Source organism: Agelaius phoeniceus, chromosome 4 (genome assembly GCF_051311805.1).
Source record: "Agelaius phoeniceus isolate bAgePho1 chromosome 4, bAgePho1.hap1, whole genome shotgun sequence".
In the NCBI taxonomy this organism is placed as follows: domain Eukaryota; kingdom Metazoa; phylum Chordata; class Aves; order Passeriformes; family Icteridae; genus Agelaius; species Agelaius phoeniceus.
In genome coordinates this window covers 34,088,049-34,160,137 of record NC_135268.1, presented here as the reverse complement: position 1 = coordinate 34,160,137, position 72,089 = coordinate 34,088,049, and the positions used below count along the sequence as shown (strand labels likewise).

The window sequence follows — 72,089 nt, the reverse complement described above, 5'->3', positions numbered from 1 at the left end:
CATTGCTTTTCTCCCTTGCAACCTTTCTCTTTCCTCATATTTCAGACCTAAATAATGGGAAAGGGTTTGCATTTTGCATTTAACTAAGCACTCAAATCAGACACCAATCTATTAATGGAAAATTAACTGCTTATTAATATGAAATTATCTTTGGAATCCATCATCTAAGCTCAAACTACGCACATTCGTGTTGTTTTCATGCAAGTTGCTGAAATAACTGAGTAGTAAAACTGGGATAACCTTTCCAGGTAATAAATCTAGTCTGTTCTGATGCTGACATATTTCAAATCTTCTTGATATTACAAGAAATTGAAAATAGTTTTGTTTAAGAAAACTCATGAAATACCTAAAAAACATGCATCTTAATAATTCTAAAGATGTTTGTCATAGATATATTAGAGCTAAACTTCCAGATTTGTAAATACCAGTCAATTTGAACAGACTGAATTTCAATCAATACATAGGAAATATATTACAATACCTTACATTAACAGTAATGGATAAAAGTCATGTCTGATGCAGATAAACCTTAAAGAAATTTGAAGGAGGATTGCTTGTAACAATGCTATACAAGTTATATATCAATGTAAGAGAAGACTGTGTGAGAGAGAGTGGAGCAGTCTGAAAATAAAGAAGCTGATGATGCAAAAGGTGGCAGGGTGAGAGGACACCTAGCGGAAATACCTTTTCACATGTCTACAGCTGAAGACTTGTGTGAATCACTTATTCATTTTATTCTGCTTGAGAGCTCCTCCCCAGCCTCATTCCTATATGTTTTCTTAGTACAGATGCAAGTCCTAGTTACTCTTCCTTGGCTTATAGGTATTTGTTCTCAAATGCAATGCAATAATTTAGACCATTTACTTCATAATCCTATCAGATGTGTCAGTCATCTAAATTCATTCATTGCCTCTGTACTGGATAATGAAGCCACCTACATCCCTGAATGTAGCTCCACACAATCAGAGCACTCTCAATGACATGTAGGTGTTTAATCCACCATGCAGCCAGGAGGATTGCGAGGTGCTGAAACAGTGTTCTGAAACCTCTGAGGTCAGAGGGCTCCTTCAGCTTTTCAGACAAGTGTGGGATGTCTGTGCTCTTCCCTAATGCTGGAGCTCACCTGTTTTCTGCAAATAAAAAAGGTTACCCACACTATTCAAACACTGCATGCCATAACTGGAAAGATGATATCTTTTAAGCGTTATGATTTACCCTTTGGAGGTGTCTGACCTGCTTCCTTGACTGCTTATAGAGATTAATAATTACACCAAGAATACAGATTCTAATTATTAAAGGATCAAAAAACATAAATTATGCACATTGTGCAGTTATTCAGAATACAGATCTTTACATGTCTGTAATCTCAGCAGAAGCTTCTGTTATTTTCTGTCTTCATGGCTTCTACCATTTTAGCCAATGAAGGGTAGCTATCATATTTATTATTACTTTTAAAAGTTTGAAATTACACACATAACAGAGACATACTTGCTGACAGCTATAGTAGATTAATATGAGGGGCACAGGAGGGGGAGACACTGATCTATCCTCAGTGGTGACCAGTGACAGGACCCAAGGGAATGGCCCAAAGCCATGTCAGGAGAGGTTTAGGTTGGACATTAGGAAAAGGTTCCTCACCCAGAGGGTGTTTGGGCACTGGAACAGCTCCCCAGGGCAGTGGTCACGGCACCAAGCCTGAAAGAGTTCAAGAAGTATTTGGACAACAATCCCAGGTACAGGGTGTGATTCTTGGGGATGGTGTTGTGCAAGGCCAGGAGTTGGAGTTTGAAGATTCTTGGAGTCCCTTCCAACTCAGGATACTCTGTTATTCTATGATCAGATCAGGATTTAAATGTTAATGTTTGGTGTTAATAGAGATACAGTTAAGCATACACTTAGAATCTTTACTGTCATTCCTGACTTTAAACAGTAGAATTATTTGGTCTTTTACAATTGAAGTTAATCTGGTTCCCCTGACTGCAGATGATCATTTAAGGTACAGATAGCATTAAATGCTGTTAACTTTTCACTAATTATGATATTTATAGTGTGAATATCAGCTTTCCAAAATGGAAAATAGATTAAAAAAGACTTTTCAGATTACTGTGTACTGAAATAGTTACATTGAATAACAATTTCTTTTTAAATACGGAGACTATTTCATGCTAAATGAACATTCGTCATACAAATTTTTATTACCTCTGAGACAACACTAGTCTCAGGCTCCCAATGGCATAACCAATGCAGCCCTTCTCATATTATGCATTTTATACAACTATATAAAGTGATGTAATCTCAAGGGGGAAAGAATTTTACTAAAGATCAGTTTGGGGAAAATGTATCAGAAGTGATTGACTTTAAAACTCCCTGATAATCCTGGGTACAATAGTTAAATGTCCTCCCCTGTCTCTCTGCCTCATATACATACTTCCAACTCACAAGCAAATTGAATAAACCACAAGATTGCATTAATATAAAACATGAACAGGACAATTTCCTTTCCTGCTCCCAGGTGATGTCTTGTCTTCCCCAGACTCTCTCCATTCTAAGAATCATGTTGTTGCTGCCGAGCTCTGTAAGTTCAACAGCAAAATTAAAGCATTTCATATCAGCTCAGTGATTACAGCAATCTCAGGAGCAGGAGCAGGAGCAGAAGCAGCTTTTGAGCAGAGGAGGCCTAAAAACTAATATTTCAGTATCTTGAGATGTACCCTAACTCTTGTTTTTAAAAGGGTAAAAAAATCAGATGCTGTGATGCCTAAACTGTGATGCCTCTACCTCAGCTCTGGTCCCTTGGTAAAGTGCCCACTCTGACAATTACTGAAGGAAAAAATCTCTGAAGAATTTAGCACTTCAGGCACTGCATATCTGAATTGTAATGGAGTTTAGCTGTCATCTGAACACATAGCTGTTCAAACTCTACACTACGCAGAGATACTTAATCCCAGATACACAGAAAAATACAAAATCTAGAATAGAAGCAGTATTAGGAGTTTCCCAGGTAAGTGAAAAAAGAAGTAGGTGGCCTGAATTGCTTTCTTGGCATAATGTTCCAACTAAATTAGTATAAAAATTGAAGCTAGGTGACCAGCATATTTCTTAGTTTAACTTAAATTAAACTGTGTTCTATAAGTAAGCAATACAAATTTTTTGTGTTGTCACAAGTAGAAGAAAATTTCTTTAGACTTTTCAGAGACATTCATACACATGTAAATATACTTTCAGTCTTGGTGATAGGCTTCCCACAATATATTTTATGCCTGTGATCTTTTATATTTATGTCTTCATCCAAATAATATTTTAAATCCTTTCTTCCTAAAGTCTTTCCTGTAGGTCTTATTATTTCTTTAGTTTTATGTACTAACAATTTAATAAATGCTGAAATTAAATTATGTTTTGTTACATGTTAATGGAATAAGCAGCATATTTCTGAAAACAAACAGCATTAACAGTGACTTCACTTAGACAGCAATATGCAAGTAAACAGTTAATGCATAGCACAGGCCATTTCCAAATTGCCAATTGGCAATTTCCAAAGCAAACATTCATAATAGGTCCTATATTCCAACCCTTGACTGACATCCTTCCTTGTGCTAAACTTGATTCCAGCATTTACTGGTGCCAGTAAATGACTCACGTAGAATTTCCTAGAGGCACCAAAAAGTTGCATTTTACAGTGAGTTCATTGCAATTTCTCCCCTTTCAAGCCCTAAATATGAGATGGGTCTCACAAGAGCCCTATATGTGTATCCTGGCAGGTGATTTAACAAGTAATCTTCCTCAAAACTATATAACCAGCTTTGCAGCCACTCATATTGCAGTCAGTGCTGTATACTCAATAACAAACACAGCCCACAAGCTTCCACTTCTTTTATGGCACATCAGAGATCAAAAATCTACACTCCTGATATTAGATATCTTATTTATTTTTCATCTACCGTTTACAGTATAGGCACCCAGAATGATCCTACTGAGTATCAACCTACCAAGGTGGATATTCATCTACTTTGGGATATCAGTGGTTGATAGGTAAAGTGTAGTCCTTAAAAACTGTATTTGATTTATACACAAAAATTCTTTCCTTACATGGGATGAATCACAAAATAATTACTTCTTAAGAACCTGAGCATCCTTCCTGAAAGCTTGCTGCAAGGCACCATTAGGCCTCTCAGATTTTCCTGGTGTACATGCCATGGTGCATTATATTCTTGGCTGAGCTGAAACATACATCAAGCTCAAAATCACACTCCCATGACTGAACAAATTACCAAGTGTCTTTTAATCCACTAAAAAGCCACAGGCATTTACTCCAAGCTTACAGTAAATATGAGGAAACTTGGCTATGTTATTAGGCTTGCCATTAGACAAGAATATACATCTGTGGTCATTATCACTTCCTCCATTCAAAAGATGCACTCAAGAGGATCCACATAACATTCCTGGAACTGCCCAGGAAAGATGCAAGTGAGAAATCCACAGTCAACACAGTTAAGGTTGGAGGTACGGGACACAAGGAAAAGCACACCCAGAATTGAGGCAGAAGAGACAAACAACTCCAATGCTGGTTACTTGTGAGGGTTTCATACTTTGTATCCTAAAGGTATCCTAACAGGTGGATATCATTAACTTCCCACAAAATCACAGTCTGCAGAATCATTCAGAAAAGTTTACTTTTTTCCTTAGAGATAGAAGGTAAAAGAGGCCTTATATAGCTTTTCATAGACATGTTCATAGCAAAAATGGATTGCTTTGGAAATCCAAACTAGTAATTTTTATTTATGTTCCAATGCAACAGATGCTCTATCTCAGAAGAGGAAAGAGGTAGTATTGGTATGTCTAGGATCATTATTTAACACCCAGACACTCCGGTCAAGTGTTCTCACAACAAACAATATATGGTTAGACATGTTTAGATTCCTAACTAAGGGCAGTTCACTGGAATACTCTGGGATAAATGTTGTAGCTGTAAAGGCTGAATCCTCAAATGAATCGCTATGACGCCTTTTAAAAATGCTGTATTATACCAGCACTGTTTCGACATCTGCCCAGCTGTGAATTGTTCTGATGTCTCTCAGTGTGGGCTGCCATTTTAAAGTGAATCCCTCAGCAAGATGCCTAGTCTGTGATGCATATTTTGTGACAAAGGAAATGCTACAGTAATCACCAAATGAATAGATAGAGGAATCAACAGATGGATGATGGAGTATTTCACTGCTGGTGTATTCAGATAAACTGTTTGCTGAATTTCCTACAGTTTCCTTACTGTTTTCACAGAATAGGTTGTCAAGATCTTAAATTGCAAAGGTAACCAATAGCCATTTTATGTGTTCCCTGAATTACCTGCATAACTTCCCTGTTTTCCCCTAAGTTTTACTTTATAGTTTCAGAACTTCATACTTATCCAGATATCATACCATCTCAGACAAAAATACAGACCTGTCTTTAGCTGCTTTCTCCATCAGCATCTGGACCTGTAATAACTGAGATGAGAAGATACATCACACAATCATGGTATGCAACCCTGTAATAGCTCTGCAACAGGACTAGTTTCCTAAGGATGGTTTTAGTGCCTGTATCCAACATGGATGAGTTGCTATCATTCAAATACCTCTCTTTTTCTTCTTAAATAATTTAATCCTGAGGTTAGAAGTTCATTAGGACAAAATTATTTATTTATAAGATGACCAGACAGAGCAAATGACAGAGCTGTGTGCTACTGGCAACTATTTACAGACTCGAACAGGACGGGACACTCAAAAATCAGTGTCTTGAGCCGTTTTATTTCAACATCAGTCTCAACACTCAACAATGGAGACACTCGATGCGAACAGCTCACTGATTTAAAAAGAATGCCAAAGAAATGTGATGTTACAACACAGCATAAAGCAAAATCTTTCTAAGTTTCAGCCAATCACACATAGAGCAAAAGCATATTGGCATTACTTCTACTCAATTACATGGAGCACACGTAGCCTCGGTTAAAACAATAGTGGCCTATTTTCTAACACAATGGCTCGTTCGTGCTAGCCTTCTAAAATATACCTTAAGTAAATTTGTTGCAACCAAAAAGGACAAACCACATAGGCTTATTGTTCTATTTCTCATGTCTAAGCTGCAGCCTAACACTCTTTCTGCTATCTTGGCATTTCTCTGTCCTTGCTGGCTTTTTGGGGCCTGCTTTTTTACCATTTTCTCAATTGATGTGCAATTTGGTGCATCAGAGGGAAGGCACACTCACATCACACAACACACTTAAGATGTTTCAGGAGTTATGCACTGAGCTGTCCTATTACTAAGGGGAAAACTAATATGAAAGCAACTTAAAATTTTCAGGGCACAACTTGATACTCACATTTCCTCTTCTCTCTAATGCCTATACAAAACAAAAATAGTACTGTACTGAGCCATACCAAAAGGTTCATCAAACCCTATAATCTTCTCAACCATGCCTACAGAAAATTATATGAAAAGGACAAGCTTAGTACAGACTGTTCAAGTTCCTCATCATAGTGCCTATGGGCAGCATAGGGTCACAGAGGCATAGGAGGTTCTGCTTGCATGGAATCTCCCAGGAAACCTCTGTATAAGACTACTGCTGGTCCACCATGGAATATTGAGGAGGATACCAGAGACAATGAAACTGCTGCTATGACAAGCTGATGACAAAATCCTGCTTAACATTACTGCCAATGCTGATAATATCTTCTCACCTAAATGAACTATTCCCTCCCGGAACATGACTGAGCAGTATTTTCATTAAAACATGTGGTAGGCTTTCTCTGGCAAGCTCAATCTATCCTTTCAAACAATGAACACCTTTCCATACTTCATTTTTTAATCCCCTCTAGGTCATCTTACCAGCTTCCAAACTTTCTTCAGACACATTCATCATGTTTTCATCAGGAAATAAAAGTAGACTATTTGTCTCCCCATGCACTCTTAAATTCAGCATTGCAGCAGACTGAAAATCTTAGCCACATAAATGAAGGGTTAGACACAAGAATCTCTGAGGGTTTCAGGGGAAAGGTGAAAGAAGACACTGACAGCCTAACTAATGACTTTTTTGATATTTTGTTAGCAGTTTTCAAACTCTATGTGGTGATGATTCTTTTCACTTCAGGTCAGCAAGAAGACCTCATTCCACATGTCCTGTGGGCATCCTTAATGTGATCTAACACAATTCCGCATGGTAGAGCCAAAATAGCAAACTGAATTGAAACATCCACTCTTATACAACAGCAATCCCACCATCATTCATGAATTTTTAATAGCTTTTTCTCAAATACTTCATTTTGACTGTATAGGGTTCACTAAATATCTGCGCTAAAAATAGGGACCGAGAATCACAGCACACCATACCATCCCAAATGAAGGCCACGAGGTTTCCCTGCATGCAATTACCCTTGCAGCCTAAGCTGGTTGTGCACCTTAAGCCAGTGTGACTTTGAAGTGTGATCTTCTTGTGCAGTGAACAACCTTGTCATTGTGGTATATTTAGACATAACCCAGCATCCTAGAAAGACTGTGGTCTTGGAACATAGAGGACAAAAGACAGAGGGGCAAGGCAGAGTGGCAAAATAAATTAAGAATAAATCTTAAAAACCCCAAAACACCTGTGTCAAGACAAGTCTGATTGAAAAGACAGTTCAGCACTTAACACTCTAAATGGCAGGAAGTCAGTTACATTACCTTCCCCATAGCTTTTTAAAAGTGTTGGTGTGTGTTGGTTATTTTTTACATAAACAAAGAAATTTAGATCACACAGAAACAATGTCTGTAATTTCTCAGTAGCTGCTCTACAACCAGGCATCATACAGCTGTTGCATTTTACTGAAATAAGCTTTTGGAAAAATAAGTTTTCAAATAAACTGAGACAGAGAGAAGAATACTATTGAGAGTGAGCAGCAACTGATTTTCTTTGGTAATGTTGCAGAATCAGAGATTTATGCGGGCTTTTGAACCTGTCCATGACCAACTTGGCTCAAAAGCAATCACAAAAAGGTGCTGCTATTTTTTGAATATAGCAGTACCTGAAATTCTCCATTTACTTGTTAGCTTGGTACTAATAGAGAATGAAAAACCTGTTTCTGAAAATGTGCAGGAGAAATACTGTGCTCCTAAGAAAAGGGAAACTTTTGAAGGACATCATTTTCATCACATGCACCTCTCAAAGAACAGAATTTCTTTCATTTCTCTAAATTTGAGGAATCTTTGACTGACAGTCACTTAACAAGTCCACCATGTAATTATGGCACACTGACTGATTCCATTAGAAGAGATCAAATAGTGACTGGAATCAAAGATATAAAGCTACTGGAATGACAGCTACAAAATAGAAATCTAAATCAGGAGAAGCAATAAGGACACGTCAAAAAGACATTAGAAGAAAACTGAGATGCAGTAACACTGGACAAACAGATTATCACAAGGGGAAAGTAAAAAATGGAAAGACAATAATAAGTTAGAAAAAGCATAGAACCAGAAGAAACTGTGATGGACAGGCAGTGCATTAACTGTAAAAACATGCACAGATCCAAGCATCCAATACCCATACTTAGACACCATGAACATAATGATTTTACAATAATTTTCAATTTAACCACATTAAATATCAACACATCAGTACTCTGCATGAAAAGAAGAAGTTGTAAAAAAAAAACCAAAACCCGAGACAAAACAAAAAAAGAAAAGCTGAAAAGGAATTCTAGAGAGACTCTAGGTCTTCAAAAGCTGTATGCAGAGATTACAGAGGGAGAATTCAGAAGAATTCAGCCGAATTCTTGCCCTACAAACTGAGGGAATACTTCTGAATTATAGATTGGCTATTCATATCAAATTGAATATTAGACAGGAAAATGTAGTTGTGAGCTTTTCAGTGAGAAAATGAAGTCACTGAAGTCCCCACCAAAATAAGTTCAAGAGGAAAAATAGTTCTTCCTGAAGAATAAATTAATCTTGAGCTGAAAAACAAAAGTAAAAATTAAAACAGTTACATTTGTTTTAATTGCTAAGTCCATACATATGCTTAGGATTTACAAGCAGGTTAAATTCAAAAGACAGAGATCATGAAGCTGTGAGATATATGTGATAGGCTATAATTAGAGATACTTTATAAAACAGTTTGATGTATTATTATTATTAATACTTCTTTGAGTTTACATCAGGTACTGCATTCAGTTCTGGACCCCTAACTTCCAAAAGGTCATTGAGGTGCTGGAGCATGTCCTGGGAAAGGCAAGAAGGCTTGTGAAGGGTGTAGAAAACATGTCCAATGAGAAATAGCTGAGGGAGCTGGACTGTCGAGCCTGGAGAAAAGGAGGCTCAGGGAGGACCTTATTGCTCTCTACAACCAGACTCTTCTACCATGTCTGCAGTGAGGACCAGAGAAAATGGCCTGAAGCTGAGCCAGGGGAGATTCAGATGAGACATTAGTAAAAAAGCCTTCACTTTTGAGGGTGGTCAGGAATTGGAATAGGTTGCCCAGAGAGGTGGTGGAGTCACCATCCCTCGAAGTTTTTAAGAGGTGTCTGGATCTGGTGATGGCAATGTGGTTTAGGAGTTAATGGTGTTAATGCTGGGTGGATGGTTGGGCTGGATGATCTTAAAGGGCTCTTCCAGCCTCAATGATTCTATGACTCTATGGATTCTATATGATTCTGTGCATAATCAAACATGAAAGTCTTAGAGCATGTTTGTAATACAGTTAAGAGGAATAGTGTAACCTGTTATAAATGTACATTAAATCTGTATTTGCAGGACATGAAACTCCAGAACATTTTTCTCTGGTGGTGGTTTGCAGCTTAATGAACAAAAGAAACAAAGTTTAATGCAGACTGCTTAAGCTTCTTTTTCAAGAGAATCTGTATTTCAGAACTTAACATCACAGGCATCTGTGATTGAACAGTTTGATGAAAAAGAATTGAGGCAGTTAAGAGATAATTCAAAAGGCTGCAAAGGTTGGAAGGATTTAGTTCAGCTGAACCTAAGGGCATTGCCTTTACAGCACACTACATCACTATTGGAATTGTGTTTAGTGGGAGAGAGCAAATTCCCAGTTTAGCAGAACAGCAGCAGAGAATAGAACAAATTGTAACATGCAGCAAGAAAAAGTGGTAAAGACATATAAAAATGCATGGTATAACAGGGATTCAAAAGTATGAAATCCATTATAAAGTGGAGCTATAGTTCATTTCTACATAGATAAATAATGAAATTTAAAAGACTACAGCTATCAGAAAGGTTACTCCTCATTTCTGGGAAGTACAGAATCCCGAAGGTGAGGTGTTGAGGAAAACAAGTAGGTGAAAATCAATTCTTAGCAATGAGCAGATAAACAGGTAAAATCTGCAGACAGCCCTCACCCCAATTCTACAGTGATCCCCAAGGAAATAGTAGAAAAGACTGAAAAGGAACTGAAACAGGGGTGTTTCACAGGACTGCAAATGGAATTCAGCAAAGATTCATTGAGCATTTCTAAAACATTTAGTGGAGCTGTGGTAGTGTTTCACAAAAGGAATCTGTACTAACATTTTTAGTAACTGAACCACATAATCAGGAAGTCAGACACATAAGTAACAAACATCTAGTCCATCTGTGTCGAGTGTCAAGGAATGAAGATTGCACAATTTAGAAGCAAAGAGATTGGCAACGGTCTCTGTTCCCTTGCAGCTTTGCTGCATCTTCTTTGAGGCACTTGTGTCACATTGTTCTTATCTAGTGCATTTATTGTGTAGTCTTATCAACTTGGAGAATTCATTTCTTTAGGTAAATGAGGTCTTGACTTTTGGAGTCTGATTGTTTTCCTCTTTCTGCTCCTTAAGAATTACTGCTTCAGCTGTGCTTTGGCTGCTGTGACTACTAGGACATTACATAACTGCTCCTGACTCCAGGCAGACAACTGTGCCACTGGATCAGGTTTTCTTGCCCTGCCTGTTGAACAACCAGGCTGCTTTGTTTGGCTGTCTCAGCTTGGCTTACTTTATTTATATTTACTGTTTGGCTTACTTTATTCTCTCTACTGACTCTTATTGATCCCTGCCAAATTTCACTCAAATTTTGATTTCAGCTGTAAAAAAGTGCAAGTTTTCTAAAGAAATTTTTATTGATTTGCACTAATTTTGACCATGAGTCAGGCAAATTATGTAAACTACAAGGAGCTTTAAAGCCTCTTCTGGAAATGTGCTCATGTGTTCTACATCATCACAATATTTGTTTCACCTAGGCCTCAATACATATCAAGCATCTCTAGGAAATTTAAATTTATTCATAATTCATTTTGCAACATGGACAAATTGAAACAGTGTGAGAATATCTTGATTGTGACAACAAGTATGCAAGAGATTCCAACACCTTCCTCTTGAGTACTTTATTGCACATTTTATAGGTTCAGATTATAAATTATCTTAAATGCCTTAGTAAAAATTTACAGATCAATTAATAAATATTAATATTCACCTGGAAATGGTAGATACCAAGCTTACAGAACAGGTCTACTTTTATACAACCTGTAATATTTTTCAATGTGACAGTCACTCAGTATGGAAAGGACAGCTGAACTGAGAACAGCACTGAAAAAAATCATATACACCTTCATCTGTGTTCATTGTATTCATGTTAGAAGCCATGATATGGTTAGAAATTACTGTAGATCTCTCCTAAAATTTGGACATAAAGGGGGATATTTCAGTGTTCTGTGATGCTGCTAACTACTAACATCTATATTTTAATTGTTATCACTATATTGCTGCGTTAGCTCTAATAAGGAAGTTCAAAACCACACTTAAGAGTGCAGATCCCACAGGCATCCTTGTTGATGACTAATGTAAATGCAAGCAAGTTAGTCTGTTTATTTTCTCCCTTCCTCCAGCCTGTCACAGTGCCTCTGGATGGCAGCACAACCCTCCTGCTTATCAGCCACACCTCTCAGGTCAGTGTCATCAGCAGACCTGCTGAGAGCACACTCTGCCCCACCATCCAAACCATCAGGGAAGGTTTACTATGGGACTGGAACAGCTACAGATCCTGGGCTACACTGCTAATTACCAGCCTGCAACCAGGTTTTGTACCACTGATCATCACACCCTAGTCCATGCTATTCAGCCAGTTTTCAATCCAGCCCATGCTTCAACAATTTCTCTATGACAATCTTACAGGAAACAACAGTGAAATAATTACTGAAATCTAGGAAACAACATCTACTACTCCCCCACCATCTATCAGTACAACCATTTTACTGCACAATATTTTCATGCTGGCCAAACATTACTTCCCCTTGGTGGGTTCATGCTGACTACTCCTGTTTTCTTGTCCTTCATGCACCTAGAAATGTTTTCCAGGATTGGGTTTTCAATCACCTTCCCAGGGACTGAGGTGAGGCTGATTAGCCAAATGTTTCAGAATAGTAGTTTTTCCCAGGAGCACAGACCTGTTCTTTCAGTGATTATTTTTTACTATTAATAATATGATCCTGTAATTCAATTTTTTCTGCTCACATTGATTATTACCAAAGTTTATTTATTTCTTATTTTAAAACACTTTTTGTCTCCCTCTGGTTGCTAACCCATAACTCTTAGATGCAAAAAGCATTTAAGCATTTTTATATTATGGAGATAGTTAAGAAATTTCAGCAGGAATACCCTTGTTTGCACAAAAAAAAAAAAAAATCTTTCATGATCCATAGCCTTACTCATGCACACAGAAGCTTTAAATATTTGTGTGAACAAAAAGGACTTTCCCTGAATTATTATTGCAAAATTGAGCAAATAAAGGTGGGTTTCTTGCTGAGTCATAGAGAAATTAGACCTTCTAAAAAATACTAATGATTGAAATTCTTATTATACCTTAGTCAAGGTAGAAATCCTCTAAATTTAACCATTTTCTATATGCTCTGGACTTGATTTCTATGTATCTATTACCTCAACACAAGTAGAAAATATTCTTTTACCTGAAAAAAGTTGGAGTTTCTAATTCTAATCCTCAGCATTTCTAAAGCCAGAGCGTCTTGTCTGTCACAAATTATCTGTTAGGTATTAAACCATTTTATTTAAATCTCAGCTCTAGATCAGTAAATGTGTAAATTTTATAATTTGAGAAAATTCCACTGATGTGTCCATCCATTTTGTCATGCAATTCCTGGACCACAGAATTTCTGGGTATATATTTTGAACAGACATTCAAAGATCTATCTTACTTTGCACAGCCCAAGAGGTACACAGATCTAAGAGAAAAAATAAAAAAAAAAAAACCCTAAATATCATGCCTGCCAGAACAAGCTAGGAAAGAATTTTTATCATTTAAAATTACTTTCTCTCTCTATGAAATGAAGCTTTCAAAGCAGAAATGAGGGAAGACAGGAAGAAGAATCAGAAGAGGGTTAATAAGAGTGATTTGGGGAAGGTGGAAGTTCAGGGCTTTATCATGCATTGAATTACCAAATGCGAAAAAATCTCCAGCAAAGATGAATGAGCAAATTTCACTCTGTCGTGATCTGTAAGCTAATAGAAGTATTTACTTGAGACAGATGTAAGAGATTTAACCTGCAATTGTGAGCAAAGCACAACATTTTGTGTGTGATTCTCTCACCTACCAAGTAAGCACTGTGGGCATCACTGCATTAACTGGCAGGTGAGTCTGAGTCTTTACTCCTCTCCTCATTTCAGGTCCACCCAAGCCTGCTACATACATAACATGGAAATTACTGACTGATAGTTTGTTTCACTAAAGCAACAAAATGTTTTCCTGAGAATAAAATTTTCAGTTTTGTGTCTGCATAGGAACCTTGTTTCTGTGTCCCCCTCTTTTTTAACAGACACCATCACCCAGGTAGGAGAGGAGATTTCTGCCCCTCCTCTTCAGAAAAGAGCTCATATTTATTTCCTAAATCACAGCTTTACTTACACCTCTGTAATTACCTCCCAGTTATGACTGATCCTTAAGACTACACTTTCTGTGATCCTAAATCAATTTCTCTTTCTTTGTAAATCACTGTGTGATTTTGAATACAACAAAAAAAATGTAGTCTTCATCCTACTTTTGAGGAACTTCCCCTGTTCTCAGTGCAATGAAGCTTACACCATTTTTTCTGGGTATCACCTACATTATCCCACATGCCAGTCTTCTGATGGGGACTGGCATACAAGTCCTTGCATTGTGCCAATGTCTTAATCCTGAAATAGAACACTGGGCACTGCTGACAAATTCACAGCACCCTGGGTACAATGTGCAGTCCTTGGAACCAGTTTGGCACCAGGGAGCTTCTCGCTTCATGCAAGGTTCACAAACCTGACAGGCATTCTCAAAAAGCTGTCAGTTACCTTTGGCTGTTCACACTACATAGTTTATGGGCAAAAATATTTAATTTTGCTTTGCTTTAGGTGAATACAAGTCTCCAAGCTCACAGTGTTCTGGCCCTAGTCAGTGTTGAGGAAGACCATTTTAGTAGCAGAGTTCACAGAGATGTAGCTTGGGAACAGCTTCTACTTCTTGGTCTAATGTGGTAACATTGGTTAATGGTAACAAAATTGATTGGCCTTATAAGGGAAATTAATAGGCCATGAAAGTGAAGAAAAGAAAACTGTACACTTTAGTTAGCTGTCAAATAAAATAGATTGAAAGTTCCTTCTGGAGGGAGAAAAACACTTTAATGAAGGCATCTATGCTTCAGGGTGGCAGATGATTCAGAAAAATAAAAAGAATAAATTAAATAGTACTAATTAAAGAAACAGACTCTTTTAAGGTTTCTAGCCCATTTTTCTCTTTTTTTTTGCCTGCAAAATTGTAAGTGGAACTCTAAGTGCTATAAGCTACTGCAAAATCCCTGTGAAACACAGTATTACATTACAGATTTCTTAAACTGCAGACAAAAATATTCTAATGGTATATCAGCTGTGGTCTGAACTACTGCACCCTGCAATAATACCATAATTCCAAACAATACCTCTGATGTCAGTAAGCTTAAAGTATGCAGTGATGAGTTCCACAACACAACAGTGAGTCAAAGCAATGACAATAAAATATTTTGATTTTGTCTGTATGATGAAGAGAAAACAACAATTCAAATCAAAATTAAATATTTTTTCCAGTTGTATTACCTTGCTAGAAGGGATTGGAAACCACTGTATTTAATGCTTCCCTACAGCTGTGAAGCACTGAAATCAACAACTCAATGGCTGATTTCTTCCTGACTCTGTTCCTATACAGAAAAATAAAATAACATTTTTTCACAGTTATTATTACCAGTGAGAGGGATGAGGGATCTCCATGGTCAGTAAATAAAACACATATTTTGGTGCTAAAACATTGAGTAAAATGTTTGGTTCAGCTAATCAGTTGAACATCATATAGAAAAGCACTTTGGCAGACAGATGGGTCTAGAAAGTTTATCTGCCTGTTGCTGTACAGTCTGTGCTCACCAGTAATCAAGAGCTTAGATCAAACTCTGTGAATGGCCACAATACATCATTCTAATTAGCATTTAATTCTAGGTGGTTGTGTTCATTTTATTATATTTCTTAACTGCTGTTGCATTGCTATACAGACAGCTTTTATATGTTTTCTTGCTACTTTTCCTCATTACATACTCCTCAGATGAATGTAAATGTGGTAAAGGCCGCAATTTTTCATACTAATGAACAACACAAAGTATTGAGAAACATCTGAGTTGTTGGCAAATTAATTTCAAACTCAGTGTTGCTTCATTACATTTTATCTCACTATGAAAACTCCTCTCATGTCACAGAGAATGCTGACTGCCTGGGGCTGAAGGGAGGCACCAGAATGGGAATTGTATCACATTTTACCAAACATGGGGTACCCTCTCAGCATCATGACTGCTATGGTTTGGTTGTGTTTGCCCTTCTACATGTGCAGGGGTTCCTTCAGTGTGCCCAGCTTCTCAAATGTCTCCAGAAAGAACCTGAAGTGAAAACAACCTCTGCATTCCTGTCTGATTCCAGCTCTCAACAGCTGTGAGCTGTTAGCCTACTAACTTTGAATAATGAGGAGCCCATAGCAAGAAAATCTACTCTCACACTGCAGAAGCTTCCTTTTAAAAGGGAGTTCTAGACCTGTCACTAAGTTGGAAAACATTATGATCTGTATCTAAATATTATTCATTCATTCCACTTTACCTTTGAGGTTGATATACTTAGCTTGAACATGCAGTTATTTCTTAATAGCACAATTGAAGTTCTGTCATGATGACACTAAAGCTAAGGAAAGTTCTGTTTTGCTGACCAGTTTCTTGTTTCCCAGCACAAGTTCCTGCATTTACTGCAGCTCTGGTTCACCTCTTTCAATAGTAACTAATGGCATCAGTTAACTGGCACTGTCACCTTACATATTTTTACAACACTCACTAAAAGTGCTTAAATCACTTGCTTCATTTTCCCCTTTTAATCTTCAGGAACCTTGTATGGTTACATTACATGCAACTAATTTTACTATGCAGAAAACATGAAAATTCTGAAGCTTATCCACAGCAACAAATATATGTCAAAGAAATGTATATCATGATATTTGTCACTGTAAAATAAGGTAAAAGTAAATAAATTCCCATTTGCCAAAATATACGTGCAGCAAGAGCATGAATCCACATCCACTTACACCTTTTTTGAAAGTCTGAAAATCAGTGATTAGAACAGAGGTTAATACAAAAATTCCCCTTCGGAGTGGTATTTGACCTAAGCTTGCATCCCACTGACTTTCAATAGGCATAATGATGTGTCTAACTGTGGTGTGTATCAGAACTGTGACCCATCACAATTTATACTATATATAGGTCTTTGCAATGAAGAAAATAAAGCATAAATGTTGTATTATTTAAACAACAGCAAATTCCCTTCATATATACAAAAGAGATTATAAAATAAACTTATGAAATACAAAGGCAGTTCCTCATAAATCTTCAGTATTTGTTGTGAACACCAGACATGGGCTTCAGTACTATTTATCTTTCCCGTTCTCCAAAATTTTTCTTTTAATGATGAAGTAATAGGTTCAAAAACTTGTCACTATGGAAATGTGGAGGGGGGAAGAAATCACAAACGAACTCAAAGGTCATAAAATCCCTAAAACCAGTCCTTTCTTACTTCACAAGGGTCACCATCAGGCCCCAGTTCTACCTGGTGCTCAGGTAAACAAAGGAACATTTCATTCCTTTGTAGAAGCACAAATACTCAACCTGTGAGAAATTCTAATGGCAAGAGCTATGCTGCACCAGACATGACTAGACTAGACTTGGTACCATCATCTCATTGTACTGCAAATACAGTGTCCACTCCATAGAAATGTTGTCCAGGTCACTTACTTTTAGGCAATATTCATGGTGAGGACTGTAGTTTTCCACATTATTTCAGTTACTCAGGGTCCAGCAGTGCTTCTATTAACATCAATGTCTGAATTCACATGTACTTCAAAGACAGCTGGAGCCATGATGTGTTAACTACAATAAAGGAGCCTAAAAGTACATGGGAGGAAAAAAAATTACTCTGGGACTTGAGGCTTTACTCATTGTTTCTGGTAGCACTTGGGATTATATAAATATAAAATGATTCCACATTCATGGAACTTTGTCCCCCCATCACCTGCACAGATCTACAATTCTGTTCATTTTTAAATGCAACATTAACATTTAAAATCATTAGTTGGAATCTAATCAAGTTTGTTAATATTCTGTTACTAGATGTTACTGAAAGAGAATATATTTAGGAAAAAAAAAAAGAGTAGCTCTCTATTCCCTAGAGATAACCGTTTTGGAGGTTTGTTGAAGGTTTTTGAAGATTTCCTCATTTTGGTGCAATCCAGCTTTGTTGTATTCAGTTATTTATTATGGAGTTGCTAAAAATAGAGTACAGCACAATGACAGCAGAATCTGCTCCCATGAAAAATGACATCCCATTTCTCATTAAAAAGACAGTGGCTGCTAATCTGTGTGTATAAATACTTCTTGATGCCTGTGGCAAAATGACATTTGAAAGACTATTTCTCCACTTGTAAATGAAGACTTTGCATCTAAAATTACAATAAAACAGGAAAAAACCCTAGAACTAAAATGCAAGTCTGTATAGTCTAAGAAAAAAACAAAGCGAGAAAAAAAAACAACACAAACCCCAGGGATATTATTTGGTTTTTGCTAACCCCTTTTCAATTATTCTCTGCCCAGGTCACATCTCCCTTAGTATAGAACAGGTTAATACACATCTCTGGCTCTGATCAAGTTATTAAAAGTCTGACATTCTGCTGGTATTTGAGATTGTGTGTACCCATTCCTGCCCTCACACCTTTCCTTCTCCAGGCCTAATCTATTGTTGAATAAACAATACAGTTCCCTGCTGTTAAACCACAAAGCATTTTTCTGACACTGTATTAAAGCAGGGTGAAGCAAACCACTGCAGAGTTACAAAGAATATCCAGGTACCAGCTAGTTCAGACTAGAAATTCATTTGCTGTGGTGATGGGTTGCTGTGTAACAGAGGCAGCAGCTCTTGCAGAAGGGCACACAGTGGGGGCAGAAACTCTGGGGAGAGCAGCACATGTGCTGCTCAGCGGCAGTGGAGACACTGCAGGGCTCAGTCCTCACCCCACTGGAGCAATTCCCCAGCACTTCTGGGGCCTCAGCTCGAGTACAGATGCATCTCTTCATGTCTGGGGCTGCAGGGATGCCTGGGCTCTCTTACCGAGGCTGGGCTAGCAAAGGGTGCACTGGCAGAAGGTCTGTCTGGCCAAGTAAACAAGCAGGGACGAGAGATCAGCACACTGCGAGTTTGTCTCCTTGATCCTGACGGGGACTCACTGATTCTGTGGGTCAACAGCCAGCTTTACTGTGACCATGGGACTGTTTGATGATTGAAAACTGCTGGAAAGAGACAGGATCCACCTTTCAAAGAGGGGAAAAGTCATCTTTGTCAGCAGGCTGTGCAAGCAAGTGGGAAGAGCTTTAAAGTAGGAGAAATGGGACAGAGTCCGCAGCCAGTAATTAAATGAGGAAATGGTGGACTCGGCTGGCAAGCAAGGGTTCCAGGGTGATGTGGATATCCTTATTATGAAAAAATTTTTTAAAAAGTTGAAAGGTGTCCATTTTAAGCTCAGGCCCAGAACTAAAGGAGTACTGAAAGCAAAGACAGTATCATGGGGAACACACTCATACCTTTTCTGGAAAATGAGCATGGCTGGGTGCCTCTCTGAAGTGCCTGTATAGTAACACATGAAACAGGGGAACAAATGAAGAAATAGAGGTCAGTGTGTAGCTGCAGGGCTATGAAATCATCCTAGAGGTGTGGTAAGAATTCACACAACTGAAATGCTGCAGTGAATGGAGGAGGCATGTCCCACTTTAGGGACATTTAAGTACAGGCCAGGATGGCACAAAGGGAGAGTCATTATATGGGAGTAAATACATGAAGATCTTCTTTCTGATGAATGATGAACTTGAGACCTCAGGGGCAGGATTAGAGGTCAAACCAAAGTGGTTAGTACAACTGTGTGTGTCTACTATAGGACACCTGATCAAGAAAATGCAGACAAAACCTTCACATAATTTCATTTTTTCAAGCCAGGGTACTCATGGTAAACTTGAATAACCTCAGTATCTCCTGAAGAAACAACACAGAAGAGCAGCAACGCTCCAAGACATGTAAGTAGTGTACCCAAAGAGACAATACTAGGGCAAACAGTGTTTAACATCTTCGTTAATTAATTGGATAATGAGACAGTATTAGATGCTCAGCAAATTTGAACATAGTACAAAAACCTGAAAGAAGCAATTGATAAAACACAAAGTGGTGCTGATGTTCAAAGGAATCTCAACAGGTTAAAAAAATTGGCTGACACGAATCTCATGAAGTACAGCAAACAGAAAAATAAATTCCTGCACCTGCAAAATAATAGCCCACATACCAGTACATGCTGCAGACTGGTTGGAAAACTGCTTTTCTAAAAAGGATCTTGGAGTCCTGTTAGATGAGTTGAAAATCAACCAAGGTCCATGTGCCCTTGTGCTATAGAAGGCCAAGAACCTCCTGGACTGTATTGGGAAGAGCACTGCCAGAAGTGGGAGGGCTGCTCAGCCTAGTGAGATGCAGCTGTAGTACTGTGCCTAGGTCTGGTCTCCAACAGAAAACAGGGATATATATATTGGAGAGGGTTCAGCAATGGGCAGAAAGGTGATATTAAGGGACTAGACCCTCTGTCATATAAAGAGAGACTGAAAGTGCTGGGACTGCTTAAACTGAAGAAATAAGGGCCCAGAGGAGATGTTTTTGATATTTGTAAATACCTAATGGGGGAGGAATAGAAAATGGAGCCAAAGTTTTCCTCATGGGACCTAATGACTAGACAAGAAGGTACAAACTTGAACTGAGAAAAATCTGCTTAAGTACAAGAAAAAGCTTCTTTTTTTTTCCAACAGGTTGTCCAGAGAGGGAGTGGAGTCCGCCTCCCTACCATATTCAAAACGTGATCAGATATAACCCTGAGCAAACAGCCCTAGGTGTCCCTGCTTTGGGATGGACTTTCAACCAGATGATCCAAAGGTGCCAACCTCACCTGTTCTGTGTTTCTGTGATACAGTAACAGTGGTGATTATACACTGGCTGCCAGGGGGTACCTAGAACTGTGTGGAGTACAAGCAAATTTGGTGCCTGAAAAAACATATCTACATCTGTAAATCTATAGCTATGAATATATAATATCTGAAAATAAATATTGTGAGAAACTGTGATGTAGATTATAGTGGTAATTTGTTTAAATTATTCTTGGATCTGCAGAAAAGGGTAAAGGCAAAATGGGAAAAAAAGAGAAATTTTTACAAGTTGTCACTAAACCAGACACAATCAGCAGTTTTAGTTTATCAGCTGTCATCACAGCAATAAAAATAAAGGATATAATAGGGTACATTTTATCACAAGTATTTTCCCTCATATATGCATTATTATGTAGAAGAGATACTGACTGTCAAAAAGATGCTGATTTCTCCCTTTGTCCTTCAGTATGCCTATATTTTATGAATTTTCAGTTGTGTCACCAGTCCCAAGGCTTCCTTGATGCTGCTTTTTAATATGCACAGTTCAAGGAAGATGCCAAAATCTCTGAATTTTTGTGAGATAAATATATATATATATATTTATATACAAATACATATATATTTATATACACACATTTATGTAAATGTGTGCATATGAGCACATGCTTGTGTGTGTGTGTGTATATATACATATGTATATATATGCCAAGCATAATACTAAATCTTACTGGCCAGCAGCTAGGTACATTTCTATAAGATACAGACATATAATTTCACATAAAAAAATTTAAAGTGTATAGTTATAGATAATTTATATAACATGTAACAAATTTCTGAATGTTTTCATCATCAGTTCTACTGAATACCACATATTTCTTAGCTATAGAAATACTTAATGACACAATTCCACAGAATAATTGCAATATGTTCAAAAGAATGCTTTTTAGCATGGTTCACTACAACAAAAGATACATCAAAAAAGCCTTTTCCTTCTCTTTATCCTTTTTAATCTCTACCATACAGTCATTAGGCCAACTTCTCCTTTCCCTTTTTCCATATTTTTATCTTTGTAGTCTGTCTGCCATGTTCTTACGGTCTTTCATCACACAGCATTGCACCCTCTTGCTTAATCTCTTTAGAATCAGGACTATCAGAACTGAATGTAGCTTTCAAAACAACTTGATAACATCAAAGTTGTACCCCTTTGCTATGCACACTAGCAAGATATGATTGTGAGATCAACTCCTACAATTTGTGTCAATACTTAATGAGCTGCTCGCAGGTTTTTTATGCACACATAATGCTCACATCCAGTGAGCATTAAAACTGGAATTTCTATCACCTGGATCTTCAGGTGTAAACCCTGTTTTAGGGTTGCATCACATGCTTTCAGCTTGCAGTGTACAAGCACTGCTAATTCACCTTGAAAACAGAAAACCTTGACAGAGTGCCACTTGCACTTCCTTTGTCCTTTTTGTCTCTCACCTACAAGCATGCAATTGACACCCTAGCAATTGCAGAGTTCCCCTTACATTCTATACCCTATGCAGAGCTAAAGCCACTTGATACAGGTCCATGGCCTTCCTCCAAATTCCTGGCCCTCCTTTTCATGGCTTGCACATCCTAGGAGCACGCTGCTTGAACAGAGAAATGCTTGCTAGCTGTCTTCAGAGGGTGCATGTAAGCACTCATAAATTGGCTATGATTCTGCACATTGGCTTTATATGTGTGCACCCTACCTCACCACTAATGACCGAAGCCACAGCACAAATTAAAACACACAAAAAACTTAATGCTTTCACATTTCCAACAATCTAGGAAATCAGCATATAATATGTGTTCTCTCAGCAGTAAGTGCATGTTTGATGGAAAGCCATGCAGCCATGCACAGAGAGTCAGTGTTGCAGGAACAGGAAACCAATCAAGTAAGGTCCATATGGATTACACTGTGAGCACAGCAGGATGCAGAGCAGAGACTAAGTGCCATATGGAGTGGAGATGGTGAGCCCATCTGGGTGTTTTCTTTACAAAGGAGACCCACAATTTTATTATACCCATTCTGAGCTTCAAATTACAGACATCTTAAAAACATTTGAATTATTTTTATTTCTACTGTAATTCGTTTGTATGTGTATGCAATACACATCACATGGAAGCATGTGGGCTTCTGTTATAAAGATCAAACCTCTGCTGGTGAGATTCAACAATGTACACTCGGATTTAAAATTTCCTCAGCAGTCAGTAGCAAGTGATGGCAAAAAAGCTCTACTACCATGGGAACAGAACAAGCAGAAAATTATGTAAGAGCACAACTATGTCCCTAACTCTTTTAAAATTCCAGAGGGGAATTAATCTGCAATTATTCTGAACTCTCTACCTTTCTTACTCTTACTTTTCTAGTTTCAGTATTTGAGCTTGGTATGTGGACTTTTCCACTCAGCTATGTAGCAAGGAAAAGGGAAGAGGATGAAAAGATAACTCAGTCATCAAATGCTCTGCAGTGTGCCCCTTTGGTGTCCCATCCTGGGGAATAATAAAACTCCTTATGCAAGAAAAGCCAAAAACATTTTTTATCAATGACTCTTTATCAAAGACTGTAGTGATAGGACAGGATGAGAGCTAACAGTTTTCAACTGAAAGCCGGTAGATTTAGGTCACAGATTAGGAAGAAATTCTTCACCATAGAAACTATGATGCCCTGAAACATGCTACTGAGACAAGCTGAGGCTGTCACAGCCTTGGAAATGAATGAGGCCAGGTTGGCTAGGGCTTGGAGCAACCTGGTTCAGCAGAAAGTGTCCCTGCCCATGGCAGGAGGTTTGGAACCAAATGATCTTTGGTCTCCAACCCAAACCATTCTGTAATTCCATGATAACATTTTCCTCAAATAATAAAGGAAAACCCTGTTCCTCTAAAACCTGGAATGTACTTTTGTACATAGATTCGCAAAAAATGTCCTCTATTTTAATTTCTGCTGCAGCAGAATCACATACTTAATTACATGTCTTAGCTGAACTTTTAAAGCCAGCATATCAGACACTCAAACACTCACCTGATCATGCTCTGAGTCTTATTTAGCATCTTTTTTGTAGCTGAAGTAGGATTTACCTTCAAAAAGAAACAGGAGTGTTACCTCAGCCACTTCATTAATATAGGGGCTAAAAATATACATTTGCTATTTCAGCCCAGGGTATATACAACCTATTTTAAAACATTCAGTTCTTAGCTTTATCCTCTTTTCACAAGCTCTACCCACCATCAAAGAGAACAAAGGCCCTGAACCAACCTGGCAATCATTTTACTCATTTACTCCTATGGTTAACCACATAATCCTGTTTCTGTACCTTCTTGGCCCACTTTCCCGGATTTAATCAGTTGCTTAGAGACCTGAAGACATCCCAACAAGAATAAAATGTTTTTTGTGGAGTTATCCAACCAAGAATATTTGTGTCTATTATACATACAGTGCCCAGAATTGAAGCCATAAATCTTCATTCAGAATATGCTAGGATCTTCCTTCCTTTTCCAGCCTTAAATTGTTTTTCTGCTTATGGATCAAACTGTATGCAAAACAATTCACCAACTTAAAAAAAAATTGCCAAATGAAACTGTAATATCCAGCTACAAACCGTATTCTGATTTTCAAATGACCAGACTGTTTTTGCCAGCCCAAGGGCAACAAGAACTCTCTGTCTTGCACTTGTCATTTCAATGTGCTTGATAAATGGGACTGGACAGAAACAAGAAGCTGGAGCCTTTGGAATTTGGCTCTATGAAAACTTCTAATACAGTAGAAGAGTCAAATAGTTTACACTTCTGCAGACATATATCAGAAGAAACAATAGATCTACTTTCAACACAACAGAGTTGCTTTATATATACACAACTGCAAGAACAGTTATATGACTGTAACCTTGAGGCACTGTAAGTTTTGTTTCACAAAAAAAAAAACAAACTTATTTTCTCTTTCATAAAATAAATAATTTAGTGAACTGGAAATAAATTCGTGCTGTAATAAGAATATGGACACTGTTGTTATGTACAGGTTTTCTGTGGCAGATAAGACACATCATAGCAATTTAGGACATCTATATGTAAATACGATGCTATTTCTATTCTGTTACAAAAGTGACCAGCATACAACAGTAAAGCATTTAAATGTGAGTGATTCCATTAAAAGCAGCTGTCATTCTCAAAACCTGGAAAGTAAATTATTTTCTGCAGCTGTACATATTGCTACTGGTTTTGAGAATGCTGATATCCATGCTTTCTAGCCTTTAAGCAGATTCCCTTGGTCCAAGACTATTCTCTCATCTGTTTCTTGACCCTTAACAAGTGATCTACCTACAGTAAGTTCTTCCTTCATCATTGTTGATCTGATGCAGGCCAGAGGATTGCAGTTTAGCCTGAATCCTTTGAAGTAACTGGAAATAGACTCTGGTGGGATTTGCATCAAAGACAAGGAATATTCACCATACAATAATTAAAAAGCCCCAATGACATAGAACACATTTACATGGTAATGTATTTGTACTGCAAGTTAAAATCTCCATCTTTTATGCCTTTCTATAATTTTAATTTCAACAATATTATTTAGTAATTTCTCATGTAAAATATCTTTCCAGAAAGTATCTTTCCACTTTATTAAAGTCTTCTTTAGCATTTTAAATGTCAGGTGAATGTCTTTTTTCCTAAAATTCATTTTCATATATAAAACATTTATAATATTTTTTCTAAAAGTAGCAAAATTTATCACCATGTCAGTAAGTACCTGCAAGAGGTTAACAAATATTTTCTATGAAAACATCATATTCTTCTGCATGCAGTTTTTTCCCACTGCTTCAATCTAATCTTTTACATTTGCTATTGATTGTTCTCTGTATTTCATATTCCCTGAGTCTAGCCATCTAGATTTGTGTTCATTTCTTTTTAAAACTACAAAACAAAAAGAAAGTTCACTCTTCAGCAAATATAGCTAAACAAGAAATCATTTGGAACATTTTCACATCTAAGACAATGGAAAAGCAAGTCCTCAAAGAAACCAGAACTTGCCTTAAGAGGCAAAGCCACAGAAGGAGAAAAAATGACCCAAACCAGAGAGAAGTTTAACTTGCATAAGCTCTTTATCAGTGGATATGAACTAAGATTCCTATCATAATTTGAAAATTAGGAATTACTCAAATAAAATAAAAGAGATGCATTTTCATTCTGGAAAATACTATAAGGACAGAAATTTACCATGATTTAATAATTTATTTCAGAATTAATATGGATTGAAGTTTTGATGGACAACCTCTGTATCATCCCTCAAACTGACCTCTTTCAAGGACAGACCAGCCTCTTTTAAGTCTATCACACTGTATGGAATATCCTGCTCTTTATTTCACCAGTGTAGACAGATGGAGAATGGCTTCTCAGTCTTACTCCCTTTAAATATTATAGGAATTACATTAACCCTTTTAGACAGAGCCCTATATTGTAGGGTTTTTTCATTTACTTAATAATTCCTAGAGTTTTCTCAGTGTTGCAGCTTTCCTCACTCTAACATCTTCAGTGGTCTTATTCTTAACTGCTTCACTTTCCATGTGTGCATATTACAACATCTCTAATTTGTTAATGTGCCAGTGTTAATCTAGAGTGAGGTGAACTCTAGAATGATGAATTCAAAACTCAAATGGTGAATTCAAAACTCACCATTTTTGCAACTTTCTGTAATGTCCCTGTTATTCTAAGAGTTCTTTAAAAGAGCATTATGGTGGTAAAGATTACTTCAGTGAGTTAGGAAGTCAAGTAATTTTCTGGGGAGATCTAAAATACCTGAAAAATTGTCCAATTCATCATCTGAGGCTGCTTCTGTTTTCTGCTAGGCAGATGGAGTAGGAGTCAGATTTATTCTTCTTTCTTTCTTAAGCTCTTCTCCTCTATGCACTGGTGGGACAAATAAAAAAGTTTGCAAATGCCCCCTCCCTTGAATATGAAGCATCTTTCTCCTCCTTTCTCGACATGTATTCTCTGTGGTTGAAGTCTTTTTCATGTTCAAGACCTGGTTGTCTGGTTTTTGTTTGTTTGGAATTTCTGTCTCAAATTTGCTTTTTTTGTTTGTTTGTTTGTTTTTTTGGTTTGTTTTGGGTGCGGGCTTTTTGTTGTTGTTTTGGTTTGGTTTTTTTGGTTTGGTTTGGGTTTTTTTCTTTGTTGGTTTAGCATGGATCTCATTTGCCTCTCTTCATGCCTGGTTAGGTCTACTTACTGTCAGAGCCAAAATAACATGACAAGCTGTCTTATATGAATCTCATTCTACCATCTACAATAAACATCAGCTTGAATTTACAAAAACTTCTCATTTTTTCATGCCACTTAAAAAAAAATCATTAAAATCTCTATTGAAGGAAGGGATTTTGCTGAACAGATCGAGTACCAGAACTTCGACTAACATTACTTCAATTAAATCACAGAGACCTAAAACACAACTATCATTAAAGTTGCTTTAGGGTAGACACAGCTCCAGCACTGTAGCCATTCTCCTGAAAAAAGGAATAATTAGTTATAAACTTCTAAAGTTTCTACATCTTTAAATCAATATTTACAAGTGAGACAAAGTGTTCATTAAATAACTGTTCTACAGTAAAAGTGAGTTGATTAAAATGCATATATAGCATATAGCAGTCTTTTCCTTTCTAAACTAAATGCAGCTTTCAGTCTTTACAGTTTTTTTTCTATCTATCTGACCTTGCTGGCACTTCCTAGCGCTGGGCTATTTATGAGGAAAAACAGAAAACTGAAGGAAGAAAAAAAGATAAAAAACCCCAACAACAATAAAAGAATATGTACTTTGAAATTTGGCTTTGTTTTGTGGCTGCCTTTGACCATGCACCCTCCAAAATGAAATTGAAGTATTTCATTAAAGGCTGAAAAACATGAGTTTAGACCCAGATTACAGACTTGACATATATTCATTCTGATGACTTTCAAAAGAAGTATGAACTCTTCCACTTCCGTCATCAAACAACAAAAACCCACCAGAAAAAAACCCTCACCTCACTTACTGTGCAACACTACATAAAACATAGAGAGCTAAACTGTACTTGCTTTTTCCTAGACTTTTATTCCTTCTTTTCTAGTATTCCTTAGAGTAAAGCATTCCAGCTGTGGTAAATATTGCTCATGGATCTGCAATGCATTTTGCACTTTGATATTCATAAGCATATATTTCCTTCCAAGCTGAAGACATTTATCACAGTTTGACTGGCAGTTAGAAACACATTTTCTAGAAAAAAACATGCTATACATTTGGCTTTCTTTCCTGCTATTAACTTTTGCTTGTAAGTAGATTATACTCCTTTTTTCTTTATATTTGTGGGGGGCTTTTTCCAATTATTTGTATATCCTTAGACAAATCTACTGCAACCTACTAGTCCACTTTTTTTTGCTTATTTTATTTGGATGAAAATGTGAATCAAATTCTATATCTTTATTCCAATAATTCAGTACTTCTTCAAAGAGCATCAAAGCTCTCTTTGATCAAATGGAAAATGATCAAAGACTAAGCTAGTTATGAAAAAAAGCCTACACAAAGTGGAGATTCTAGTGCTTTTTTCACTTTTATCTTAGCTCCCTGCTTTGATTATGCATTTTATTGTATGAAGAAGGTTGATGGTGGAATAAAGTAAAACAGAAATTGAGGGCCAATGGAGGTGTAAGTATTAGTGAAGTGCTTGACTGCTCCGTGCTCTTGTTTTCAGTGCAATGCTAGTCTCAGAAGCAGAAAGAGTTATACCTCATTGAGAACCCCATTCTCATGTACATACATAAGTTTCCACCTCAGGTTAAATAGGACTTTAAATTCAAAAAGGATCTGCCGGCAGGAAAATAATGACAGCTGCATGTTCCTGATTAACATAGTACTGCACAGGAGTCCCATCTACTCCAAGAGGATGGTGCAACTGTGCTCTGGTACTAATTGAGCCATCAGCTGTAGTTCCATGTGTATTTTTGCATTCTGACCACTTGCATTGCAACTAAGGTGACTTGAGATGATAATTCAAATATAGATAGCTTGAGTTAGTACTGAACTGGAGCCAGCTATGACTCTGATAATGAATAAGAAGTTGGGGAGGGGATATTGTTATTTTCATTAATTTCTTAATATTTACTTGGTCCTGAATTAGGGCCATATATTTTTCTAAATTTACCTGAAATCAAAATTTTTATCATATGAACTGTACACAATGCCTAAATGTATATGCTACAAAAAACATTGTAGGAGAGGATTCAAAAAAAAATCTTTAAAATCCTAATACCATCATATTTTTCAAGTGTAGAAATTTACATTTCAACCTTGATTTATGGTTTTATATACTTGTCACCTATATCTGTATGCTTTTGTACTATATATTTTATTAATTAAACCATAAACACAGAAATGGAATATTTTTGTATTTCAGGCATATATTTCAAAACAAAGTCTTCAGACAGGCTCAATAACATTCTGAGAATTAAATGGAAACAAGAAAACTCTTCATTTGTAAATCTTTATGATGATAATGAAATTTCATTTTTTAACAAGTATTACCTACAAAATCAAAAATTCATTCAATCCAGATATTCAAAAAGAAAAAAAATCTTTCCACTATTTACACACAACATAGAAATGCCCATTTCCTTACTCCTCATTTTTCCTCTCACATTTTAGCACACCCTATCTCCAAACCTCATACCTTTATCCAGTCAGCTCTTTTTAACCCTGTACGTTCACATTTTACCACCTTGACCACCCCTTTAACAGCCATCATAGAACATAGGATATAATTAATATCCTAGGACATACATCAGTAGGAAACAGTGAATAAAACCAGGAGGGTTTATAGATGTACTGTTGGAGATAGACATTTGCAAGGAGAATTCAGACTCTTTTCTCAGAGGTGAAATGCAAATTGAACTCATCACAGCTTACAAGTGCATTTACAGAAAGAAAAGGCTGGCAGTTAATCCAGCAAAGGAGATGTACCAAGGAGAGGATTAATGAATGGAAGCTCAAATTAGAAAAACTCAAATTGAAAATGAAGCAGAAATTATTAATTTCTGTTTTGTGTAATTCACCGCTGTGATGTATTAGGAAGGAAATTTATTATTATCCAGTTCTGAATATCTTCCCACTACACCTACTAACCACTTTTTGAGAAAAGAGCCCCAATCTAGCCATACCAATTTTTGGCAAAATACAGGGATGAGTGAAATACTACTAAAGGTATTCATAGGTAGAAAAAGCCCAAGGAAATTTGGTAATAAGTGGAGGAAGAAAAAGTGACAAGCTGAGAAAGCTGAAATGTTTCTTGCCCATTTTTGCATCAGTCTTCATAAAAACAGTTAAATGGAAGCACGCCTGATTAAAGGTAGTTTAATTAAGGGTAACAAAGAAAGTAGTATGGTGTCAGCCCAGAAAAGAGAAGGAAAAGTTTATCTACAAACATCTACAAAACAAATTTTCAAAACCTTGAGACATGATGGAGTTTTACCTGAGATACTTAAAGGATGATCTGAAAACTTATGGAATCATTCTCTTTATGAAATCATCAAGATGGATTTAAATGCCAAAAGAATGGGAATTAATAAAAATAGTGTTAGCAAATGTAGAAAGTATAATGCTTATAGGAAAAAAAAACCAAATCTAAAAAGCTAGCAAAATGGAACTAAAGAAATATAACCAGCTTGTGCTTAGTTCTGAGAAAAATCTGAGCAAACCATTGACAAATATTGCAGCAGCAATAGAGATCATACACTTCAATGTGATAATACAGGCCCATAAGAAGCCAGAAAGCTCAGATGGATTCAATTTCTAGATGGTAGGTGCAAAACACCTTGGATAATCATAGATAACTGTAGCTAGAGAGCAGTTAGCATAATGAAATTTGGAGGGCTTGGGGGATATACAGAAGCCTGTATTTAGTTAGGATCCATTCAATGACTTCATTAATGCCACAGGCAGTGGGGCAGAGGATGCTTAGTGAGCCTGCACGAAGGTAAGGGAGATGGCACCTAAATTGCAGGACCATGTACAGGTGAAAAACTGGAAATTTGTGCAGGACATTCCAGCTGTCCAGAGCAGCCAAATAGATATAGGATAAAGGGGACAGGATGCAAAAGAACCACCAAGGTAGCAGATCTCAGTCTAAATTCCTGTCCCTGCTCTAATTATCAGGGGCACAGCCTTCATGAGTAGAGCAGCCTTGAAAACTGCAGTCTAAGAAAGATGGGAATTAACTGGATACAGCTTAGAGAGATGATCAATAGGTGGTCAGAGGTACAGAAAACATGGAAAGAGAAGACTGAACATCTTTTTAACATGAACGTGGATGTGGGATAGATTTTAATTATTTTTAAAGCTGTGGAAGAAAGGGAAAATAAGTTATTCCTGCATTACAGTGGCATACAGGACAAGAACAAACAGGCCCCACTTACAATAGAAAAGGCAGGATATTAGGAAATAATTTAGATTAGAAGGACCAATGTGATGGCACAGGTTGAGCAGGAAAATAATGGAATTTCTACTACTGGAACAATTCACAGGCTAGGCAATACCCAGGTCTGCATAAAGCTGAAAATAATATTGTTGATATAAGTGAAACTGATATGCTGATGTAGCTGATACAGATGGTAATCCATTAAAAAGTCTCACAATACATAGGAAAATGGTGTTATAGATGAAGAGTCCCATCAAATGCATTTAAACTTCGACAACAAATACAGGCTGTGACATCCTTTGGAAGGTCAAATGCTGTTCTTTCAAACTTCTGCAGCAGGTAAAGCAACACACCTGATTTTTATATGACATTTCCAAAGATCAGGAACTTTAAAAATAAACCTATAAATTAATATTAAAATACCCAGCAGTAAAGACATCCATAGGGATCATTTTTCAGCCACATTTCCTAAAGCACTGGATTCACTCATCTATATTTTATTAACTGAAAATAATTTAGTTTGAAACAGTCAAGTTCATTAAAAAGCTGATTTAGAATTCAATAAACCAAGATTTCAGAATTCTTAATAAAACTAGGAAAGCTTGACTTTGAATTTCCAAGTACCAAAAACATAAAAAGTTTATTATGCTTTCCTCTAAGTTTTTTGCTGAGGAATTAAAAGACTTGCAAAGTTGTATATGCACTAACTGCTTGACACAAACCAATTCAGTATGATTGAAGAGATATTCTGTGGGGGTTTGCATTAAAAATGCAAATAAGATGAAAAAGGTGTGCAAAGAAGATTAAATGATGACCAAGTGATTTTTTTTCCAAGTACGTACTTGACAATCTAGCAAACTCAATTATTCCTCCCAATCCACATTTCATACTTATATACACATAAAACCCATTGTCTAGTGCCCTCGACGGTTTTCAAAGCTCTTATTTACAGATTTTCAAGTTGACAGTAATGTAGCCATAACTTTTGTTGGACTTCAGTTCATTAGTCTGTTCCTCCCTATGGTAATTTCATTATGTCTTCAACCTGCATTCTAAATCCCATTGCTACAATTAGTAGTGAAATTTAAAGCTACCAGATTGTAAAGTTATGCTACCTACTACCTACTACCCAAGGGTAATTTAACCATTAATTACTGTAGCACCAGCTAACATTCCTCCCATCTAGTGAAGTTCCTTAGAGCTCATAAACTTTCCTATATCCCTGGGTGAGTACTTTGTTGATCTGAGTCTGAATGTCCACACTAATCTCACAATGAATAACAGGCCTTAAATGCACTTTTTAAATTACCAACTAATTTCAATGGAAATAAAATAAGAATGGGAGAGCTGGAATACAAAAACCACTACAGAAAACTGTCATAGAGAGCAGGACCTCTGTGATTCTGCTTGTTTTTATTTGGATGCATTTGTCCATGGATGAAAAGCCTGAAGGGGCCATATACTGAATAAACACAAACATAAATTCTGCTGTTGAATTCAGTGGGACTATACTCACAGAGCATAACTCTTTGAGAATTGGATCTTTCAGCAGTCAAGGGTAGGGAAAATAATAGGAAGGCCACTTGTTCACTGTTCTGATGTCACTGTTCATTGTCAATACACACATAAAGCTTGGAGAGTGGGGAGTTCAGAGGTGCTGGGGACTTGGGTTTAAGTTCTTCGTCATCTTGTAGGGTTCACAGTCCCACATGATCCACCTCAACTCTTCAGTTTATAGAAAGAAAGTCTAGGAACAGGAATCAGAAAACCCAGTGTCAGGCTGATTAAGAGGAAGTGATGACTGAGGGTTTTGTATCTCTTGAGTACCTAAATCAGGACAATAATCAGTAGCAGCTGTTTCTATAAAGAAATGTAGGCTTTTTTTCTAGACAGTAAAGTACTTCTTGAACAAAGACCCTCGCCCATAGCTCAGGCTTGTTTCGCTTCTAAGAAATTCTTTCCTGAAGCATCTTTTCTTTTAAAGGATTTCCTCTGTGTGTGGATAGATATGGGTGTGTGTATATATATATATATATGTAAAATTTTGTCATTTTTGTTTTGTTTGAATACCTGCCATTCCATTAGTGACTTTTTGAACTACTATACAGGGCACTTGGTTCTTACTTTCTCTACTTCTCTTTCTTTTTCTACACCTTCTTTTTTTTTTTTTTTTTAATCTTTAGAACCTAGCATGGCAGTTGCAGAGCCAGCAGAAGCATATAATGCATTGTGAAGATGTTGATGATGCTGCAGCAAACATGCTACTAAACTCGTAGAAGAACTAAAGCCTAGAGACTTGTGATCTTTCCAGTGTTTCTGTGACAGTAGAATTACACTTATTTTATTTGAGTTGTTTTCTTTCCTTTTTGATAGAAACAAAATTTTGCAATTGTTTCACGGTAATGCATTTCTTCTACCAAATTCCCCTTTACCTACATCTTTCTTTCTTTCTTTCTTCCTTCCCTCTATTGTATGCATTATACATAGTATAATTAAAACCCAAAATTATCCATAGATTGATTATCCACTATAGATTATGGATGTTTCATAGTTTGTACTAACAGGTCTTTTTTTCATACAAAGGAAAAAAATTTCAGGAGATAGTAATGAGGACACTTTCTCCTAAACATACAAGATGGGTGTTTGAAGAAAAAAAAAAAAAAAGAGGGTGAAAATGTTCTTCAGGCAGTGGAACATGAAAAACAAAGTTATGCTCTCCAGGTCCCTGAGCCCAAGATGCTCCTTCTCTATTCAGCAACTGAAGCTATTCTTAATTGCCAAAGAAGAACTAAAACATCTGAATGCAAGGAAGATGCAAAAGGGCATAATTTATTTACAGTAGAAGAAGACTACTAAGCACCTAAGTTACACTACACAGAACTCACACACTACCACAAAACATTTAATTTTTCATAAAACAATTCACTGCCTGGTGTTTTATTTAAAAATTTTTCTTTTCTCTAAAATTGGAGGCTCATGTACAAGGCCATTCATCAGGTAATTCTGTATTTTGTCACTTGAGATAATTTTATTTTTCATTCTGTCCCATTAGTGTAGTTTTCTGTTTGACTTTATTAGCATTGACATTTTCTCTGGAAAGATTTTTTCTTCTTCTTTTAGAACTTGATTGGGAAAGTTTCATGAAGTTTATGCAACTTTTATCTCAAGGAATATGTTCTGATTTATATTGTGCTTATTCTGTTGCTGACATTTGGTGACATTTTCTCTTTTGCTGACAGCTTTGTACTTCATTAAAAAGTAGGCTACTCAAGTGAAGGTGATTAATTTTTTGTCCAGCCTTTATCATATCCAGCGCATAAAGTACTCTTCTTACTTCGTTCCTGCATTAGCTTTCCTCTCTGATTGCTTCTTTTCTGCACTGTGCTTTTCTTTATGCTCCCTTTGTGAAGTACTTTCTCTTTTGTCAGCAGTTGAATCTCTCATTACTAATTTCTTTTAAAAGTTCAGCACTATAGCAGAACATTTTGTAGCTATTTACTTTGAAGCTGTAGGCAAGCAAAGCTTGTAACAGTATGATTTGCAAGTTCCTGTCATAAAAGGTCAAACACCCAGCCTTTCAGCCTTTGTGTTTCTCTTATTAGCATGCCAGAACTGTGATTACTAATCCTTAAAAAATTCTTAGTGCACTGACTAAAATCCAAGATATCTTCTATTCTAATACCTGCCGTAAAGGTGAACTAGAAGAACAGACTCCTATGCCCAAATGGATGTGAGTAGACCTGCAGCTTCACTGCTAATGGCAGGAAATACAAAATACTACCAGAGAGCATTCAGGCAGAGATAAATGACCTATCTCACAGTCATCAGAGATTAAACACCTTCCAAGCTGCAAATAGCATTGTCTTACAACTGCAGGATCATAAACAACTGATGTTTATAGCAGAATTTTTAAAAGATGTTAAAGTCTGAGAATTAGACAATAAAAATAATTGGTCAATTGCATCTCAGTTATTTAAAATTAGAAGCTTTAAGGCTAAATTTTCCAGCAGTGATATACTTTTTCTTCTTAACCAATGCTAGATTTCAGAATTATTTTGGTGGGGAGAGGGAAGATGGCAATTTAAATTATCAGCGCTAAGGAAGAAAAGACTTAGCAATACAGCTGGTATTCTAGACCATGTTTTTTAATTTTTAACCAATGCTTTTGCAGTTTCAACTTTCATACTCAATTCAGAGTAAGTGGTCTCCTGTGATGTACATCAGAGAGAAACCAAAAAAAAAAAAATTGGAAAGTAACTGGATTTCCTATATGATTAAAATTTTACAAAATTTTCCAGTCCTTGGCAAGGTGGAAGGTATCCAGGTGGGGCTGTAGAGAGTCTCTGTGGGAGGAGCGAGGGGTTGCTCTGTGCCAGACACAATCAGGTGCAATCAGCTCCAATGGACCCACCACAGGACACAAGTGAACACATCAGCCAAGTTTATGACATCTCCATGAAAACATATTTTAAAATATTCATAAAATGCCAGACAGCGAGAGGAGGAGGGGGAAAAGGAGTGAGAAACGAGAGAGAAAACTGACATCAGAGAAGGAGGAGCTCCATGGAAGAACTGCTATCTCCCCTGCAGCTTGTGAGGGGTCCACATGCAGCACAGAAGTGCCAGGAGGAAGGAGCAGTCCACAGGAGCAAAGAAACTGCCATGTGCTGATGTAAACTCCTGCACCACTTGGAGCAGAGTTAGAAGAGCCAGAAATGAAAGAATGTTGTAGAGCATTGGAAGGGGGGTCAGGGGAGACTTGAGGAGAAAGGTGCTACTTTAACAGTTTTCTTTCTGTTTTCCACTACCCAAATTAATAAGTGCCTATTTTAATTAGGAGTGGTTGCATTGTCTTTTCCCAGTTAAGCTTGCCTTGCTTGTGACAGTAACTGATAAGGAATCTCCCTGCCTTCATCCTGACCCATGAACATTCTCCCTGCTGTTCTTCCTATTTTCTCCCCTCTACCCTGTTGAGGAGAGGGAGTAAGCAATAGGCCAAGCAGATGTTTGACAACCCACCACAATGTGGAGCAAGAAACTCCAAATGCACCCAAAAGCATGATTCAAATATTGGGCTTATCGAAAAAGTGAAACAAAATGAGCCATTTGTATTTCTCAAATATAGTTTTCCAGTATTTATATGTGCACATGCACTTTCACAAGCAGGTTCCCCTCATCCATGGATCTGATAATCATTTCTAAATAAAGACTTGAATCTTCATTTGAGCAATCAACAATCCCTTTTTTCTAAACACAACCAGAATGCTTCAATTTCCTAAAAGTACTAAACAGTAGTTACAGAGCATCTTTCCATGCTTATGATCTTTCCATGCTTATCATTTTACAGCTCAGAAAATGAGGATAAAAACTGTAACATTTCAGGGTTTATCCATTTTGTGGAATACTACAGTCCTAACCTAGTGTAACTAAATTTAAAACTGTGCATGTCTGTGTGTCTCCTAGTGTGGATTTATAGGCCTAATAGGCTATGAAAACAGATTAAGAAATTGAGTATGCTGCTCAATATTTGGTCTCTGGTTTTTATTTCTGTTGCTTGTTTTCTTAAATAGTTTCCTGAATTTGAATAATTTTTATGTGTTTACATATTTAGGGTTATTTTTTTTCTGTGCTTTCTCAGTTTCTGGAATGCTAATAGCTCTGAAAATGGCAGCACCCATGTGCCTTGTGCTTCTCTCTGTAGCACCAGTGTTAATACTGCATGTCTGTCAGCATCAAAATAAATCCCACCATAGGCTTGTTCAATCAGATAGTGACACAGATAACTGACACTGAAAACAACATGCAGCTTGGTTTTGACTTAAACAATCATTTGCAATAGAATGGACATTTTGTTACTTGTGTAAGCTCTCCTTTTGAGTAATAGCTTACCTTCTGTGAAGCCTCTGACACCTGAAGAAGATACAGGCACCAATCTCAGTCTCCTCTGTTGGTTATCACCATTTCTGGAATACATAAAAGAAAATTATCTCTGTGACATTGCCGAATATCTTTCTTACTCCAGCAAAGTGGAAGGAGGTGTTGAAGACCTATATTTTGGGCCTTCTAGCAATGAAGGCACATGGCCATCCAACAGGACACTGAAACCATCAGGAAAAAAAAAATCTGTCAGAGGTTCTGCTTCTACCATTTCATGACAAGGCTAAGAGACTATTGGCCAAGATTTTCCCATCCATTGACATTCCATTGACAATTTAACATTCCTCTGCTGTGGGACAATGTCAGGTATTGATGATCTGTCCCTATGATTTCTCCCTTAACAAATATCCTATATGTCCCAATATCCTATTACGTCAAATGACAAATGTCCCTGTATAAAATTTTTGCAATGGGCATAATTAACACATTCAGTCATTAACACACCCATGGCTTCAGTCATGTTCTCTAACATCTACTTGCTGCTCAACCCTGTCAGCAAGAGGAGGGGCTGGCAATATAAGGCCAGTGCTTTCCCCCACACTTAACCCACTATAAACCCAGTGCTTTCCCCCTCACTAACATTTCTCTGTATCTTCATGTACATTATTCCTGCTCTGAAGATGAACTCTGAAATAAGTCTGTTCTGTTGTTTACTAGTTTGGGGACAAATTTCATCCATGATCTATGATCCCATGAAGGTCAAAGACCCCAGACAGATCATGAACTGTCCAATGTTAGTGTAAAAAAAAAAAATAACTGCAGTTAAAAGGGACTTTGTAGAGATAGTGTGAGGATAAATTGATGGCTGGAACATGCAATTGCTTTATACTCTCTTTAGCTTTAAATTTGTTTCTGTTTTCTCATGGGAAGCACAAATTATATCTCTGGCTACCATTTAAGTGACATTTTGCAGATCTTATAAAGTTATATAAAAACTTATAAAGTACACTTTTGGAACTCCAAGAAATTGCATTCTCTCACCATAAATCACGATTTATAACTTTTCCCATTAAACCTTAAGGTTTCCACAACAGCTGTCTGGTTTTAATTGCACAGCCTTTTCCAAATTAAAGCATTAAAACTTGCTTGTTTTCTACTAATGTATGTTTAAAGTGATCTTTATCTTATTATTTCTGTAATATTGAGTAAAAGTAATCATACTGAAGAAATATCCAATATTTACATATTTATTATGCCAAGAGTCATTATAGCTACAATTAATCACAAGAATTTTCATTTTATGGTACTGCTTTCATTCTGTTAGAATTGAATTGCCACAGGTAGTGGAATTAAAAAAGAAAATTGAACAGAATTAATTTTTGTGATAATTCCAAAAAAACTGTGTTAGGCTGGATGGTATTTTAATTGTTTGGAAATATAGAATTGAATCTTTCCAAAGTAAGCAAAATTCTTTTAAGCCAGAAGTTGGTAGCTCTAAAGGGTAATAATCTCTTGATTTACACTCCGAGTGTGTTTATATAACAGCAATCTGAGAAATATCCTGGTAACATCAGTTACATTAATAGGGTTAAATGAGTTAAAAAAGTCAGATTCACATCTTAGAATCAGCATAAATTTGGTTCCAGTGTTTCTAAACTTTGGAGATTTATTAAGAAGACATAAAACACAACCCTCTGCTACATCATCTATAGAATAATATTTCTTAGTCTAGAGCCTCAACAGATTTATTTTACTTCTGGGGCACACAAGAACATATTTCAATTCATGTCTAAAATTGTACACTGTCCTTAATTAAAAACATTGAATTTGCATGTGTCACCTCTACCTTATTCTTGTTCCTCATTAGTAATACAAATTAACTGTATCACTCTGAATTAACTGTATCACTCTGATCAAATATGCCAGCCATCCAAAGTGACCACATGCATCTGACTTTTTTTTCTGGGGGCGAGGGGGGGGAGGTGGTGGTCATTTTTTTCTTGACTACCAAATAGCAAATGAAGCAACAGTATATTAGAATAAATCTTATGCAAGGAATTTATTCACAAGTTATTTTACTAACTGGGCATCTCATGGGCCAGCTAGCATTGTTGTGCTTAAGTAAGGGAACAGTGTAGTATAAGAATATGCTTGAGATCATACAAGACAATGGTTTGCTCTGTTTTTTTTAGGCTGCAGCACTGCTGGGTTAAGACCATACTGTTCTCCACTCCTTGTCACTCTTTCCTTCTCATCAACACCCCCTCAGATCAGCACTCATCAATAGCATAAGCTAATAGTAGGAGTGTTTTCTAACCCAGATAATTTTACAGAAGGAAATTAGTAGGAGTGGGTGTGCTCCTAGTAAGTGGTGATAACTCTCACAGGTGATGATAACTCTCACAGATTATGATGTCATAGAAGAACCTATGAAGCAACTTTTTAACCAGCTGAGCTGCATCTGACTGCAAACTCAGAAATATTGTGAGTCAGCTATTTTGAGAATAGCTGTCAGATGCAACTAGAGATTGCAAAGGGTCACATATGTTGATTAGAGATAATACATAACTGTCCCATTGGATAATGCAGTTATTTATCTTTCTTTTTAATTATTCATTTGTTGGACAGTCATTATTAAATTAACTTAGCTTTTTTTGTTTTCAAACAGTTACATGGTCAGTCCTGGGAGTTTCATATATATTTTCTGAATATTCACACTTCAAACATGAAAAGAGTAGCCATTTCTAAAGGATTAATATTAATATTAATAAAGTATTTTATTACATAAGTGTCAACGTTAGATGATTTGTCGCTAACTAAACAGTGGTTTATAACCAGAAAGGCTTTAAGTTTTGGGATTTTTTCACTTTGACCCTCAGTCATTAACAGTTCTAGTGCTATATGATACAGATGCTGTAAGTTGTATATTTTTGTTTGTATTTCAGTCTAGACAAATGGCTGGAAAATGAAACAGCTGTATTTTTTCCAAAAGCCTGGAGGCACTGTTTCTTAGATAGCAAAAATTCTTATGATGGACAGGTTCAGATTTTAGGGACAGTCCTACAAACTGTTGCAGCAACAAATGTGCTTGGATTCACCTACAGACCACTTAATATCAAAGAATATAAATACATTAGAATTACTTTGCAACATAATTAGAGTTTTCAACTTCCTCTCAGTGTAAGCACTACTTGTGAACAATTTATTAAATCAGAAAAGGTTTCAAAGAAATCAAAAGTAATTTGAGATCAACAGGAAATATTTTACACATTATGATCTCAAAGATTTTATGAATTATTAGAGTGCTTGAAAAAGGATGTGCACTCACTCTTTCTATTCTAGAAAGATCTTGAAGCCAGAAAGCCAATGATTCCCTGGGCTGCATCCAAAGCAGCATGGGCAGCAGGGGAGGGAGGTAGGGGATTCTGCCCCTCTGCTCTGCTCTGGTGAGGCTCCACCTGCAATGTTGCATCCAGCTCTGGGGCTTCCAGCACAGAAGAACATGGGAGTGTTGGAGCAAGTCCAGAGCAGGAGCATCAAGATTAGAGGGATGGAGCACCTCTCCCATGAGGAAAGGCTGAGAGAGAAGACAAAGTTCCAGGAAGCCTTTATTGTAGCCTTACAGCATCTAAAGGGGGCTCATAAAAGAGATGGGTAGAAACATTGCAGCAGACTCTGTTTCAAAGGTTAATTGTTTTAAACTAAAGCAAGGTAGATTCAGGCTATCTGTAAGGAAAAAAATTTTTACAATGAGGGTGGTGAAACACTGGCACAGGTTCCCAGAGAGGTGATAGATGCCTTCACCCTAGGAACATTTAGTCAGACTGGATAGGGTTCTGAGCAACCAGATCTAGTTGAAGATGTCCCTGCTCATTGCAGGGGGGGTTATTTTAGATAAACTTTAAAGGTTGCTTTCAACCCAAACTTTTCTATGATCTATCCAATTTGCTATTGGATTAAATAAAAATATCTCCTCTGAGGTCAGTTGCTGATGAGACAGCACAGACCTAAGCATTTTGATCTTAATGTTACTTTTCTTCAAGTCTAAGTATGAAGAATTTGGATGCTATAGAAATGTCATTTTGAGAAATTTTTGAATTACATACAATAGGACTGGAAGGGATTATAACCTTTATGGGAAAAACAGGTTAATGAGAAACTACAGAGCAAATTATAGAAAAACTATAGAAGAGTAAAGTCTTTTTTTATGCAATGAAAAGCAACTGTGATGAAAGAAATCTATCTCTAGTAGAAATTTAATGAGAAAAACAGTGGCACTAATACTTTGTTAAAGCTATAACTGCATGGTGTAATGACCACTGGGTAAAGTACTGCATTTTAAATTGAATGGGCTGGTTAAGATCCACATGGTATAGGAATTGTTATACAGTGTAAGAGGAAAAGTGGGAATTTCAGAATACCAAAACCAGTGAAACTTGTGGTGTAAAAGAGGAAACAATACAGAAGTTAAAATAGATTCATAAACATATTATTGCTGAGGCTATCTAGATTACATATTGATGGAGTAGCATAATGACTTAAAATTCTGGCTTTTACTGAGAAAATATATGAAATAATATAAAATTCCATCTGCCTAACTAGAATAAGCATTCTCTAAGAATCATCCTTGATTTTCAATATTGCTTGGGCATTTTCAACTGTAAGCCTTATGTGCTTTAAAGATGGAACTTTAAAATTATTTTCTTCTGAAACAGCCCTCAATCCTCAAATTAATGTAAAGATCAGCAAGTTCAAGACATGCAATTGGACATTTGGGGTGATTAAAAGGACAGTTGCTGATGTTCAATAATTACATATACTTCCTGAATTGCATTTGTGTAGGCCGTTTGTGAAGTTGTTTAAGCACCTTTCTTTAATGAACCTTCCAATTTGTGCAAGCACAAGTTTTTCACAACTAAATAAAAAGAACAGAACATTTGGATCTGCATGGGAACAGATGAAAGAGGAATCTGGAAGGGTAATGCTTGGCATAGTTACAAACCTATGGATGATAAAGCTGCAGTGGCGAGGATATCATGAGATACAGCCAACTGACAAAGCAATGGAATAAGACATAAAATTTTATGTTATCAACAAAAAGACAGCATATGAGAACATGAGGAGGGCATAAAACAAAGAACGGGGAAAAAAAGTTAAGGCCTTAGTGCTTTGTAAGAGTAGTAGATGTACATTTTTTCTACCTGAATAAAATGTCACAGTAGATCATGAGGTCCTGAATACTGTGTTGGATTCTACACAAGCTCACAAAGCTGTCATCAGAAAAATTTCCCTCACACATACACAGAGTATTTGCAACATATTTAGTAGTGATTGCAAATAAAACATCAGCAAAAATACAGAACCTGAGTTCACTGGTGTAAGACAGAAAAGAGAGTATAGAAAATGATTTAACCATTTTACTTACTGGAATTACATATACAAACTTGAACAGCAGAAGAGATTACTTTTATCTCAAATCTGCTCTGCAGACAGAAGTAGATCTTTCTCTTTTCATTGTCATTTTAATTTTATACTTCGATCTCTACATATAGCATGCATGCACCCTTAAGCCATCTGTCATGTGCTTGTCTTTTAAGTACTAATTCAAGCCAATGTAAAATGCTGGTCAAGAGGAGCTCTCTGTACTGTTACTTCCACCATAATATTAATTTTCATGTGTATATTTGTATATGAACATGTATCTTGTGGTTGATAGGCCAGAAAAGGACCAGAAATAATTTATTATAGAAGTAGTTATTAGATATCAAAAATGATGGATAACAAATATTAAAATACTAATGAATAATTAAAGGTCAGTTGTAGACTGGCCTTGTATAAGATCAACAACTTTGGAAGAAAATATTCAACATTTAGTAAATGAAAAATTCTATTTCAAGCAACAAAATAATTTATACAAAGTAACTCATTTATGAATAGAAGAGAACTTACTAAATAAAGTACTTTTAAATGATCATTTAACTTACTCATATTCAATTGTCTTCTTGGATTTCATATTTGGAAATGCCATCTAATGAAGTTTTATCATCACCACTTTGTGGTGATTGAATACCATAATCCTCATATTTGTGCAGATCCCTAGTGCTCCCCACTTCTATTAAAAGCAGGGTTCTAATGAACCTCATGAGGTGTCACTAGGTAATTACCACTTACAGTCTGAAATGAAGCTCAGTTCCAAGCCATTTGCATTTATGTGCTAAAACTAAATTATTAATGTGGATTTTTACACATTTTTAGGTTTAATTTTTCAGTCTAATGAAACCATAAATTTCAAGCTTTCAAAAATATTCCTATCTCTTATTTAATTCAATATGTAATTGATAACATGCTTTTGCTACAGATGGAGAGGCCTTTTCAAATTTGAATTAATTTGGTGTTTTGCTGAGTTAGTAGATTAAGTGCTACAGATTGCCTGATGTTCACTACATTAAATCTTAGCTTTCAAATCAATGGAATGAAATTTTGGAAATTCGCAAGGTCAAAAATATTTTTTGCAAAGGTGATAGCTGTATTTTCTGCCCTTATTGAATGACTTCCACAAAGTGGTAACAGCTGGGAACAGTCAAAGGCAAAATTCCACCGCACAAAAGTGAATAAACTCCAAGTTCATTTGCATATTCATCTTATACAATGTACTCAGGAATAATAATACACCATTTTAAAGAAGCGGATATGTTATGTTTAGTTTAGCTAGTGGTACAAACACCCCAAGCAGAAAGTTTACTACAGATTTGTCCTTAAAAATTCAAGTCAATGTACCAAGTTGTGAACACCAGAATGGCACACTGTCTTCAGTGAGATACTTCTGGGAGGAAATAAAAGAATTCCAAACAAAACAAACTTTACAAATAGCCACACATGTAATTTTAATTTTTTTAAGTCCAGTACCATTTCCTCAAATTTTGCATAAGTAGATCTGTCACTCATATAGCTCTCAGTGAAATTAATGACCACCAAGATGGAGTAAAAAATGCCAAACACCAACAATCCCACACTCTTTCTACAGCAGTATTCAGCACTGTTGAAGAATGCTATTTTCTCTGCCTTATATGAGTATTCCTTTAGTCTTCTGTTCCTCTGAGCTAGGAAGGGTAAGCATACACCATTACCTTGGCTATCTCAGCTTTCTCCACCAGTTTCTACCAACATATTTCTTTGAGCATGATGAGAGATACAAAAGTGTTTCCTGCTTCATAGTGTCCCTCATGAATACCTGCCTCTCCAGTACACCTACTACTACACACTGAGGCTATTTTATCTATCACTATTCAGAGATCAACTCACAAATCTTTATACTAATGTGTTATAGTATTTACTTCACAAAGCAATTGCTTGATATTCAGTAGTGTCATATTTTGCCTTTGATGGAAGAGAGGAGCCATCAGTGAGAAAATATTAAAGGATTAATTGCTATACCCAGTTAGAAAATCTACAAAGAAAAAGTGTCTCAAAAATACTCATAGTTATAATTGTAGTTTCAAAAATTGCCATTGATTACAGCTAAAATATACAAATCCCTTGGTTCAAATTTTCTAGTCATGGGGTTATGAAACTCAGGGTAATACCTCATTTTTGCTCCATAATATCTGTGACAAGCTATAATGCATCACTGACAATCTAGCGACTCATGAAATGAAAACTCCTTCCTCTTTACATCAATGCAGACATTCCCTGGGGATTCTTCACAAAACACCTGTCCAGTTGTACAGCATGCAAAACATGAGACATTTGCTATATTATGAAATTCTCTTATTTCTTTTTTTTCCCTTTTTTCAGAAGCACTAGCCTTAGAGAAATTTCAGTATCTATTTCATAATCTGTCACCAGAATTTAAATATTCTCTCAGTGGGTGGAAACAGCAGACGGATAACCTCAGCACTGATGTTCTCTACAACTCAGTGAAAGACATGCAGCATGACACATAATTCAAAAAGGTTGCTTTGCATTTATTTCACCAACCTCTCCAGATTCTCTTCAAAAAAAACCTCTTTTACCTTTGGCAGAGGTATACTTCTGAAGCACAGATCACACATATAAAACTAAAAGCACACTAGCTGATCCTAACCCAGAGAACTCAGAGACCTACTTGGCTTCCTATGGGCAGATGGAAAGAAATTAGCCACCTGCTGAGAATAATCCTAATGCACTAGCTGTGAGGAGAAAGGGAGGAAAGCAGGCTGGAGCAAACCAAAGGAGAATCATAAACCTATGCATGTATCTAACTTCCTACCCTGCCTTAAAGTGTGGTGCCTCTGTTCACTTTGAATGAAATCACTGCTCCATGCTGAGTCTCTGCTGAATTTCTTCTGACTGAGAAGATGCTGCAGCACAGCACCCTGCAGCTCCAGCAGTCACACCCAGTAGGTGGGACCATACCACAGCTGCACCACTCACAGATTGTGTGGCACCTGCTGGGTGCATCTATCTCATTTGGAAAATACTTATTAGATTTGGTTTCTCAAGCTGCTGCAGCTTACTCTGGGTAAGCTTTGGATAGTTGATGGGTCTCCTTCTGCAGAGGGGAGCAGTTTTGGACTTGCATGCAGAGTTCATGCACACTCCAGGTCAGAAAGAGTTACCTCACAAATGGAAGCATCAACTGAGCAATGTTTATTTTAGGAGGTTAGCACATGCATAAACTCCTTTAGATGTTTTGGTGCCTTGCCAGGTTCTGTGCTGTCCAGAGGAGCTGAAGTGTTGTACAGTTGAACAATCTAGTTCACAATATATGCACTGCATCAATTGTATCCTACGTATGCTGACCAACTCTCATAACTCATTAAAAAATAGAAAGAGCTAATTAAAGTTTCTGCCCACTTTTCATTTCTAGGGAATGTTCCTTCAACAATGCTTGAATAACTGACTGAATTGAGAGCAGTTATACTTCTGAAAACTATAGAGATGGAATGATTGCAAATAAATTATATTAGACACTACTGTTTTGATCCACCTCAAGAGCTCTTGCATTGTTTCACAGCCCTGGAAAATAGTTGAGAATTCATTCTTCAGTGCAATGGGACTACTCTTCATAATTTTGACACTACTTGGCCCAGAGGGATAAATTTCTGGTAAAAACATTATTTCACTGAAAACTAAAATTTATGTTTCTTTGAAACAGAAAGAAGTTTCAGCATATTTATACCATGACAATCTATCTCTGAGCTACCTATATTCCATGGACAGTAAATTAAAATACTAGGAATTCAGTTAAAAACAGATAAATTTCTCTTCCACATTTATAATAATGCCCAGTATGGAAGATGATCAATAATGTAAAGGGAATTACATTAGCCCCCACACAGAGACGTATTTGAACACTTCCATTAATCTGTTTCATTGCACAAAGCACAAAACCATTCTCTTCCCAAAGCAAGAGCTGCTACCTCAGATTTGTGGTGAGAAGTATCCCTAAGCCCACAATAACATTCAAAGCAAAGCTGTAATTTGGGTTAGGATTTGGGTGACTAATTATATGTAGATTTAAAATTATGTGAAAACTTCCATACTCTAAGGAAATCCAACTTTGGGTTTCAATTAATAGAATTATAGACTTAAACAAAATATTTTATAAAGGACTTCATTGATTTTTTTTGACATAACTGAAAACTTGTTCTTGTAAAGACCTTAAGGATAAGTAAAATGCTGATAGGATTGAGAAGAGCAACACTTAAGATGCTACACTTTCCAGAGTTTAAAACATGTCAGTTTTAAATGTATTAAATAATCTTCAGTTTAAAAAAACTACTGAAATTTTGTGTGCTATACGCAAACACAAATTCATTTGGACTTTTTGGGAAAAAATACTCATTAACATATTTTTCAGAATTCTCTACAGAAGAAAAATCTATGCTTTGTCAAGGAAGGGGCCATGATTCTTGTAAGTATGCAACCCATGTTTTAACTAGGAAAATGCAAAAGACTTAATATTGGTATGAGTTAGAAATATAATGATATTCAGTTTTCTCTTTTTTGTAACTATGGAAGCCTCTTATAAAATACATTGATTCACAGGACAAACAGTAGCTATCACAGGAATTTTTATCACCTAAATAATTATTCTTTTATACAATACAGAAATCCTCACTTGTAACATCATCTTAGAGAAAATATTAGTTAAAAAAATTCAAGAGTCATGAGATTATGCTACAAAAGCTCCGCTGAAGGAGTGCCACTAACTAGTTTGGAAGGGGGAAATGGAAATTACCTGGCTTGCCAGTGATGAGCAAGGGGATGTTGTGCCTAAACTTGAGGGAATGATCAATAATGGGATCCTTTAATCATCCTCAGAAGGCGTTGTGGCTGCAAAGAACCACCTGAAATGTTTCTACACTAATGAAGGCAGAGTGAGGAACAGAAAATACAATCTTTGGCCCAGTGCCAGATATTTGATATCCCTGCATAAGAGAAACCTGGTGAGTGAGTCCTGTGATCAGAGTGCCATGCTGGACTGTTCTGGAGGGATACCAAGTGCAGAATATGGGGAGGCATGGCACCGTGTGTAATGGAAGGCACAGGAGCTCACAGCAGGCATTGGCACAGCTGAGAGCCTCTGGGTAAGAATCAAGGGGCAAACAAATAATGTGGATTTCACAGTGGTTTCTACTACAGTTCTCCAATTTAGAATGATGACATCAATTATTTTTTGAGGAATCAGGAGACACTTGCAAGTCAACTGCTCTTGCCCTTATGGAAGACTTCAGCTTGTCAGAAATCAACTGGGAGCATCACACAGCTGGTACAGCTTAGGCCAGAAGATTCCCAAAAAATCGGTCACATATGCAGTGTAATGTTTCTGCATCTTGTGGAAGCTTTTGATAACAGTGTTTCTGTAGCTCTCTGAAAATAACTCACCTTGTAGAAGCTAAATCATTCCTTTTGGTTGCTGCAGTACTGCTTTATCACCTTGAATAAGTGTTTTTCTGATCCTGTTCCTGCAAGTTACAGTGTTCCCATGAGCTTCTCTATGGATTTCTTGCTGTTATGGTGTAAGTTATTTTTCTAAATAGAAACTGAGAGACATTATTTATTTATTTTGGGTTTAGAAAAATCAAAACCATGTCTTAACTCTGCAGAGAAAGGCTAGCAAGGTGAATGGCCTAGAATACATGTAAAATAAGTACAATGACACCAAAAGCTTTTAAAGTCCTGTATAGGAAATTATAGTTCAGCATAAAAGACTTCAGATCCCACACTAAGATTTTTTCCCTTAGGTTTGGATTATGTAAGATCAAACTCAGACAGTATATAAATATGTGGAAGTCAGTAATACTTCCAATAAAAATTTCACTTCCATTCTGGCTTGATGGGGTTTATTATCTCTAAGTATGAGCAGAAGTTTACTATAGGTGAAAGCAGCCAGCTCAAATAACTTTTAATTTTGTTTTTCCTTTAAACTATCCTGTTTCTAATTAAAAAATCTATTCTAATGTCCCTATAACAGAATTAAGATTCAAATTATTTAAGAATAAATCATTAATTATTATTATTATTATATATTTCAGCTTTGGATACATTTCTGTGTCTCATTGTTCCTTATTTTTTTGCAACTATACAAACATCTGTACAGATATAGTTAAAATCAAAAGATTTTTATTTATAACAAATGAAGGTGTTGAGCTCAATATGCATCGATCTTAGATCTGTGAAATTTATAGCACTGCAATATATATGGTGATACCATAAACTGTTAATGTTTCAGAAACTTTAAGAGCCCAATATTTGTCCACCTTTTCATCAGCACAACCATTACAAAGTTATTTGCAAAACATTTCTTTGTAGCAAAAATCTTATTGGAGTACTCAAAACAGAAATGATGATTCCTCAGGAACCTTCTGTCTTTTCCAAACTGTAAAAGTTCTCACACCTATTGCATATTCAACTAAAATGCATGCACAGGCCTGCAACATGACATACATGCAAAGAAAAAACTTGATTTGAAGAGGGACACCATGTGAATTTTTTTAGAGGACCAACATTTACATTATTTTTTCCTAAGTTAGCATCAAATGATGTTTTCACATGACAAGACCAATATAGTAAACCATCTATGAATTTCAGTTTCAGAAGAGACAAATCTTTCTGTCAAAGGCAGAAATATTCATCATCTTTTACAGAGTCAAGGATGAGAAGACGTGCCAACTACTGCACATTTGCCTACTGAGCAGAATTTTGCAATTTATAAACAACTATAAATAAATTCATTTGTTGTAAACAGTGTTTGCTGTATGCATCAAGCAGAGAAGTTCACAATGTTAAGGTCTATGAGCCACTAATTGAAACACTCACAGCTCTACTTTTGGGAAAAAAACAATCCCAAAAACAAATGGAAAATATTTATCTATCTACATATTGTTGTTGCCTAAAGAGCATTCCATCAAATGGATACTTGTCTCCAGTTATTACTAGCCCATTCCAGATTCATCCCTTTTAGAGCTTCTGTCATGTATTACATCAGACAAAGGCTGCTGTCTTCTTTTGATGAGAGTATGATAGAATGACAGAATCATACTGCAGTTTCTTTAAAAACTCCACCTTCTTGTTACTTTTTATCATTTTGGGAATAAAATCATACCCTCATATATGGAACTAAAAGTAGTGCAGATCATTTGATTTTTGTACTGCTCTGGTACTACTACACAAAAGCATAAAAATATTTGTAAGGACACAGATATTGGAAAACGTGCTTTTGTGGGAAAGTGCACAAGGCAGAGAATATTGGTTTATTTGAGGGATTTCATAGAGAACTGCTGTGGATGATTTTATAAATCTGTCTCTAGGGATTTACTATCTTTATCCTCCTTTTGCTTCTACCGTCCACTTCAGAATAACCCTTTAAGGCTTCTAACTATCCAATTTCCATGACACTTTGCTCTCTCTTTTTCAGAAACATGATCTAGTACAGCTTAGAAGCAATCCTTCTGTTATTTGGGTTTGGGTAGAGAGCCTGGACATATTGCAAAATGAAACAAACAAAATATTGACTGAGTGTTGGCTTGGTTTTTTCCAATATTTTGAAAGGCAATTGAGAACAAACTGTACATCTTGGCACCTAGAGCAAGAAGCTGCAAACTCCTGTTTCATCCCCTGCTCCTCCCTAACCAGGAATGCTCTGTAAGTGCTTCCTAGAATACAGTACAGCATGTTTCTAAAAATAACCAAGAAAGGCACAGTAACAAAAGGCTTCACCCAAAACACTTGGAGTCCGTGAAAAGTCCCTCAGTAACTACAATTTTTGTACCACACCAAAAAAAGATCTATCTATACCAAGCAATGAATTTGAATTTGTCTAGCACCTAGCACAATCCCCTTTGCAGTAACAATAGCTCAAATAAATACTTAAATATCTGGGGTGAAATTCAAAAAATTCAAAAATTTTAATTCTAGCTATAATTAAAATTGTGTTATATGCTACTTTATAATTTAATAATGGTTAATATATATTTCTGTCACTGTAAAAGCCTTCAGATCATTTACTGCTTTTGAATAGAGGCTGTCCAATAGAAAATGGCAGATAATCACTTGAGTATCATCTCATTAATTTGGTATCAATAACTGAACACAGGAAAAAGGCAGAGATGAGTGCAATTTCTGCCATGCAATAAGGAAAATAGAATTCTATTGTTTTCCATTTTAATATTTGATTTATCAGGTTTGCTGATTCCTTTTAATTTTGCCTTAAATAGTCAAGGAAATGTGATGATGAGCAGCACAATACAAAGTATCACTTTCTTTGTTATCAAAGGATGCACAGGGGGCACAGGGAACCAACCTCTCTCTAGTACTATTTGTTTAGTTTTAATTATACGTTATCGTGATACAGTATGGTAAAATACAACAGGTAAAGTCAATTTTTTCTGGGTTCTTTTATTTCTATTCCTTTTTCCCCATTTATGTTTGTACCAGGAAGAATACCTTCAAATCAGAACACAAACACAATATGACATTGTCTTTCTTTTTTTTTTTCTTTTCAGATTAATAATGTTTCTATTTTCTTATTTCTGCCTCCATTTGTTTAAGAAACAATTGTTCTAGTTGAAATCGTAAAATGGCATTGCTACATCATTGGATTTTGAAGTCCACTTTTCTTGTTTAGTTTTAAAGTGTGTTTTTAAAATATCTATAAAATAGATATTTTTTGTCTAGATGTGCAGGCAGGTGAGTAGGTAGCTCTAGTGCCTTTGCAGAAAGTCCACATTTTCTGAGTGACAGTGTCAGATTTATGCCTCTAGAGAAGTCAAATTGTATTTTAAGCTGGTGATTTTTCTCTATTGCCTGCATATAAATCAGAATAACATAAAATTATTTTCCTAAAATGCTGTAATTTAAGAATTTTAAAGTGTTATGGGCAGAAAAAGAGAAGAAAAACAAGAGTGAACTTTAAATTATTGAACAAATTGTACAAACCACATGTAGGGACTATTTTCCAAAGGGCAATCTTAGGTAGGCAGCAGACATTCAGCCATTCAGGCTGGGCCATACAGACAAAAAAATGTAACTTTCTAAAGAAAATTTAGCACTTGGGCATCATTTTCCTCTTGAAATATGCTTGTAATCCTCAATGGAAAATGAATACTTAGTCAATGACCTTTCCAAAATCTCCCACTGCAATATATGCTGCTTTTACTGTTCTGCTCATGATATTAGGTGCAAAAATCTTCTGACCTAACAGCTTTCCTCTGGAAGTGCTGATTCAACAAAACTGGAATCAGCTGATTTCCAGTTTTTGTGGCAATGCTGACTGACATCTTGCCAGCCACCAACCTCCTCATGCTAGAAGAAGTCCCAAAACATGGAGCTCCTTGACTTCATGGACTCCCAACCACTTATTTCCCTTATTTCGTTTTGGGAAGACATGGCTTCCAGTGTTTCCCACCCTGTGCCAAGCAGGAGAAGCAGCAGGATGCTGCTGAAGAGCTGACCTGCCCACTCTCACAGCTCCCAGGCACACCTTTTGGCTCATCAGCTGCGCAGGCAGCAGCAGCCTGCAGAAGCAAACTCTGAACCCCGGGGCACAGGAAGCTGCCTTGTTGGAGGTTTCAATGCCCAGGTAGCAGCAGATATAGAAAGCCTGGAAACCTTGATGCCAGTTTTGTGACAGCTTGTTTATGTGTGAGCTGCTGAGGGACCTGACTGGCTGCTTATCCACTGCCTGATAAAAGGTAGATAGGAGATGTTTGGATGATCCACTCTTAAAACCAAACCTCATGTTTATATCTTACAAATGGTCTGCTCTAAAAGCTAAAAGCATATCAGAAATTACAGATCTGTTTATATATATGCATGCTTTGTGAATCAGTTTTATGAGACTAGAGCTATAAACTGTTACAAGAGGTGAAAGTTTTGTGAGCAGTGAGAAATTCATTTCAGCCAGAAGAAACTTTTTAAGGATGACAATGCAATTACAAGTGCAGCGAGTCCTTGGAGAAGGTATTGGCTATGTCTGCAAGAGGCCATAGGGAACATGAAAAGCATAAGTGTTCTCAGCCACAGCTGTGTCTGCACTATGGCTAGATGAAAAGTTTTGAATAAAAGCAGGACGAGTATTACAGTCTTGAACAAAAGGAAAAGAGTGTGAGGAGCCTGCTGTGCCTATTTTTGAAACCCACATTCAGCGGACAGGGTGCTCTTAGGTAGATACCTCAGCTGCAAGTGTTACTTTAAAGGTCAGTGTAACAAGACATTAGGCATTCAGGGCAAAGCTCTTCCGACAAGGATTAATTAACTGGGTTTCAGAGATGGCGACTGAGCGCCCTTTTAGCAGTAAATTCCAAACAAGTCAAGTGTCAGTGTCTCAGAAAGAAATTCCAAAACAAGTCCTAGGTGTCAGTTTGTTTTAGGTTCCCAGCTCCTGGGTTAATTGGTTCCTGGTGCTCTCAGGCAGCCTGGTAGCCTTGCAGCTTAGGGCACAAGCTATTGTCATTCACTGCAGGCATTTCCAAAAACTAAAAAATTCCACATCAGTTGTTAAAATATCTGGAAACCCCATAGAAGACAATGTGGTCTATGAGCTGACCTTTTGTTCAGATTTGTAATTTAAAAAAACAAAATAAGCAAAAGGCACCAACCAAAACACATACGTCTTAGCAATAAATATTTGCATTTTTCATTTAGCTCTATTGTCCATCACTTCAGAAAGTTACATCAATACTCAAAGCTATATGTAGTTCACTCTTCATACTAGTGATAAAAATACTTAGTGATAAATTCTTTAAAAATGAATCTTATAGGGAAATCCGGAGTGTATAAATTCACAGAGCACATTTTACCAAGTTTCAGTGCTTACCTGTTGCAAAACAAGATAGTGATTAGACAAGGGACATCATCTACAGCCTCTGCCCCTAAATGGATACAACTTTGATAAAAAGCTTAGAATCATTCATTATTTGTCAGTGTAACTCAAGACCCCGTGGCCAACCACTCCTCGGGAGGCTAATCCAAAGCCACAGAGAGAACACACAATATTACCTCTTGCTTGGTTTTTCACAAAGCTTTTTTAGTGTGTAAGGAGCAGAAACCCACAGAGCCTTCACATAAAGGAAATAGAAGGAGATACAATTTGAGGAGCAGAGTGGGATATGATGAGACCTGAGCTTGGGAGCCATTCCACATTCTGCAGAGGTATAACTGTTGAGCAAATATAAATTACTTGTCAAATTTGTGTTTAACATTTCTTAAAGGAACAACTCCTGGTGACAAGGATGTGTTCTTCCTCTCTCTCTCTATGTATGCATATACATAAGTAAAACCCTACAAACTCTGAACCCTACAAACTCTGGTGGAAGCTGGGACTTGAGAGCTGGTATTACTTTTATACTGAAGATACAGTGGTGGCTAATGTACAGCCTCTTTACATTTCATCAAAGATGGCAGATTAAAAATAAGAGCACAGCACCCTGATATTTAGGAAAGTGATATGTAGCTACCCAAATCAACAGGATTAATCACACACACAGCTGTCTCTTCCCATTTTCAGTACACAAACAGTTCCTCTGCTCCATGTATCCCTATTTTGCTCAGCAGTGATTTGTTCAGAAAGATCCTAAACTGGCTATATAAATGCAGCCTATATATACCCTGGAATAACAAAAAAGTGTAAACCCCAACATGAGTACACTAACTGCAAGTTTCATACAATTCAGTTAATAGTAAAATTTATTTATGACAACATGATTTTGAGCAGGGTAAATGTTGTTGGATCTGCATACTTTGTATCTTTTCACTGTTTCTGAGATGTAGTCCACAAGCAAACAATCTGTTCCTTCCCCAGCATTTTGCACAGACTGCCATCCCTGCTCACTTTCTCCCCTGCATCCTAGGTGACTGAATTAATACAGAAAATATGAGTTGGTTACCTTTTCTGACAATTCCAGTACTTGCTTTGGGCTTCTTCCACTTCTCTGAGTCCTCCTTCCAGTTCTCTGATAACCTCTGAGTCACAATTCTGGATCACACTGTACTGCTTTTACATTCAATAACTTGGCATGAATGTCTTCCAGCATGTTTGCAAAGGTGTTTGGAAGCTCCAAATGTCTTTTAGTTAGAATTAGGAATGAAAAATTTCTGTTAAAGGAAAGATTTCTGAAAGTTACAACATTCATTTCTGTTCTCACAGACAAAGTCAGGTTACTTCAAAGTGTATCTTTGATGATGAGAAGAAGAAGAGAAAATTACACCTTAGGTTTACTTACAGCTAATGGATAAACTATCAAACCACATCTTCAATGGATTGAGGAAGCTTAAGTGTGGTTGAATGGCCAAACACCTTTCCAGAAGTTCAATCCTCTCCTCAATCAATTAGACATTTTAATTCTGCACCAGCTACAATCCTAATGAAGTGGCATGATATTATATACAAAGATACTACATTTATAAAATATTTTTTAACAAAAATCATTCTTCAGAATACTGTTATAATACAGAATACAGCATGTGAATTCATAGCACAGCACTAAAAGAAATACCCTTGTAGTGGTCCTAAATTTCCTAGGGGCTCCTGCAGCTAAGGACTGAATTTGGATTATAAATTCAATTACTGCTTTAGAATTTGCTGCTAAGAACAGCTAAATAAAAAAAACATTAACATTATAAAAGCTCAAAATGCATTGGTTTGTTCCACCAGAAATAAAGTACTCATAAGAGAGTGTTCTGCCTAAGGAAAAAGAACAGTGGCAACACAAAATTATTTTCAGCTGCAAGAGTATAGTAAATTTCAGTTTTATCGAAAACATCCAAATAATTCCCTTATTGTTCATCACCTTGTTAACTGAAAAAGTATTTCAAATAGGATAGCAAAATAAACTGTTGTAATTGGTGAGTGTATTTTAGCATTCACAAAAACTGTAACACAAAGCGTGGCCTGCTTCGTAACCTGGTTAGCTTCTTAACAGTGCCAACACTCTAGGAAGACAGAAAGGTGAGTCTAATGTGATTTGACTTGGAAAAAAAGCATTTCAAGGGGTACAAATTCCACAGCCATCCTTGTGTCACACAGTAATTTTCTCTACATGATATTAAGAGATAATGGACTAGTCTTCTTTTACAGGGATATAAAAATAGTGCAAAGATAATAAGAGGCAGATATGTTGCAACTGATACAGTGCAGAATTAATCTTGAACATATTGATGTTACAAGCCACTGGGATGTGTTTTCACTTTCAATTTATAGCTCCTTTTTAGAGTGCCACTTCTCTTAGATTAGTCCTTAAAAGCAGAGGAAGATTCTGGGTGTGTCTATTTTTCTTCACACACTATTTTCTAAACTTCAATATATCCTCCAGAGTAAGCTAAAGTTCCAGGAGCTAAATCAAAAAGCACTTGTGGACTTCACCTGATTAACCACAAAATCTCTTTATTTTCTCTCTGGTAATAACATCAGCCCAAAGTATCATGTGGCTCAAATAAGGAGAGAATGTTGCAACAATATTTCATGCACACATTTCTGTCTGGGAAATAGAAATGTGAATCTAGATTAGACATTTAATATTAATACTAAACATTTTTAACTTTAAAACTGGGTTGAAAAAAATCAAATGCAAAAAGGCTTTGATGAAATAAACCCAGAAAAATCAGAAAATACCCTGGGGGTCTTTGCAACCATGCTAAGTGGCTTTTCATAAGATTCATGGAAGCAGCAGTAGGAAACCAAATTTAAAGAGAAGGAAAACAAAGTAGATTTTTTTATGTATGTGGAAATTCTTGTGGGAATAAACATTCACAGCCGGTTAACAGACAAAAAGAATGGAATGTCTATACAGATACATGCAAATGTCTCTCATGAAGGCAGACATTTAGAAACAGTTAAAAAAAAAAAACAAAAAAACAAAAAAAATATTTTTCAGACTTGACACCATACTAAAGAATTTACTCATTCTCTCCTGGCCTCCCCTTCTGTGGCTCCAGAGAAGCCAATTCCAAAGAGGTCACTGGTTCCAACACAGCAAAAGTTGTTAGAATACACATTCTCTTGGTAAACCTCATTTTCCACTACTCTAAAACTTTGATCAACATTGCTTAATCTTCTAATGTTTACATCACAGTGAAAGAAATCCCTTAATTTTATTCAAAATTCTTCATTCATCTCCTAGATGCTGTACCACACAAGCATGTAGCTAAAAAAATTGCACTCAATATAAAAATTATTCTGCTTACACATTTTCCCCTGTTCAGCCTAGCACACAAATGCTGCTGAAGTCGTATCACATGAGGCTCTTAACAGCCTTGTACGTAAAGGCTGATGGCACTCATGGTCTGGAATTGATACCAGATCCCAGAGAAAGGACAGCCTCCAACAGTCAGAGCAGAAGTTCCAGTCTCCTAAAACTCAAATAGTCATTGCAGTAGTTACACACCACCATCTTATGACATCAGGGTTTGGAGGAAAAGCAAATAGCTCATTCTGAAGCATATGCAGTGCTTTCACCTGCAGCATTTTCAGTGTATACCTACTTCAGTGACTACTAGGTTCTATTGCTTTTTTTAAAGGAGGCGTCTTGTTTTTTAAAGGTGTTGTATGCTCATCCCAGCCTGGGTATAATCAGTCATTTCTCTGGAAGAATGGGACCAGCTGATGATAATAATTCTTTATTTCTAAATAGAATCAATTCCCACATTACCTACAGAAAGGCTTAAGGCTGTCATGAATTAAGAGTTAGTCCTCCTTTTACAGATTACAGTTCCCAGTAACAACATCTAGAAAGATTCAGTTTTGCAGGTGAGGACAAGTTTAAACTTGACAAATACATGCTATCCATAATAGACCATAACAGAGGTTTTCAAATTATAACGTGAAAATAATAAAAAAGTAGTAGATAAAAATATCCACAACTTAAAAAAAAAAACAAAAACAAAAAAAAAACAAAACAAACAAACAAACAAACAAAACCAAACAAACAAACAAACAAAAAAAAAACCAAACCCCACAGCAATTTAATTAATATGACTATTTCAAAATCCTTACCTACCAGGAAGACTTTTTTTTTTCCAGAGAAGATGAGATTAATTCAGGTTCATAACAATAACTTAGTATTTCTGTAACTTCCTGCTCAAAATTATGAATTTACAAATGTAAGTAATATTACAAGTTTGGTGCCTGGATGGAATGATTATGGTTATCTAAAAGCACACCAACTCATCTTAAGAAATGTGGCACTAATGGATATTTCATTTCTGAACCAAGAAGTCATTTCTTGTGAGTGAAGAATGTGAATATAATGAGAAAAAAAAAATCAATAGTCAGCAAAATTATTTCCAGAAACTGAGTAAGTAACTTATATTTTTAAAAGTGTAATTCACATTGAAGTTTTTAACTGAATGGCAGAAGGTCAGCAGTTTTACTGTGGTTACTTATAGTATGTTGCTAGAAAGTCACTGACACCTATTACACTGGAGCAATGAAAAAGATACCTATATCTGTAGTTCTTACTATAATCTGTACTACTGCTTCTCAAAAGGCTTAGCTATTAAAATATATATATTTATAAAGAAATACCAGAAATCTGGTACATTACATAATGCTTTGCAGTGTTTAAGAGAGTGTCAGCATTTACTTTATAAACCTTTACATTCAAAGGTTTATGTCTGAGCCATAAAAATCAGTCCATTGTATAACTTCACTTATTAATTCTCACTGCAGGAGTCTGTTCCCCCACCCCACTCTTTCTCCTTTGTTAAATAGCCAGATTTTCTTTCTCTGCTGAAGTTACAGATGTATATTCTTAGAAGTACTCATTTATGAGTGATTTTCTTCCAGTTAACTTCCCTTCATTATTACACAATAAGGCATTTTAGATATAATGCAATATTTTCATATAAATGTAAGATGATCTCTCAGCTTTCAAAGACATAGGTTGTTGTAACTAAATAAGTCAAACACATTTAATTCCCAAGTCATGAGCTACTTTTTAGCTAACCTGACTCATTAATGAGTAAAAAGTTCCCTTAGTTTTTTCTCTTTCTTGTAGATACAAGCCTCCACAGCATCATCTAAATCAGTCTGCCAACACATGTAGAAAGATGAGAAACAGAGCTATGTTTTCATTAAACATTTCAAGAAAAAAAAAAAAACAAAACAAATATATCTTTGTGCTTAACTTGCCTCCTTGTGTCTCTGTGACACAGACCCAGGCCATAAGACTAACCTCACATATTCTTAGCAGACTTTGGTGCTCCAGTAGCACCAGCAGGTCTGGTAAGCTTGATCCACTCCATATTGTGAAGAAATTTCATTAAATCTAATATGGAGTTTTTTAAAATGCAAGTCATCAGTGGCAAACTGCAAGCCACCAGACTGTATGGCTGCCAGCCATAGTTACCTTCCACACCCATGTTCCTCCATTTGTGTGTTACCAGTCTACCAGTCCTAGAGTTTTGCCAAGAACTCAGGTTCCCATTATATCCAGAACTCTCCAGCAGCTCTCTTTGACTGCTCTGCCCCAATCAGCACTGAAAGGCAGACACCAACCTGATTGTTGTTGGCTCAGCTGGAAACAGTCCTGTGGACTAGCACAGTGTGGTAAAACAAATATCTGACCTACAGCATCTCACTCTTTGCAAAAGGTTTCACTTGTCAGCACCCTCCTTTCTGATTTTCTAAAGGCTATTCTAAAACAAAGGGAATAGCCATGAAATTCAGAAAGAGCTGCCTGAGCTGCATTTGATTAGTCAGAGGGGAAGGGTGAGGGGAGAAAAATGTTCTTATATAAATAGGTCTCATCAAAGACAACCACTCATGTGGCTCCACCTTGTGCAGCATCTAGATGAGACAATCTCATGTCTGCTGCTGGGTGAGAGCCTCAGAGACGCTGTGGATCTGAAGGAGGACACAGATGAGTTTTACCATGCATTCATTCCCACTGCTGCATTCCTGACTGATCTAACAGGGCATCGGTTTTTCCTCAAGGAGAATATTGATGTAATATAATAAAAAGAGTTGTCTTGTTTTGGCTGTAAAATGCAAAGATAAATGCACTGACACTCCCAGAAATAATGCAGAGGTCTGTTGTTTCTTTATGTCTGAAGGGACAACACATCACAATTTCACACAGTGAAACTTCCCATTTTCATTCTTTCCTATTTATTTATCTATTTATGTGCTCTCAGCCATTGATTTTCCTCAGCTTTCTCCCCTGGGACATGACACTTTCAGCTGGCCTGTAGAAACTTGGTCTGTGCTCAAGAAAGTGATGATTGAAGGCAGGTAAAATTAGGCTATTTAGTTGTTTATGATATGTTGACACTCTCCTCAATTAAGTCCTCTTAGGAATAAGAGATTCATATGTCTATATGTGTCTCAGCATTTCTAAGTAGCTATCTGGACAACTGACATAGAATCAAATAGACTGATTGCTCTTAGTTTTCTATCCTCTTCTCTTCCTGTAGTCCATGGCAGAGTAGAAACTCCACTAAGAAGGTAACAGATTTATATATAATATTTCTAAAAGCACATATGAGGCTCAACGAATAAAAGAAATAAGATATTCTAGGCTCACATTGCTTTTTACTTAGTGTGATCCACAGTATCTGCACAGCTTGAATTATTTTTGCACAAGTATCACTAACTTCTAGAGTAATATCTGTAAATCAACCCACCATATTTTTTCTTAATTATGAAATGATGATAGAAAAATGCCATAAGCCACAAAATACTTTTAAGGCCTATGTGTGATCATCATTATTTAAGTAACTTTAAATTCAGTCATTCTACTCACAGAAATATATGTACACCAAAACAAACAAAGCAAAACAAACCACAACCAGCAACAACAAAAAAAATCAAACACTTATGACTTTTTTCAAGGCTTTTTCTCAGTAATTGAAAGACACCAATCCACCAGTCTGTAGCATGTGGAACAAGGGAGCACAGTTTCATTAACAAGACAACATCAAATGGCAGGGGAGGAATCCAAAGAAAGTCACTGATTTTAGAAGTCCTTGGATGAAGCCATGTATTTTTATTTCAATACTTAATAGGTCACAAGCTATAGCTGCAATGCTACATTCTTTCTAAAATCACAAGAAACCCAAATCTGGGTCTTTCCACTAATAGATAGGTACAGTGATTGTATCACAACTGGGAAAAAGGAAAATCAAAATTGAAGCTGTTGCTAAATTTCCAAATTAACATGCTGAACAATGATATTCTGGGATGAAATGCGAGCAAAAATATTTACTAATAATGTTCTTATAAAATTTAAAGCTAAAAGATAATTTTACCTACAGACAAACTACATCCACTCTCTAGAAAAGCCAGCCTTGATAACAGTATTTTTGGATAATTTATTACTGGAAGCTACTTTTCTAAACAAATGCTATCTCTACTCTAGAAAAACAAGGATGTGTTAATCATACAGTCAAAGAACACGTCAGCTGGCTGAAATACAAGAAAGCTTACAAAACAACTTTTTAATTTTTTGAAATATTTTCCTAATTGCAGAGACAAGTAAAGCAACAAAGGAACCCAATTTCAGAGCTAAAATTTCCCTGCACTAATATCAATTGACATTTTTCTTTTAGCAAGTCAACAGCCAAAAGAGGCTGGTTCTGTTCTGAGCCATCTGCTTTATTGTATTTAAAATTACACATAATGATTATATGAATTTGGACATTTAACATTTCTGGCTACTCTGAGAGAAAAATGCAATTTCATAGCCCAACTTTTCATTTATAGTTTGGCTTGGGCACTGACAAGGGAGAAAACAGTTGCTCTGCAGCAGTTGTTTAGGTCCCCAACCATAAAGCGAGTCAAGATTTTGGAGAGTTATATAGAAGACCTCAGGATTGCTTCAGCCTACACTAAATTACCTATAACAGCAAATGAAAATTAGTCACAAATGAGATATTTTTACCTTTTTTGCCAGGGAAACGATTCAGGACCAGTGCACAATTCAATGAGATAAAATAAATTTATGGTAACCATCATTAGGGACTTGGTGCATGCAAGACTGTGACTTTCAAATGTTTATTTCTACAGAGAAATCATTGCTCTGAAATCTAGCCAAGTCCAAAGGTCTGAAAAGAATATCAGACCTTATATATGAGTCATCCTTGTCTTCATTTTCTGGATTTCCATTTTTCTTTGATAGTTTTTCATCTGCTCCACTCTAAATATCACCAAAAATAACAAGACAAAGTAGCTCAATAGAGGACACAGTCAAAAAAAAAATGTATTCTAGTGCATTGGCAGGACTAATGCAAGTGAAATAATTTCTAGCCATTTTATTCTTCATCTTCAATTAAAGCAACCGTAGAAGTACAGCAAATCAAACAATTTTTTTTTTCTTAAATTGAAACATCTCTGTGATCATCTTTGATTTTAACTTCTATTTTGATTAGTGTAGTTATATTAATAATTAGTTAGTGCCCTAATATTTCTTTGGATCTCACCAATCCTATTCTTACTTTTAATTCCATTATGAGTTTGATGAGGTGCTACTGCAAATTAATAAATTTACTGTAAATAAATGAAGTGAATCACAGCACAAGGGGTTTCACTGTAGGGATAAACTGGTAGTTAGCAATTTATTAAATTACTGGTTTAACAAATTTTGCTGTTGAGTCAAAAGTGGGCAGAAGGCACTTAGGGTCCTAATAAAAACCTGCTAAGACACATAGGTTATGGCTAGATCCTTGCTGAGAATTTGAGGAACATTGGTTGCAAGAGTTGATGCAAACAGTGAACTGCTGCTTGAGAAAGCATCTTTCCATGCATGCATGCTACATATCAATCCCATATTTTTCACATTTACATGATTACATTTAAATTTCCTGTTAAAGATTTCCTTGTGTTTGTATGACTAGCATATTTTCAAGCGAGGATTTTTTTTCTGCTGCAAGGAGTTTACAGAGTAACAGAAGTTATTTTTGTTAGGATTTTGAGACACAATGCAGTTTATTTATAGATTAAGAATTAGATTAAAAATGTTGAAGTAGGGGCTTTTTCCTGCTTCTACGAGGCAAAAGAGCCTCATAGAATAAATGAGCTTTTCTCATAAAACATGTATTGATAGGCTGTTTCAGATATTATATGCATTATAAAATACTATTACATTACAGTAGTGGAACTACTGTATTGTGTGACAAAAGAGAAGATAATGACTGGAAAAAATATTTCCAGTGCCCATTTTAAAGTGCTTAAGCACTGTTTTGGAAAAACATTATGACCTTTATCCTGATATGCTACACAGTATGAATGTGCAAAGGAGGTTTAAAACTTCTCTGGATAAGCAGCTAAGGGGATCCCTTAATGACCAATTGATGGCAGAGATGTCACTACAATATCCACTTTGTGGCAATGACATTTTTGTGGAGACTTGATGGCACAGACATGCCAGAGTGCCACTTTGCTGTAGCTGTTCCAGCCTGTGTAATGGTACTTTGGGTACACTTAGAGACTGACAATATTATGTGGTATCAAGATAAGGCTAACTGAAGGTTGGTATGAAACCTTTGCCCCTACTGCTTAAAGTCAAAATGTGTTGAAGCTGTTTCTGAATTTATTTTGACTTTGCAATAGAATCACACTAGAACTGAGTCAAAATTCTAAGCTCTTCTCATGCCTCTTACTAAAATAATATTACTTAAACTTTGTGCTTTAAATGTCTTCTTAAAAGTACCCACTACACAGAGGGAAGAATTAGAATAGTGATGGAAATGTAATCTAAATGCAGGAACAAAGAGGATGCTGAACTACACAGAATAATCTAGAGGTGGTTTCCTCATTTTGTTTTTGTAATCTGCTAATGTATCATAACATTCAACTGTCTCAGTGATGTTACTATTTCATAACTCATCTCAAAGAAGAAGTAAAGAGTAACTTGAAAATTTTGCTTAGAAAAATGAATTATATTTCTCTCTCAGGAATCTTGTCATTGTTTTAACAATTTGTAATCTCCTACTGCATATTTTCACATTTGATACACAATTATTATGGACAAGCAGTGTGAATTCATTAGCTTTATGAAAATAATAGTTACTATGCATGAGTTTCTTCCTCTCCCTCAGGACTGAAATGAAAGTGAGATACTGCATCTCTAAAGGCTTCCCTTTAGCAAATTTCAGAAGTAAATACCTTAACCAAATGTTTATTAAGTAGGAACTAATGTACACTGACTAATTTGAAGAAAATCTTAGCAAAATTTCCATGAAAGGATGACCCAGCTCCTGAATTTCCAGTGTTAGTCTAGAAGACCTTTATGTAGTGATGAATTTGTTCAGAATGTTTTTGGTTTTATTTGCCTGTGACTGCAGACTTGTTGACACTATAATACTTAGTATTGGTCTTATGGTTAATTTTTTTTTTTTAATCAAAGTAGCATGTTGCTCAGAGTTGTATCAACTTGGAAAGTTTCTGACTGGAAAGTTTCTAACGTTAGATATTTTCTGAGAGGTATACAGAGAGATCTGAATAAGAAACATTTCTGCTTCCACAACACATATTTTGACATGAATCTTTCATGAAAACAATTCATTATTTCCATCACTGAGCAAAAATAAATGTGAGCCATCAAAAAAATTTAGTCCCCTTTTCCAGTGAATGGCTTTGTGATGACTGAGCACAGTTAAAAATAAAACCACTTTGAACAGTTGTCAATAAAATCACTGCTGGTATGAGGAAATAAAGTTTCATGTAACACGACAGTTTATATTTTAAAAAACAATATTTTCCAATTTCAGTTAAAATAAGTCACTACTTTCTGAGGAAACTTGTATTACTCGCATGAATCAAATCTGGCTTCAAACTTTCAAAACTTCTTTTACATATTATTTCATTTCCCTTAACTTTTGTTCAGCTATTGTAGCACAGAAATTTATTTGATGAGGTGATATGAATCTTGAAAGCCTGGACTAGTACCTCTCAGAGATGGTGTCAGAGAAAAAGCCATTTAGCTGAGTTTTTGGAAACTGTCTGGATGACTTAAGGAAGGAGGAGAAACAGAATATTTCTGACTGATCAGTTAAATTCATAATTTTTAATTAATTTAATTTTAATTAGGTGTACTAACCTTTTTCTCTTATGAGGAGTGTCTTCTGGCCACGTAACTGAGCAGCATGAACAAGACAGGCAGGAACATTTTTCTAGCAGTCTTAAGAGCCTTTTCCAGGCCCCTGCCACATTGAAGCAAGCACCATCCATATCTCCTAGCCTACATCCTCCTGTGCCAGAACAGAAACAAGTCTAAGAGTTGGATGAGCATACCCCAGCTAGGTTTGCAGTCCTGATAAGCAGTGAATATTGATTTCTAGGTCATTCTCTGATGTCCAGAAATCTATACAAAACCTTTTCTTGATTTCTTTTTTTTTTTTTGAAGATTTTGCCTTACTCTTACTGTATCAGCATCACAGATATCAATTGCTTACATTTGTAGGTATTTACAAACTCATTAGTCATCACAAGACAACCACACTCAATGATGCAGTGGAAGAGAGCAAGGAAAAACTCAGCCCAAAAGCAAGTAAGACATTCAGAGAAAATGGATGTCCACCACCACCATTAAGATCAACAGTGGATTTCCTTTTTTTCTTATGCCACAGTTGTACAGTTCCTTTCAGTTCCATTACCATATAATTTAAAAGCTGTGGTTTACACATCTGTCTCTGGCAGACCTCAGGCATCAAGCTATGGCTAAGCAGCCTCTTCCACATAAATATCTTCAGTGCTGTGGGCACTTCTATACCTCAAGGAAAACAACATGGAGCTAAGAAGGTGTGGAAACAGTAATACCTTGACAGGGACAGATGAGAAAGACTGGTATTGTTTGATGCAAAGAGAAGGATGATGGGGTAAGTTTGAAGGTCTGTAAAATCACAAGGGTGAGTGAATTCGGAATTATTTATTGAATAAGCCCAAAGAGATAAGAGAGATAAGAGATAAGCTAGCTCTTAATGAATTTATCATTTCAAATATTTTCATATAATTTCAAATATTCAAATATATATTTCAAATATTTTCTTTTTCAAAAGAAAATATTTTTGTACAGTAGCAAGTGAATATCTGAAATTTGTTGCCTCAGGAGTCTCTCAGAGGCAGCAGATTAAAAAAAAAACTCAGACAAATTTAAAAACAACAAGGCCATAAACAGGTACTAAAGTGAATAATCAAAAAGTCGCATTCTAATATTTTAAATCTACTAATTGTGGATTTATAATTTCTCTGATTTCAAGAACTTAAAAGTTCTTACAATTTCTATTCTGTTCTTACAATTTTTTAATCTGGTTTTCAGGAGTTGTTTGAATAAAGCCCTGAGTAACCTGCTCTCACCCCACAGCTGATAGTGCTTTGAGTAGTAAATTGCATGCAAATGTCTTCTGAGGTCCTTTCCAGTCTGAAATATCTTATGATCCTAACTTGTGAGTTGAATAATTTAAGAATTCAGGAAAAATAAGATCATTATTGTTCTAGTGTGAGTATTCTCCTCAGGAGAAAAGCTTCATCAAAGGGAAGAGCACAGCTGTATTGAAAGGCTGTATTGAAAAAGGCCGTAGTGAAAGGCTATATTGAAAAATTAAAATTCTGCTTTAAAGTTTAGCACATATTAAAATTAGGGGGCATATTTTGAAGCTACTTAAAGTTCATTCATTGTCACTGTAGTAGTTAAAATGGGTAGAAGATAAGTTTTAACTTGGTGGGATTTCAGGAGCCTAGCTGGAGGGGAAATCTTAGCCCATGGAAATGTTCCTTTTTTCATTTGGAAGGAAAGCAGTTGAGCTTTCTTGCTTAACAATAACCTCATTAATAAAACTCCACTGTGAGAAACTTGCTTGTGCACTGATCCAAGGGTAATGCAAATGGGGAAACCAGGCTGTCCATGAACTGAAACACTTTCACATCTTGTAGAAACAGGATTCATAAAAGTCTATCACTGTTTCCCAGGGAAGGGACCTTTCTGCTTTGCCTCTTACCTGCTTCTTTTTCTCCGTTTTCATCATGTTATTAAACAGTAAAGTTAAAATAGATAATCAACTCTGTTTCTGCTTTTTAGTCTAGATTTTTCTTGCCTGGGGGCTTTCTGAGATCACAGTAGGAACCACAAAATCTGAAAGTGGCTCTTGAAAAACCCATAACTGTTTTTCCTTCTTTCCAAGCCCATTCATGCATCCTCATGCATGGATTTGGCTGTTGCTGTTGCCACATTCAGCTTGGAAAATGGCATCCCACACCCACCTTACAGTAAAAGACAAAAAATTACATGCATATTTATCAGCATAAATATGGTTTTCCTGAATTTAGTAGTAACAAATCTGACAATAGTCATATTCCTGGAAAGGACTCGGTAGTACAATTCAGTGTGTGTCTTGTGAGGAATGAAGGGGAAAAGATTTGATTTTCTCCTTCCCTGCTTAGTCTTTATAAAAAGCACGAATTCTTCCTAATGCTATGCAGCAGCCCACAGTTTACTCCACAGCCCTAAGAAACTCCACATTATTCAACTACTTTCTAAAAAGCTCAAATATGAGTTGGGTTCAAAGTGATACCGGGTGATAGAAAATCAACAGATTCTATCACATCCAGAATATAATATCCCAAATTATCTTCAATTTTGAATACCAGCATCTGCCCTTGCCATGTCAATTGTTCACTCTAAGAGGCTCATGACTGAAACATTTATATCAACCGTTTTATTTCCCCTGGGAGTGAGTCACAAGCTGGTGGTGAAAATTGGTGTCTTCCCATTGATTTTAATGGAGCTGTTCCAGCTGGCACCATCTAAAAATTTCATGCCTTATCTCAGATTCCACACTTCATATGACTTAGTTCATTATGAAAGCAAAACCTTGTGGGAAGAAGACATGACTCTCTGCTCCACTGTCTCATTACTAACACTTACAGAAGATTAGATTTTAGAATTCATGATAAGCTGAGTACCTCAAAAAGAAAAAAGTTAAAATAATAATACCAGAAAGAAAAAGAAATATATTTTCCACGTTCTCTGATGCCATACAACATTTGAGAAGAGTGAAGAAACTACTTGAAAAAAACCTATATAACAGCCCAAAGTTTACACTTCACTTTTAGGTAATCTCCAAATTTGTAGGATAAATGTGAAATGGAAGAGAAATTTGGACATTTTTCAGGCATTTGGACAATTTCCCATGATGTTTTCTTCTGATTATGACTATTCATGTAGAATTCCTTATTAGGGAAAGCCTTTATATCTGAGACAGATCTTAGATCCAAATCTAAGAGAGATTTAAATTCCCCAACACTGAAATATCTATTTTTTTTCTTGTTTGTTCATATTAATAAGGTGTATACCTCTGACTTAGTTTCCTATAATTCAACTTAAGAAGTATAGGGAGAAAGAGGAGTCTGAAAACTCACAAAAATCACAGAGCATAGCTGGAAGCCAGTTCCATATAATGTTTGTAAAGCAAATGGATTAGACAATGGAAAAGGCATTCTGCAGCCTAGAACGCAGCCTACGGTGAGGGATAAATTTTGGGATAAATGTTCTAACTACTTGAAGCAAGATCAATGAACAGGTTTGGAGTCTGCATTCCTCCTGCCACACCCTCTAAATAGAGCAAACACCCCTCTTTAAGGATGCAGTTATGTTCACATTCACTCCACATCCTTCCTTTCCTTATAACTTCTCTTGACCTCTTCCTCTTTTCCCTATTCCCCTTTCACACACACTTAGGAACTCGGAGTACAAAGCACTGCTCCTATAAGGCCACTTCTACCAAGTTAATTAGAAGTACATCTGATACACAGATGGTGTGAAACTCTTCAGTGTCCCACCCACATCAAACACCCCCAGTGCACAAATTATGCCTCAGCATCTGACCAAAGAATGGAGCCCTTAGTATAAAAGATCAAAAGCCTTTAAAATGACAACACAGCAGAGGAGGGAGGCTGAAGTGATGAAGGATACTGCCTATGTTTAGAAATTCTGCAACAATTTCTGATGAAACCCCCTGAAGTTCCCTGAAACAAGATAATATATAACACAACCAAGCAAGATATTCTGACAAAAAGGAAAACTCTTTCTTTCCCTCAAATGCCAGAATGGGTTGTTTGGGAAGTGACCATAAATATTCTCTAGCAGTAAACCCCTCGCCATGAGAGGACTAGAGACTGTCGCACCAACCTGCTGCATGCAGGTTAGACCCCTAAAGGGTTTAAAAGTGACTGCAGCCAGAGGCTTTCCTGGCATCTGTCCTCACCAGCTCCCAGGATAGCTCTGATGCCTTGAGAGGCATGGCTTTTTCAGTGGAAAGCAGCACCAGCCCCTACCCCAGACGACATCCCGGTACTTCTCCCCAGACCAAATCACTTACTGAAGAAGAGGATATTTCTTTCTGAGCCAGAAATCTTCAAAGACAGCAGTAATTGAATTCAACACTGATACAAAGGAAGAGAATAAAAAGAGTGATCATATCTCCTTTCAATTTCTGTGTGGTACTCGTCTACAGGGTATGTGCCTTCCAACTTACTGACAATGAAGAGAGAGAAAAGGAGGAAATAAAAAACATCAATTGCTCAATGTGCCATCACAGTCAAGAAATTACCACATATCCATCTAAAATGTCATCTCCTCCAGAGTATTATGTGCAGCATTGATCACAGGATTTCAAAAAAAGTGTCAAACTAGCAGAGGTTCAGAAAAGGAAGCTCAAATTTCTGAAAAAAAAAAAAAAATACAGAGAAATTACCAAATGGGTAGAAAAACACTCAGGTTGGAATAATTTTACTTAAAAAGGTGATACAAAAATGTTACTTTTTTGTTTTAATGTAAGGACATCAGAATAAAAAACACATGCACTGATAGTCTGGAAATGGTTGGGAGCTTCTCATCTCCATTTCTTGTAATAAATAGGTATGAAAAAAATTATTTAAAGGATGCCAAATTCATAATAAGTATCTTTTCTTCCACATAGCATAATAGAATTCACTGTTCCTTAAAGCTACTGAGGCCAAAATTTTAGAGATCCAAAAATAACATCTCTAATCAACATCCAGAATAATCTTTGTTTTGGAATATGCACAAAACTGTAGGAGTAAGGCTAAGAGTTTTCTATTCAGCAGAGGTTTGAGACCTAGAGAAACAGAAAGGAAAAGAGAAAATTTTTCTAAATTAAACAACCAAGAAATTATCTTTTTTTCTGTTGCTACAGATACAGTAAATAACATCTTTCCTAAGGTCAGAATAAAAATACTGGGCAAGTTACATCTCTGGTCCACTCACTCCAGTACCTCAACTCCTAAAATAAAGGAGATTAAATTTATCTAGAATAGATGAGTGATGTTATCTTTTTTGAACAGAAACAGATCAATAGCAACTGTATCTTTCAAGCAATCCTGCTACAAAAAACATACAGGTAATAAACTCTATGTTCTCTTACTTACATGATGTTTCACTTTTTTATTAAGCAATACTTTCTATGTTATTTCATTCTAGCACCTTCAGGTACAATTGTTTTGGGATGATTTCTTTTTTCTGTATTAAGTTCACCTGTGCATCATATACTTTGTCTTTACTTTTGCTTTGTTTTTATCCAAACTTGATCCTAAAAAGAAGTTTGGTATGTAAATTATAATTCACAGTGCATACCTTGTTTTACATACTCATCTATACCTTGCAGATATTGGGCTTTCCATTGCTTTAATGGCAGCATAGTTATTGAATAAAAAACTAAGAAATGTCTTTCAGTAAGTTAAGGAAACATTTATGACCTCACTTTCAAAAGTTATATCCAAATAAATATGAAGAATAGAAGAATAAATTATCATGAATTCCACAGTTATTGGCTGATATTACAGTATGCCTGTGATAAACAAGGTTAACCATACAGCTCAAAACACTATTTTCATACTCTTTAAAATTGTGTGCTTTTATACACTGATTCATTTTAATGAAATGTAAATTTAAAGTCTTATTTTCTCGTTTGCTATATATCATTAAATCATTTTTTCACATGGCCATTATAGCCCTTTATTTCCTTTTCCATTTAATCATTCATTCTTTATCTGGCTCCAGTGGAGGGCAGCGAGGATGACTGGAGACAGGAGCATCTCTTATCAGGAAACACTGAGGGAGCTGGACCTGTTCAGCCTTGAGAAGAGAAGACTGAGAGGGGACCTCATCAATGTCTGTCAGTACCTGAAGAGAGGCTGACAAGAGGATGTTTCCAGGCTCTGCTCAGTGGTGCAGAGCAATGGAAAAAGAGGCAATGGCAGAAACTGATGCACAGGAAGTTCCACTTGAATGTGAGGAAGAATTTCTTTACTGTGCAGATGATCATCCCTCTGTAACAGGTTGCCCAGAGAGGCTGTGGAGTCTCCCTTACTGGAGATACTCAAGAACTGCCTGGATGCAATCCTGTGCCTTGTGCTCTGGGATGGCCCTGCTTGAGCAGGGAGGCTGGACCAGACCAACCCACTGTGGTCCCTTCCAACCTTCCCATTCTGTGATTATATCTGGTTTTCAAAAGGTTTATTTTCTTTAGGTTTGTACATTTTGCTTACAAATGTCCAAATTGGTTTTGCTACAAAAAAAAAAAGACATAAAATAAGGCCCATTGCACCAAATTTCCCAATATTTTTTGTCGTTATCATTATTATTGTCTCTGAATTACAGTTCATTTCTTAAATGGAAGAAGAAAATACCAATTGCTAGTGAGAGTCTTATATATCCTGCAAAGTCTTATAAAAAAAAATGGCACTAGTTTTCTAAAAGAAAAATCATAAGAAAATATAATAGCAAACACTGTTACAAAGCTTTCCTCTTTATAGATCCTATTTTAAATCAGCTGAAATGAAACAATCTTCCTGTGCAGTTGTTATGACACATAATCAAAATCTTTCTTACGTTAATATTTAAGTGGGTACAGTTTTGACTTGATTTCATTCTAAATTTCGCAATGTTTGATAAAGTGGCCTCCCTGCCTTATTTCCTTAATGAAATATCATAAAGCTTTTAAATAAATAAATAAATGTAGATCATCTAATTATCTATTTTAGTTTTCTTTTTTAAGCAGGCAAAGCAATCTCAAAGACTTGAGTGGGGATTAGAAAGACAGAGGTGTTTTCTCATTTTTTCAGTGTTAACTTACACAATTTTTTAAAAAGGCAAACCAAGAACATTTCATAAATGCTATTTTATTTTAATGTTAATTTTTACAATTAAATACTTTTAAGGAACTAATTTTGAAAATTTTATGTATGGTCTTTGCTAGTCTAAAAAAATTAAATTGGAAAATTGCATTCAGATAGATTTGTTGAACAATATTTTTAAGTGTTTTTACATAGATACATAAGAAATCTGCATTGTATTCACTGAATTTATCCAGAATCCCCCCCTGCATTGTCTCTGGATAAGTATGTGAGTTTCAAACAATTTGGTCTCATCAACTCACATGATAAGAGTTAAAAAAGTAATGAAAGAATGAGAGCATCTATTGTCTCACAGTAGTTGCACTGTAAGACATGAGCTTAGATTAGACTACTAGAAAATGAGTTTATGAGCTCATTATGACTACTAGAAAATGAGCTTAGATTGGACTACTAGAAAAATCTTCATCTGACTCTACTCAGTGACAAAATTTTCAGTGTAGTGATGAGAGCACAGTCTTAAAGAGTGTAACATATACATTACACAGAGTGGCATAACATGTAATTTGCATAAATTGGGCTTATTCAATTCTTTTCATATTACATTGAAAATTATTTCAAATATATCTTTCTAAAGATCTCTATCTCTACTTCTTAAATAATATTTCTGTCT

The 72,089-nt window shown here is 36.3% G+C and overlaps 1 long non-coding RNA gene across 1 annotated transcript; it reads right to left on the bottom strand.

Moving 5' to 3' along the window:
* Nucleotides 1-32,563: 32,563 nt before the first annotated feature.
* On the bottom strand, nucleotides 32,564-64,506 carry LOC143693838 (uncharacterized). The gene is made up of 4 exons (XR_013181819.1): nucleotides 64,368-64,506; nucleotides 54,222-54,429; nucleotides 36,865-36,938; nucleotides 32,564-32,722 (listed from the first exon to the last, which is right to left on the bottom strand). It is a non-coding gene; the product is annotated as an uncharacterized LOC143693838 (long non-coding RNA).
* Nucleotides 64,507-72,089: the final 7,583 nt, after the last annotated feature.